At 40.7% G+C, this 72089-nt stretch overlaps 2 protein-coding genes, 1 long non-coding RNA gene and 1 other non-coding gene across 6 annotated transcripts in view; 2 read left to right on the plus strand and 2 right to left on the minus strand.

The window, feature by feature from the left end:
* The first annotated feature begins 16507 nt into the window (after positions 1-16507).
* On the plus strand, positions 16508-31344 carry LOC121649797 (protein mono-ADP-ribosyltransferase PARP15-like). Of its 3 annotated transcripts, XR_006012174.1 has the most exons (11): positions 16509-16553; positions 16977-17055; positions 17275-17424; positions 17679-17741; positions 17949-18125; positions 18259-18481; positions 25113-25272; positions 25352-25526; positions 27098-27526; positions 29455-29459; positions 31332-31344. XR_006012174.1 is itself a non-coding variant. In XM_042000863.1 (9 exons), exons 1-9 carry the CDS (start codon positions 16539-16541, stop codon positions 27379-27381), a joined length of 1323 nt encoding a protein of 440 aa, XP_041856797.1. In that variant the 5' UTR covers positions 16508-16538; the 3' UTR covers positions 27382-28039. The 3 variants fall into 3 exon arrangements, 2 of the variants coding, with proteins under 2 accessions (XP_041856797.1, XP_041856798.1); XM_042000863.1 differs by lacking the exons at positions 29455-29459; positions 31332-31344 and having other exon boundaries at positions 16508-16553; positions 25116-25272; positions 27098-28039; XM_042000864.1 differs by lacking the exons at positions 29455-29459; positions 31332-31344 and having other exon boundaries at positions 16524-16553; positions 17278-17424; positions 27098-28040.
* A 1135-nt stretch (positions 31345-32479) lies between these two features.
* Positions 32480-33252, minus strand: LOC121650796. Its single transcript, XR_006012328.1, has 2 exons — positions 33209-33252; positions 32480-32757 (listed from the first exon to the last, which is right to left on the minus strand). It is a non-coding gene; the product is annotated as an uncharacterized LOC121650796 (long non-coding RNA).
* A 3645-nt stretch (positions 33253-36897) lies between these two features.
* esyt3 (extended synaptotagmin-like protein 3) lies at positions 36898-58287 on the plus strand. Its single transcript, XM_042002545.1, has 23 exons — positions 36898-37406; positions 38449-38490; positions 39095-39229; positions 39396-39472; positions 40341-40410; positions 40496-40585; positions 40675-40730; positions 40837-40957; positions 41151-41327; positions 44881-44963; positions 45210-45258; positions 45381-45470; positions 45574-45636; positions 45715-45774; positions 47620-47691; positions 47819-47905; positions 48907-49056; positions 49213-49535; positions 49657-49755; positions 54227-54358; positions 54477-54582; positions 54757-54806; positions 57241-58287. The coding sequence occupies exons 1-23, from the start codon at positions 37053-37055 to the stop codon at positions 57278-57280; spliced, it is 2526 nt and encodes an 841-aa protein (XP_041858479.1). The 5' UTR covers positions 36898-37052; the 3' UTR covers positions 57281-58287.
* A 13748-nt stretch (positions 58288-72035) lies between these two features.
* The window catches only part of trnar-ccg, a 73-nt gene continuing 19 nt past the window's right edge, over positions 72036-72089 (minus strand). Inside the window, exon 1 of the tRNA in view lies at positions 72036-72089. This exon is cut by the window's right edge and continues 19 nt beyond it. This is a non-coding gene — a tRNA (tRNA-Arg).

Raw genomic sequence — 72089 nt, forward strand, 5'->3', positions numbered from 1 at the left:
ACTGTAGCATCTGTTGTGGATTTGAGCTGCTGTCTGAGCAGCATATGTCCATAGTTGCTTTGGGAGGCTACTCTCCAATAGCATGCATTGTGCCATTTCAAATAAGGTTCTTCAACCTATTTCAGCAGTTCCATTTTGGTGAGGTGAGTAGGGTGCGCTTGTCTCATGCCTTATCCTGTTACTCCTGAGTAAAGACTGTAACTCAGTAAATTCTTTACCGTTGTCTAACCTAATGCACTTTATCTTTCCATATGAAGCTACATCTGCTATGAATTTTTCTGTAGCTTTGTTGTCACTTTTTGTTTTGATAAAGTATTGAAAAATCATCCTGCTGTAATCATTATTAAATGATATTGCATATCTGTACCCATCTTTATGTGCCGGTTCACTAGGACTGCATAAGACTGTGTGCACTAGTTCTAGCTGAGTTGTAGCTTTAGCGTCTGCCTGCCTGTTTCTACTTTGTGTGAACCTGCCCTATATGCATGTTTCACAGTTTCCGTTTGCCTTGTCATGTTTCCCTTTTATTGACTTCCCTTCAACCACCTTTTCTGATTTTGAAACATCATCAAAATTGCAATGACCAAGTATCTTATGCCAAGTTTAAATATCATGACAACCATACACTTCATCAATGTTTTCATCACCTATTGTGCGAAGGTAATACAGTCTACCATAAACATCAGTTTGAACTTGGTGCAGTCTTTGTGGACCAACCAGTCATCACCGTCCTTAAAGTGGACCTCGGCTCCATTAGCAATTGCTGCCTTGACTAAAAATATGTTTTGTGGAAATGATGGGATGTACAATGCTTGCTTGAACCTCATTCGTTGTCACTCGCTGTCCAGCAAGTAAATTTCTCCCCTCACCTTCGCCATTCCACTCACTTTTGATCTGTCGGCAAGCTCGATCATGTGGTCCTCGGGTTTGAAGCTCTTGTCAACTGTTTTGAACTTTGTAGGGTCATTAATCGTGTGTTGTGGTGCCACAGCCAACCATGACACCCTTCTTGTTTCCTTGTTGAGTGTGACAGTCATTCCTCTTAAAGAAACAGAAAGTTGTAGACTCCACCTCTGTTTCTCCATCAGCCTTTCTTACATGGTCATGGCCTCATCCTAGACCGCATCCCCTTTTTTGTTGTGGTGCGTCCCATTTTCATTCCTCTCTCCTTGCCTGGTATTCATCAGGCCATGTCCTGGCCATGTGCCCCTTTTTACCGCATATGTGTAACACTCAACATCAGCCAGGGCAGTTTTCCTTTCTCTTTCCCTTGACTTTGTGGCTCCACTAGTCTTCATCACATTGTCTTCTTTAACATTCGTGTCACGTTTCCTATATTTTTCAGTGCTCTCATAACTTCGTAGCTTTGTCTTGACCTCAACGAATGTTACAGTGTCGTTGGTCTGGGTGATATGCACAACAAATGGCTCAGGAAGCCCCTTTACCATCATGGCTATCTGAAGCCCGCCACTAATATGCTCATCTGCTCTTCTCAACGACATGAATATAGAGTGTGTCTCAAACCGCGCACTTACATGAGTGCACTGGAAGGTAGTGTGTAGTGCGCACTAAGCACTACCTTCTGTAGTGCACACTATTGTGGGTAAGTACTGATTCAAATTGAGCACTAACGTTTTGCACTTACCGGTAGTGACGTACCAGCTTTTGACGGTGATTCTACTGCTGCCTTAATTTACAAAATGAATTTCCAACTCTTGATTTTACTTTGTTTACTCCTTACTTAACCCCACCTGTAAACTTTGTCGCATCCAACGCTGGATGAACGCTGAACGTATGCTTATTTATTTTAAGGTATATGACCCTCCTACATGCTGCCTAATAGCAGCGCCGCTCCGTTAATATACTTTTTTTTAGGACAATCCGTCCAAGTTCTTCCAAAATCCAAAATCACGTTAACATACGTGTTTGCATGTCATCATACTTTTATGCTATTAAATGCCTTTTAAAAGGCCTTATTTGTGAAACAAAGAACCATGGCCTCCACTGTATTAATCTATCTTAGTTGATAACAATAGAAACCATCAGCACACGTTCATGTGTCTTTGCATGTCTCCCCCATACCTGTTAGTATAAAGTGCAATTTAAAACACTAATAAAACAGCTTTTAAATATGCAAAGATATCTTCACTGAATTAAAGTACTTTACATTATACATCTGTTTTCATTGGTGTTTACACTGATACCGTTCACGTCTGGCAACAGGAAACCGATTATACTAGAAATTATCATTTAAAATATGAAATGAAGACACTAAAACAGGGATGCAGAAAACATTTTATTTAAAATTTTTATTAAAACCTTTTTCTATTGCCACCTCCTCTTCTCCACAGAAGCCCGCAGGTGGTAAATGCCTCAGTGCCACTGCTGGCTCGGTAGTTTGATGCCACAGTGACCTACGGTGAACACACAATGGCAGTTTATATAAAAGCAAACATTATTATATATATGTACTTTATGGGTACTTTGCAGACGCTTATCTAAAGTGATGTACAATCAGCTACAGCTTAGTCAGTGGTACCATGGAAACGGACCAGTTCTCTAAACCAGCGGTGTTTCCTAATCAGTTTTCGGATCAAGGAACATTTCATTTACGCCAGAGACCCCGCAGTGCTTTAACTGGAGGTTCAACAATCATGAATAAACATACGGAACCTATAGCAATAATAATTTTTAACACTTATAGCCCATCTACATTCTCGAAATCACCTACAAAACTGCTAACATTTACGTTGCTAACTCTACTGCAGCCTCCAACAAATGATCAGATAGATAACTGTCATCAGGGATAGAAGAGATAAGAAGCATGCTGCAGTTTATATTAGAATTATGATCAAATAACTTCATACTTACACCAGTAGAAAAATAGTCTCCGCCTGCATTGGTACTGCTGAGTCGGTGACTGCCATTATTCAGCTCTGAAAAACTGGTTGAAAGTCCCTCCCCTTCTGCTATGTCAGCAAGATGGTGTCCGTTTAGTGCATGTAGTGTCCATCGTTTCACACTAGATTTTTGGCTGAGTTTAGGGCAGAATCTGGGTACTTTAAGTGCACTGAGTTTTTACTGAAATTTCTGTGTTAGCGCACTAAGCACCTAAATGTAGTGTTCGAAGTATAGAAGTGTGTGGATTGGGACACACCCATAGTCTCTGTTTGGATAATATATTCAGTGACAGTTTCATTGCTAGCCTTATGAAGCAAGGAAAGTTCGCAATATAAACTTACAACTCAGGGTTTGTCCTTTCCCGCATAATACTCACGAAGCATTTTCCTTACCATCCATGAGAGGCTCTGACTGTACTCTATAGTTTTAATTGTTTTTACCAGTAGTAGCTTTTATTGAAGCTGTTTTAAAATTTTACACCTAAAACCCGTGTCTCTTGACACTGGTAGAGACAAAATGCCTCCGTCACTGTCTTACCGCTGATGACTTGGAACATTCAAACACTGACAGGCAGATCACTAACCTGAAAAAGGACATCCGCAAACTCACTGATGAACTGAAGTCCAAGAACGAACTGCTTGATAGCCTGCTGAACTTGGCCCACCAGCAACACTCCATGCATATTGCCTCACTAAAGGCGGCTCTCCAGGACACGGTACCTTGGGACCAGAACACATCGCCTTGGCCTCTGAGCTTACACCCAAAAGCCCACTCTGGTCAGAAGTTGTCTGCCGCAGGAAGATGGCCTTGAACTGTGGCAACCTTGTCCTGTCAAACTGCTTTAACCCCTATTGGCACCTGTGCCCAACGGGGGGTTAAACGCCCTATCGTCCAGCTGTGAACTGGAGGCCGCCCGAAGTGGGGACTCAGCACTGAGCGTCAAGTGACCAGCCACTGCTTCCGTCCACGCTCACACCAATGGGGAGTCCTGGCGCCCCTGGAAGTCGTCCTCAGCAAAACGTTGGCAGCTCCTCAGACCTCACACGGTGAGTGAACACTCTGGAGCAGGGGTAGCCAACGTTGGTCCTCGAGGGCACCAATCCGGCAGGTTTTCCAGATTTCCGTGCCCCAACACACCTGACTTAAACTAACGAGTCATTGTGGAGATCCTTATAGGCTGTTGGATCCATTTAATTTGAGTCAGGTGTGCTGGAGCAGGGAATTCTGGAAAACCTGCCGGATTGGTGCCCTCGAGGACCAACGTTGGCTACCCCTGCTCTGGAGCATGGCATTGCTCTGCCCGGGAACGTTTATCTGCGGAAGCTACAAGCGCATTTTTCTCTGCGCCTGCTGCGGAGATCTCCAACAGGAGGACTGCTGGCTCCTCCACCATGGCGCCTATAGCAGGAACCTCCATGGCGAATACTGTGTCCTCCTCTGCTGCGACTGCCTCTGCTGCAACTGCAGTGGGGATATCCATCGTGAGGACCGCCTGCCCCTCTCCCCTGGTGCCTGCAGCAGGAACCTCCACCCCAGAGATCGCATCCTCCTTTTCTGCTGTTGCTGCGGGGGCCTCCAGAACGTATTTGGTTGCTGACCAGAATGTGTCAGCTATCAGAACAGGGTCAAATGACCAAAGCCCAGATGCCTTTATTGTGTGGGATCTTCTATGGTCAGGCATATCTGAGTCAACAGGTGCAGCACATTCTGTTATCCAGGTGCACTTGTTAATGATATTGCTGACTCCACCCACATGCTCTCCCTTAAACAACCCTCTGTTTCCACATTTATTGTCCATCCTGGTACAAACGACATGAAACTACAACAGGTCAGAGACCCTTAAAAAGCACTTCATCCACCTCATCCACAGCATGAAACATTTAAACAAACAATGCATAATTTCTGGACCACTGCTGTACCCCAGTTTTGGAGATGTCACATTCAGCCTCCTCCAGCAGCTCCATATATGGCTTGAAGGTTTCTGCAACTCCATCAACATTCCACATGTTGACAACTTTTCATCCTTTTACAATAGACCATACCTCTTTAAATCAGATAGCATTCATCCAAATCCCAACTCTTTTCCATGAAAATTGAACTCACACTGCTCCTTCAAATTATTCTTGGTTGATGATCCCTCCTTCTTTCACTCCCTCTTCGCCTCACTCTATGGTCACTCGGATAACACTAATTATGGGAGGTAATTTTAACATTATACTAGATAAACATAGTACCACAGGAGCTCATCGAGTCTGGAAATCCTCAGAAATTGTTAAACAGTACATGAAGGATTTTGGTCTCTGTGATGCTTGGCGCTCTCACCATCCCACACTAAGAGAATACACCTTCTTCTCTTCAGTTCACCATTCCTATTCTATATTAGATTATTTCTTAACTAGCATCTCACTGATGAATGACATGTCAGAAATCAGAATCCATCCCATTAGCATTAGTGATCACGCACCAGTATCATTCACTCTGAGAAATAAGAGCAATAAACCAGCAACTAGAAACTGGAGATTTAATACGTCATTACTTAAAGATCCTGAGTTTATCAGCTACTTTAAAAGAGAATGGGTCCTTATATCTAGAAAACAACGACTTGCCAGAAACTCCAGTGTGTGTTCTTTGGGAAACAGGAAAAGCAGTAATGAGAGGGAAAATAATTTCCTTCTCTTCTCATAAGAAAAAGAAGGAAACTTTGAGAATTTCAGAGTTAGAACTCAGAATTAAATTCTTAGAGGACGCTTATCATGTCTACCCAGAAGAACACATATTAAATGATATAAGGAAATCTAAACTTGAACTTAATGAAATAATAGATGAAAAGACGCAATTCTTGGTGCAAAGACTTCGCCTGGAGAACTTTGAGCATGGCAATAAATCTGGAAGGTTCCTGGCTAATCGGTTAAAAACAAACAAGGAGAAAACAACTATCTCCTCTGTCAGAGATCCAGAAGGAAACATCAGCCACGACCCTGACAAGATAAATAACACTTTCAAAGAATTCTATAAAACATTATATACATCACAACTAACTACAGTAACATCAATCTTCCAAAATTAAAACATGAAAATAAAATGGTCTTGGATTCACCTCTTTCAGTCGGCAAACTCCATGAAGCTCTCCAACATATGCCCAACAATAAAGCTCCAGGTCCAGATGGTTACCCAGCAGAATTCTACAAAGAATTCTGGACAACGCTGGCACCCACCTTCTACAATATGATATTAGAAATAAGGGAAAAACAAAAAATACCTTCAAATATGAACCTAGCTACTATTACTCTACTATTAAAACCAGTAAAGGACCCGACACTTCCATCCAGTTACCGTCCAATTTCATTAATAAATGTAGATCTTAAAATAATCAGCAAAGCTCTAGCCAGAAGGATAAAAAAAATAACTCCTCTAATAATACATCCTGACCAAACAGGCTTTGTTAAAGGTAGACATTCCTCTACTAACATCTGTAGATTAATTAACATCACAGATTATTCTACTCTACATAATCTGGAATCCACAGTACTTTCTTAAGACGCAGAAAAAGCATTTGACCATGTAAACTGCAAATTTTTATTTGCAATGTTAAACAAATTTGGGTTTGGGTCATCTTTCATAGATTGGATAAAAATATTATATAACAACCCAAATGCATGTGTGAAGACCAATGATCAAACTTCTCCAAGCTTCTGTTTGCAGAGAGGCACCAGACAGGGCTGCTCGCTTTCTCCTTCACTTTTTGCTATTTTTATTGAACCCCTAGCTGCTGCCATAAGACAAAATAAAGAGATTAAAGGAATCCATGCCAAAAATATAGAACATTAAAATAAGTCTTTATGCTGATGATGTATTACTTTTCCTCCAGAACTCACCGACATCTCTCTCCCAGACAATCACACATTCTCATCAATATCTGACTACTCTATTAACTGGTCTAAGACTATTGTTATGCCCATTAACTGTGACCTACAAAACACACCCAATACTACAATACAGTCTGGAAACATTAGATATTTAGGCATAAACATTTCCCCCAGGTTATCAGAACTAACAACGCTAAATTATGTCCAGCTACTTAAAGCAATAGAGGATGATCTCTCACGGTGGAGGTGCTTACCCATATCACTCATGGGGAGGGTTGCCACAGTTAAAATGATGGTTCTATCTAAAGTAAACTACCTGTTTTCAATGATACCCACTAAACCATCCTCCAGCTGGTTTAAGTTACTGGACTCACATATATCTAAATTTTTATGGAAAAACAAGCCATCACGTACAGTATCAGTCTAAAAACTTTACAACAGACTAAAGATAGAGGTGGACTGGAACTACCCAACTTTAATCACTTTTTCTTAGCTAACAAGCTGCAGTTTATCTCCATATGGCTTAAACCTAGCAGTCTGGATGAACCATGGTTAGATGTAGAGCAAGCATTGTGTGACGATCTGGTTATCTCTGACCTGCCATTCATCAGCTCAGCCATCAAAACACATATGTGTTTTAAAAGCATCATTAGTGGCTTGGTGGAAATTTCTAAAAATAACCAAATCCTCACTTTTTCCATGTAAGTTTACACCCCTCTGGAACAACCCTGACATCCTGCAAAACAAAAGCTTATCAATTTCACTCAATGGAAAAATAAAGGAATAAAACAGTTAGAACATATAATAGAAAATAGAAACTTCTTCTCATTTAATATTCTCACTTCACAATATGGAATCAGTAGCAAAAAATTTTTAGAATATCACCAGCTTAAATCTATTATATGTAAAAAATATACTTAATCAATTAAACTTAGATTTCATGAATCTCAATGCCCCAAAGCTATTATCAAAAACATATAGACTATTATCTAAACTAGAATACTCAATCTGTCTTCCAACATCAAAATGGGAGGCTGACTTATCCAGTAACTTTAATAAAGAGGAATGGTCACAAATATGTTTAAACACCTTTAAAATGACTAAGAATTCAAATATGCAACTAATGCAAATCAAAATTTTGCAAAGAACTCATTATACAGGACAAAGGATGTTCAGGATGGGTCTGTCACAATCAAACATCTGCCCACACTGCAATGAAAACACAGCTGACAACTATCTCCATATCTTGTGGTCCTGCACACCTGTCCGCAGGTTCTGTCTTCAGGTATGTGAAGACATGTCAACATGGTTTAAATGTAATATTCCTGCAAACCCCGCACTGTGTCTACTAGGTGACTTGGGTGACATAAATATGATAATTAACTCTGCACACATGATATGCACAGCATTATGAATCACAAAGAAAACTATCCTTGTGAACTGGAAAACCAAAAATAATTGATTTGGGGGATTATAAGGGGAGGTGCTGGGCTGTGAGACAGGAATGTTTGTATGTTGCGTGTGTGTGTCTATGCTTTGGATGATGTTTGTGTGGATGTGGGGGTATGTTTGTGTGTGTGCGTATGCATGTGCTAGGATGAGTGGGAGTGTGCAAGATCATAGGTGAGTAGGTGGGGTGGGGAGGAAGGACATGACCCTGTGGGGGGGTCCTCCCTCATAGGGATTTGGGAGACGTGCACGTAATGCGGGGTGTAGCCGGGGGGGGCCACCCAAGTTGCTTCCTTAGCTGCACCCTGTGGCGACTTGCCTCCCAGTTTAAATTACACTTAGACATCAAAACACCAACACAACACACAAACAACTTCTGGGGGGCATGTCATGTGGTGCATGGAGGACGAGACCACTAATATGACCTTGCTCCCAGCCCAATATGGTCACTGCCCCCCAGTTTTACATTAAAAAAAATCACACTCACCACAAACAGTCATGAGCTGGGAGGGGGAGGAGGACAATGGGGACACCTCACACCCCTCTTCCACGGGGCGCCGCTGGGGGCGGGCAGGGGGAGGTGGTTGCCCTGGGGGCCAGGAACCGGGCGGATGCACTGATGAGGGGCTGCTTATCTTGGGGGATGCCCGGTTGGTCGCATCTGGGTGGGAGGTGATAGGGGTGGCTGGGGATGGCGGTGGGGGCCAGATCTGGGGCTCGCCATTCTTTGGTCTGCCGGGGATGTCTCCCACAGGGCATGGCAGGTGGGAGGGGGGGCTAGGGAGTGAGATTGGGAGGGTTGTATGCTGTGTGAGTGTTTATACTGTGTGGGTGGGGGTGAGGAGGTGTGTGTGTGTTAGGATGAGTGGGAGTGTGCAAGGATATAGGTGTGTTTCTGTCTGTGTTTGGGGGGGTTAAGTGCACTTGTGGGGGTGGGGCTTGGGCGGGCCTGGGGAGGCCTGAGGGTGGTGTGCCATGGGTCTGGGCTCTGCCGCTGTCCTCCTCCCCATTCTCTCATTCCTCGCCTCTCAGTTTTAACTGCACTTAGACATCAAAACACAAGAAACACAACACACACAAACAACACCTGGGGGGCGTGTCATGCGGTGCATATCGGGCGGGGCCACTTAGGTGGCCTGGCTCCTGGCACATTGCGGTCACTGCCCCTCCATTTTAATTGCAAACAACACAGACTACATAAACAGTAAGGAGCGGGAAGGGAGAGGGTAATCGGGACCTCTCACAAGTTCCACTCACTGTTCCACCTGGGTGTGGCCGGGGGTGAGGTGGTTGCCCTGTGGGTGTTGGGGTGTGCTGGCCTATGCCAGGTGGTTGTCTGGGGGGGCCTGGTCCTCCTAGGCATGGTGCGGGCCCTCTGCCTTTAGGAGGTGGGGCGACCGCCTCAGGCCTCCTGGGGCTCTGGGCCTTTCGCTTGGGCTGCCCTGGGTGGCTGGTTCCTGGCGGGCCGGTGGCTGCCAATCTTGGCCCACTGGGACCTGTGCCCCAAGACCGGAAATTTTCTGGTGTGTTCATGTACAGGTGTAACTGTTTGTTGTCTGGTGATGGTGTGGATTGAAGGGCCCTTTCCTTCTGTCTGTGATGTTTTTGTCTCCTTTCTTCTTTGCCTTTTGCAGCTTTTTGCTATTTTCCATGTTTTTCTGTCCCCTTCGGTCAGGTCCAGCAAGATTACATACATTCTGTGATTCAAAGTAAATAAATAAATAAATTAGAGGAGCCTTACCCATGGGCCTCCCCTTGGCAGAGCAAATTTGTTCAGCACGATACAGCAACCAGATAAAAAAAAAAAAAAAAATTCTCGGATTGACATCACTGCTAGAACACATCTCCAGTCCAACCCAAACCTTCCTCACTATCATATACTAGTACTCATCGCCAACAGGCATTACAAACACCCTCAGTCACATATGTTTATCATTCGATGTCTTCGTCTCCGTCCCATTCCCATAACCCCTACAATTTCTAGATCCGGTATCCAACAAAAGAACTCACTTACGACTTTTAATATGGCACTTCTAAGTGTCTGTTCTCTTTTAATGTTATGGAAGCCACTCATTGTTGCCACTTGAGGCTCGTCTGGTATGCAAACACCAGCTCCTGTTCCATGTGTCTGAGTGACTGAACCCAACACACCTCTGTCTTCTCCCCTCGAGTTGGCCAAGCACCCCACCAATCACGACGCAAGCTACCCACCACCCCGAAATAAAGGACAGTGGCTGTGATCAGGAGGGAGAAGCTGTTTGGCTCAGACGGTTTCCCCCTCAGCTTGGTGGTTTAGTGGTGGTATGGTGACTGTGTGTGCACATTCTGTGGTGGTGGTGGTAAATATTGTATAGCTTGGAGTGTGGTTTCAGCATGGTTAAACCTGACTGTGTTATTTGTTTGTAGAGTTAAACGAGTAGTCTCGGATTTAACTTTGGTTTTGGAATTAGATTGTGCTCAGCTCTTTTGGCTGCTCTTTAAGTTCCTTTTGTTTTTCCGTTTTAGATTGTTTGGTTACTTGTGTTATTAGAATAAGGTTAGCATGTGTTGGGATAGGATAGTGTAAATTGTTTTGGGTTTAGAAGCTGCAGTATTTAAAGATTCATTCCAGTGTAAAAAGATTTCATTTGCTGATTTTACTTCTTTTGAATATCTTAGTTTTATTTTAAGGGGCATAAAATCCTGTTTCTAATCATCTAGAGGCGTCCAGGACACTGTGTAAATTTTATTGATGAATTTTCTGAATTATTGTTGGTTATCTCTACTGATTTTAACCATTTAATCTTAACTGGGGATTTTAACATTCACATAGATAACATGACGGATAGTAATGTCAAGGAATTTTCTTCCATATTGGATGTTTGGTTTGTGGCAACATGTAAAAGAACTGACCCACATTTAAGGTCACATTCTGGACCTAGTTATTTCAAAGGGTGTTGATATTTCTTCTGTTGCGGTCACTGACTTGGCCTTGTCTGACCATTTTTGTATTTTGTTTGATTTACTGATCACTCAGAATGTCCAACCAACCTGCTCCTCGGTTAGAAAGAGGTACATTAATAAAAGAACATGTGTTAAGTTTGTGGAGGCCATAGCTATGTTACCAACAACCAGTGCAGAGTCAGACGATGGACTCCTGTATCATTTCAGTCTGAACGTCTTGCATGTAATAGATGCTGTTGTACCAAAAAGAATCAAGAACACTTTGAGCAAACAGAAAACACCATTGAGAAATACCACTGTGGTTACCAGCCTAAAAAGAGAATGCAGAAAAACTGAGCGGAAATGGTGGAAAAATAAACTTCAAATTCACTATGAGCTGTACAAACAAAACCTGCCTAACTATAACAATGAGCTGTGCAAGGCCAGAGAGCTGCATTTATCTGAAATGATTAACAGGAATGTCAACAATTCTTGCACTCTGTTTGCTATGATTGAAAAACTTACAAATCCTCCTATACAGATAAGCCAAGAGCTCCTTTCCACTGAGAAATGCAACCAATTTGCCAACTTTTTTAGCCAAAAAATTAAAACAATAAGGCAAAATATTAATTCCACACAATCACACAAGAAAACTAGTCTGTGTCTAAAACCCGGAAATAATTCTGATGTTATGTCGCAATTTAAAATGGTTGATTTAAAAATCCTACAAGAAAAAGTTTGGCATTTGAAATCAACAACATGTACCCTGGACATGATACCGTCTGACTTTTTTAAAACAGTTTTTACCTCAGTAGAAAGTGATCTCCAACTGATAGTTAACAGCTCACTGGCATCAGGCATTTTTCCCAAGTCACTATAGCTGCAATTAGGCCACTCCTAAAGAAAAGGACTCTAGATGCCTCTATAATGAACAACTATAGACCTGTCTCTAACCTCTCTTTTATTTCCAAGATTATTGAGAAAGTTGTATTTCACCAGCTTCATGACTTTTTAAATGAAAGTGGAAATCTTGATAACTTTCAATCCAGCTTCCGACCTCATCACAGCACTGAAACAGCTCTGGTCAAAGTGTTAAATGACATTAGATTGAATACTGATTCTGGTCAAGTATCAGTCCTGGTTCTGTTGGATCTCAGTGCTGCGTTTGATACTGTAGATCCCAGAATCCTGTTGCACAGGCTGGAAAACTGGGTTGAACTTTCTGGAGCGGTCCTTAACTGGTTCAGGTCCTATTTAGAAGGCCGGAGTTATTTTGTTACGATCGGCAGCTATGAATCCGAGCGAGTGGCCATGACTTGTGGAGCTCCCCAGGGGTCAGTCCTTGGACCTCTTCTGTTCAACTTGCATATGCTCCCTTTGGGTCAAATATTACAGAACTATAGCATTAATTATCAAAGTTATGCTGCTGACACACAACTTTATGTGTCTCTGTCACCAGATGACTGCAGTCCAATAAACTTATTGTGTCAGTGTCTGGAGCAAATAAACACCTGGATGAAGGAGAATTTTCTACAATTAAATGAAGACAAAACTGAGATTATTCTGTTTGGTAGCAAAGAGAAGAGGGTCAGGATTGGCAAACACCTGGAGACTCGGGCTCTTAAAATCACCGACCAAGTTCATAACCTTGGAGTGTTGATAGACTCAGACCTGACTTTCAGCAGCCACATCAAAGCTGTCACTAAAAAGCTTTTTACCAGCTCAGAAACATCAAGAGAATTAAAAGTTTAGTCTCCCAGAAAGACCAAGAGAAACTCATCCATGCATTCATCTCCAGTAGGCTGGATTACTGTAATGGTCTTTTAACAGGACTTCCTAAAAAGAGCATTAAACATCTGCAGCTCATCCAGAACGCTGCTGCTAGAGTTTTAACCAGGACTAAGAGATCTGAACACATCACACCAGCTTTGAAATCTTTTCACTGGTTTCCAGCCAGTCACAGAATAGATTTTAAAACCCTTCTGATTGTTTACAAATCCCAGAATGGTTTAGGCCCAGAATACATCTGTGATATGTTCAGAGAATATAAACCTAGCAGAGCTCTTAGATCCAAAGACTCTGGTCAACTAGTCCAGACCAGAGTCCAGACTAAACATGGAGAAGCAGCATTTAGCTGTTTTGCTGCAAACAAGTGGAACAAACTGCCAGTGGAGCTTAAACTTTCACCAAATGTAGACATTTTTAAATCCAGGTTAAAAACATTTCTTTTCTCATGTGCCTATGCATGAAATCTGCATGTTAACTTTTTTAACTTATCTTGCTTTTAATCATTTTAATATAATTTATTCTTTTATTGTGATTATCTGTTGATGCCTTTTACTATTTCTAAATGTCTGTAATGCTTTTGTTTTATGTAAAGCACTTTAAATTGTCCTGTACATGAAATGTGCTGTACAAATAAACTGCCTTGCCTTGCCTTTAGAATACCCCTTTTAAGTTTATTGGAACTGCTGCATTTGTTTGGATAATTGTAAGATGCCAATTCAAGTCCCTATGGTTTCTTATGTTTTGTCTGGTGGGACTTTCCTTTGTTGTAATTTCCCAGGTTTTATTTCTTTCAGCAGTTTCACTAACCCCAACACGTGTTTGTGTTTGCCACCTGATCCATTGTTATTTTCGTTCACAACAGTAAAACTTCTTTTACCACACCCGTTTGTTGCGCCTCCCTCCTGCTTTATACATGAATTTTCTGACTTTTTAACTATAATACACTAAAAAATACAGTACAATTTTAGTAACTGGTGATTTTAACCTACACATTGGCAACAGCTCTGATGCTCTTGCAGAGGAGTTTTTAAAATTTTTAAACTGTTTAGATTTCAAACAACATGTCACACAGCCTACTCACAACAGAGGACACACTCTGGACCTGGTCATAACCTATAGTCTGTCCACTGGTGTGTTTTCTGTTGTTGACCTGGCTGTGTCAGACTACTGCTGTGTGTTTTTTAACATCACCACCTTTAGCCAAAAGGAGGCCTCAGTGAGACCTGTGAGGAAACAATATATTACTTCTGAAGTGGCTGCAAATTTTATTGAATTTTTAAGCCAAACTCCTGCTCAGATTTTACCTGCATCATGTGATTTTATTGTGGATCATTTTAACAGCAAACTTAAGTCAATCATAAAATAATAAAATCCAAACCCACACCACCGTAGAAATGAGCAAATCAAAGAACTCAAAAGACACTGCAGGAGAGCAGGGGAAATGGAGGAAAACAAAATTAATCATTCATTTAGAAATTTTTAAGGAACAACTCAAAATCTACAATAATCTACAACGCTGCATGTGAGGACTTTGCAGACCACTTTAGAAGTAAAATCAATGCTATTAGAACCAGTCTTTTATCTCAACAACATGTTGATTTTAACAGACCTGAAGCTTTAAGACCTGAAGAGTTTTGTCCTAGTTGATGAGAAGATGCTTGATTGAATTTTCTCCCAACTTAACACAACAACCTGCTTTTTAGACCCAATGCCCACATCACTTTTAAAATATTTTATGCTTTCTTTGAGTTTGAGCTTTTAAACATGGTAAATTACTCTCTTCAGAAGGGGGTCTTCCCTGCTGCCTTTAAAAGGGCGTGGTGAGGCCCCTTCTGAAGAAGAGTAATTTGTATCTAGACATTCTTGATAACTACCAGTCCATGTCCAACTTACCGTTTTTAAGTAAAATGATTGAAAAACTTATCTTTATGCAATTACACAGTTTTTGCATAAACACAATATTTTAGAAAATATCAGTCTGGTTTTGTGACAAACCACAGTACCAAGACAGCCGTTTTAAAGATTGTTAATGACCTTAGACTTAACTCACAGAAACTTTCTGTAGTGGTTTTACTGGATCTTAGTGCTGCCTTCAATACAGTTGATCACCAGATTTTATTAGACAGACTCTGAAGTATGGATACATGCTCCTCAAGAATCCATGAAGTCAAGTGTGGAGTTCCCCAAGGATCAATTTTAGGCATGTTTTAATCTGTACATGTTACCTCTTGGGGATGTCATCAGACGACACAGCATTGATTTTCGCAGCTATGCTGATGACACACAGCTTTACATCGCCGTGTCCCCTGATGACCTGGAGCCAGTTAACACTCTTAAACTGTGTTGTAGATATTAAGTTATGGATGGCAGAGAACATTACACCAGTTTTAAAATCGCTGCATTGGTTCCCCATGCCTTTCAGGATTGATTTTCGGTTATTTTGGTAGTTTATGACCGTCTTAATGGTCTTGAGCCTTCTTATTTATCTGACGTGCTTTTAAATTATGAATCCTCGTGGACCTGAGGTCCTCTGGTACCAGTAATTTGTTCCAAGGGTGGGGACCAAAACATATGGCAAGGCCTCTTTCCATTGTTACAGTCCTCCTCTGTGGAATAGCCTGCCAGAGAACCTCAATCCCCCAGAGACTGTTGATGTTTTTAAAAAGAGGCTTAAGACCTACCTTTTTAGCTTAGCTTTTACCTAAATTTGATTTGATCTTAATTTATTTTAAATTTTATTTCATGTTATTTTATTTTCATTTAATTTTGCTCAACTGTGTTTGTTTTATTTTATTTGATTTAGTCTTAGCTTATTGTTTCTAAAGGTTATTTAATCTTTGTTTCAACTTCAGTGTTTTCCTCGTGGGGATCCTCCACGCCGGGTGTTTTGCCTGCTCAGTCTTGGGGTTATTGCTGCAGTGATCACCCTTATCTGGGTGACTGGGACCCGGCCTTTCAAAGCACCCAAGGACACTGTACAGAAGAACATAAAAACCATTAAATACAATAAGTACAAAACAGAACAAAGGACAACATTAAGATGGTGAGTGAGTGATTAGATGACATAGAACTGTCTGAACAAGTGTGTTTTGAGTTGAGTGGAAGAGAGTCAATGTTACGGAAATCAGGGGGAAGAGGGTTCCAGAGGTGGGGAGCACTGTGGCTGAATGCTCTGCTCCTCACAGTGACGAGGCGGACAGGGGAAGTCACACAAAATCGTGACTATTTAGTTCCAAGGTCTAAAACAGAGACTTGTTTACAACCTGAAAGCAGATATGGTTGAAAAGATAACAGATAAAAACCCTTCCTGATTCTTACTTCTTACTTTCGATTTCAGACAGCAGGACACCAAGCTGCTTCACAATTTCTTTGTCAACTTTATTTAATTTGTAAATACTCAACCGACAGTAGACCTTAAGAGGGGTCTTCCATGATTGCCTGCTCTTGGCAGAGGGTACTCGTGTTAGTTCCATATCTTTCACGGCAGTTGGAACTGGAAACTTGGGTTTTCCAAAAGACCTTGTGGCCTCTTTGACGGATAAAATCCTAGAGTTTAGCAGCACAAAACAACCCAAGCACCTGAAGAAGGTTGTGATAGTTTGTTGCCTGACGATGCAGACTATTCAGGTAATTGTTTTTTTTTTTTTGTTTTTTTTTTACAGCTTTTTTTTTTGTAGCTCTAAGCAGCAATTCTGCAGTGAATTGAGCAATAGCACCTTACCACAAAAGTAGAAATTACAAAGAAGCAGCATTTAGTATGTTTTGACCACCAAATGTGGTTGTGTTGGGGTTGCTGGAGTCAATTGTGGCCTAAATATTCTTCAGACACCACAATGTGTCTTTGTTTCTTAAACATGTCTATTGTTGATGGAAGCTGCACAGAGCCGAAACCAATCAATCAAAGAGTTGTAACCATGAGTTTTTTAGAGGTTCAGGTGTTTCATAAACAACATGATGCAGCCATGTCCGGTGGAACTGATCTGTAAATTCTTGGTAATGCTTTGGTTTAAAAGTCATGCTTTTAATAAATCTGTCAAATTATGTCCCCAGGAATTTTGTGATGCATTTATGAGGTGGTTTTCTTGTGCTTCAGGTGGTTCATTGGCCACATCTTCCTCAAAAAATACAGGTAGGCAACATCGTTTTTATGTCCACGTCTTGTTTTCACTTGTTTCTGTAAGGATTCAGTTACTAAACCTATTGTGTAATTAAAGTAGGAGGCATTTTAATGCCAGGGAAACGTTCAGTTTGAAATTAGTATAGTTATAACAGTTTTTCTTAAGAGATTCTCAACTTAAAAACTTGTTAACCACATTTACTGGTATTATTTATTTTTTTCCTTTGTCAGCAGGCCCTTTCTTTAAAGTTGTCTCCAGTTCAGGAATGTGTGAGGCCAAAATGGGAAACGTGACATTGCAGGTGGCAACAGGAGACATAACCCAGGAGACTACCGACGTCATTGTCAACTCTTCAAATGAGAAATTTACCCTCAAAACAGGCAAATAATTGCAAAACAGAAAAATCTCTAAACTGCATTGTGATTATCTTTTTTTAACCGTAAATATGATCAAGCCTTTCTCCTGCTTCTTAGTTATATTTACTCATCAAAACAAACACAACTGATGAACACCAATAAAGTATTTAAATGCTTTTCATCACAGTTCCCATTTTTAAATGATAAATATTTAAATCACAGTATTATGACCTTCAGCTTCTGTTTGGCTTAATAGTTATTGTATCCCCCCTCCTCAGGAGTTTCTAAGGCTATTCTGGATGCAGCCGGTCAGGCTGTTGAAGCTAGATGTCGAACCCTTGGTACGAAAGCACTTCATGACTCTCTAATCCAAAAATGATCCCATATACGGTCTAACAGTATATCCTTTTGTTTTAAAAAGGATGCCCAGATGATAATTAATCTGTTGTTTTTGCTCTAAATTGTCCAGAAGTGAAGTTCAGTGTGAATATACAAACTAGTGGCTGCCGTGGTTCAAAATCATTCATATCCTCTGTCTTCACCTTAAGGTCTTGAGCCCAACCCAGGCATGATAATGACACAACCAGGTAACTTAAAGTGTAAGAAGGTCCTCCACCTGGTTGGACAAACTGACCCAGTAAAAATCAACAAGGTTGTGAAGGATGCTCTCCAAATGTGTATAAAAAACCGCTACAGATCTGTCTCATTTCCTGCCATTGGCACAGGTGAGACTTGCTAACAGATTCCAGGAATTTGAGCAACATTTGGGTGGACGTGGAGAAAATGTTTCACTGTTTGAATATAACAGTTTACCTGTATTCAAAAATTAATTTCCTCCCCTGTATATGTTTTTTTTAGGTCAAGGTAATGCACAGGCAAAACAGGTGGCAGATTCCATGTTTGACGCAGTGATTGATGTGTTGAGCCAAAACCCTTCCAGTAGCCTGACAACAATCCGGATAGTCATTTTCCAGCAGACCATGCTCCAAGACTTCTCCACTAGTATGCAACAAAGAGCAGTAACTGACTTTTCTGGTGCTTCAGGTGGTTCAATGGACACATCTTCCTCAAAAAACTACAGGTAGGCAACATCATGTCCCCGTCTTGTTTTCACTTGTTTCTGTAAGGATTTAGTTACTAAACCTATTGTGTAATTAAAGTAGGAGGCATTTCAATGTATTTATACACATGCAGGGGCGCTGCTAGTGATTTTGGGCCCCATGAAAAGAAACTCATCTGAATCACTTTCAACATCTTCAGCTTGATTTTCAATGTTCTCACTCTCTGCTGTCTCTCTGAGTCTTCCTACACTCTCTCGTGGTGCATCCTCATCATCTGAATCTGTACCCTCTTCGATGTCTTCCTCCATTTCCACTCTCCTCTCTGACAAACTTGAAGATGATCCTGGACCTGGCTCTGTAGTGTACATGGCATACAAAATTATATAGTATCTCCAATCATGTAATGTAATTTGTAATAGCATCACAATCATTATTTCTGGTGGCCTCCCACTATTTTGTTTTAAAGGTGCTTTCCGTGATTTCACCAACAATGTGAAGGGAAATTGATTTGACTACCAATACTCCACGTCATTGTTTCTCTCATGTAGCAGCACATGAAGTCTAATTTATCTCCAGATCTGTAGACTCACAAGTGAAGCATTAGATTAGTGGGGAAACATATATGATCTATATGGTTGTTGCTAGTTAATCTTCTGATATCTAGAAAATGTAAATATTTCTCTGATTGGATTGAAAGCAGTCACCCAGTCTGCTGCACTAGAAATGTCTCTGTTCCTACTGCAAAGCAGGAGGATGAGTTCAAACTACTGACCTGACCTAACATTACAGTGATAGCTGAGCATTTTCTAAACGATTCAAATCAGTCTAAAATAAATAAAAAAAAAATATCATTATTAATTCTGAACTATTTTTCTATTATACGTTTTTTTTTCTTAACAATAATCAATTAATTCAACACTCAGCTGCCCACCTCCTTCCTCAGGGGCCACCTGGACATGTTCAGGTGGGGAGGGGTGGGGAGGGAATGTCTGGCAGCATCTGCTTCGGCTGCTCTCGTTTCTGTAAGGAACATGCGTGATTTTATTTTTTTATTTTTTCTACCAGAGCTGCTTGCTAATTGTTTGTCTGCATTAATTATTTGACAAAATTGTGAAATGAATAAAATCCAGAGTTTTAATCAGAAATATGAGCTAGTATGAAGCAAAGTGAGCTAGCTTATATTAACAAAGTTTAGAAGACACAACAAGTTAAAGTTCCACAACTTTCCATCAGACGAACTGACTGACAACCTCACCTCTGGAAGAAGTGGGTGACGTATTGTCCACCCCTCTGTTCTCTCTCCAGCTTTTTTACTTTTCGTTTTAAGCTTCCTGACTTTTGAGGCATGTTGCCGTCTAAGCATCCACTCACTGTCTGTCTGTTGCTGCTTTGCAGCTGAAGGAGCAGGTGGACTGAACCATTTAAAGGAAATATAGAGGGGGATTGAGTGTTCAGAAATGTTTCCAAAACAAAAAGACTTAGTGATACCGTTGCATTGTGACTAAATTGTTTGCATGATTGTAAGTTTATCATTAAGTATCAGATAATTTTGTCAGTATTACAGTTGCATTGAGGGCCCTTCTGGGCCCCCTGTCACTCATGGGCCCCATGAATCCTTCCCATTTACCCCCCCTTTTCGGCGCCCCAGTACACATGCCAGGGAAATGTTCAGTTTGAAATATCTAACATATTTATAGGAGATTTTTTAGAGTTTTTTAACTTAAAACATGTTATTGCTATTATTTATTTCTGTCCTTTGTATGAATAATCACTACACTTCTGTCTTATTTCCTGCCATTGGCACAGGTGAGACTTGCTAACAGATTCCAGAAATTTGAGCAACATTTGGGTGGACGTAAAAGTGTGTGTGAAACGAGAAAATGTTTTACTGTTTGAATATAACAGTAACAGTTGTTTTAAAAAATTAATTTCCTCCCCTGTATGGGTGCTTATTTGATTTCGGGCACTTTTGATTTATCTTTTTCTCAAAAGTAAAATGTCACAACACCTAGCTATACCTACCTTACCTGAATTGTCATCTTTCTGTGAGTCAGAATCTAAATATGTCCATTCACATCAATTAAAGATTTTATTAAAACCTTTATGTTTTAATCAGATATCCCAGCAAAATGGTCATTACCTCCACAAAGCGATATTGATTAAAAAAATGGATAAGAGAATTGTATAAAAAATAATTTTTAGCTAATATCACTATTCTCATCTCCTAGATGTGCTGTTCTGTCTTTCAAATGTATATTTATTGATTTATCTAAAAGTTTTATGCATTTACAAGGGCAAATTTTAAAGAATTGTCATTTGATATCAAAGAAGATTAAATTATTCTATTTCTTTGCCAAGAACTCAGATTTTTTTAAAGTAAATTATTGAGAAAATACCAAATAACAAATAGTTATATTAAAACTGTAATTTATTCTTAATTTGTTTTAAAAGAATATGTAAATAGATCATGTGTTGGTAATGACAAAATGTAGTGGTAATGACGCAGTGTGTTGGAAATTACATATACATGAACAAAGTAAAAACAAACAGACAAAAAAAGACAAAAAATATTTTATTTATTTAAAGGTTTTATATAAAAAAAAGTCATTAGAAAACTTTAAATAACATCTGAAACTCTAAAGTTAACACCTATTTAAAATTAAATCTCCTTAAAATGTATTGTGTAGTTTATGTGTGAACATTAGAATGTACAAATCCATTAAACATGAACACTTTTAAAACCTTTTTTTTTCAATGTGATGTCTTTAAATGTTTAATATGTGTTATTTTGAACTGGAAGTATTTAAGAAAGTAAAATTGGAATCCAATTTATGACTATAAAAAAACCTACATAAAACACAAATCTAAAAGGTTAAGCTTGTGGATAATAGTTGACTGACATGAAAAACATAAATGTTGCAGAACTATACAGTGAATACAAGTTTAAAAAAAAAAAAAAAAAAAAGTAATGAAAATATCAGTGGCCTAAGCCCTCTGATCCAAAAGAAGGCATATTTATCTCCACACTGTTAGATCAATCATCATGTGCCATTTGGTGACTGGCTGGGGCTCAGGAATAAGGCTCAGGATGTCTTCTGATCTATACCACAGTATGTCTTCTCTCAGTGGCCAGAAGAATCTATTTAATCCAATCCGATGCAGGGTTTTCACCAGAGCAGTACTGTCAGAGTCCACTTCTTGGATGACTCCTGGGTAAACATCCCCATCATAGAGCACCACACACCACTTTCTGATGAGGGCCTCTGTGACTTCCACACCTTCAGTTTCTTGATCCTGTTTGGTTTTGGGTGTTTGTGTTCAAATCACCCTTATGATGATGAAAAAAAACAAGGACCAAGGTTTCCCTTGCCCGGACGTGGGTCATCGGGGCCCCCCTCTGGAGCCAGGCCTGGAGGTGGGACACGGAGGCGAGCGCCTGGTGGCCGGGCCTTTGCCCATGGGGCCCGGTCGGGCTCAGCCTGAAAGGGTGACATCGGCCTCTCCTCCCATGGTCTCACCACCTGCAGGAGGGGCCATAGGAGTCGGGTGCAGTGTGAGCTGGGCGGCTGCCAGAGGCTGGGACCCTGGCGGTCTGATCCTCGGCTGCAAAAGCTAGCTCTAGGGACGTGGAATGTCATCTCTCTGGCGGGGAAGGAGCCTGAGCTGGTGCGCGAGGTTGAGCAGTTCCAGCTAGATATAGCTGGACTCACCTTGATGCATGGCTTGGGCTCTGGAATCACTGTCCTTGAAAGGGGCTGGACCCTATTCCATTCTGGAGTTGCTCCCGGTGAGAGGCAGCGAGCAGGTGTGGGCATGCTCATTGCCCCCTGACTTGGCGCCTGTACGTTGGGATTTACCCCGGTGGACGAAAGGGTGGCCTCCCTCCGCCTTCGGATGGGGGGACGGGACCTGACTGTTGTTTGTGTTTATGCACCAAATAGCAGTTCAGAGTGCCCACCCTTTTTGGAGTCCCTGGAGGGGGTGTTGGAAAGCACTCCTTCCGGGACTCCCTCGTTCTGCTGGGGGACTTCAATGCTCACGTGGGCAATGACATCGAGACCTGGAGGGGCGTAATTGCGAGGAATGACCCTCCTAATCTAAATCCGAGTGGTGTTTTGTTGTTGGACTTCTGTGCTTGTCATGGACTGTCCATAAAAAACACCTTGTGCAGACATAAGAGTGTTTACATGTGCACTTGGCACCAGGACACTCTAGGCCGCAGTTCAATGATCAACTTTGTAGTCGTGTCGTCGGACTTGCGGCCGCATGTTCTGGACACTCGGGTGAAGAGAGGGTCGGAGCTGTCAACTGATCACCACCTGGTGGTGAGTTGGCTCAGATGGTGGGGGAGGATGCTGGTCAGGCCTGGCAGACCCAAGCGTGTTGTGAGGGTCTGCTGGGAAAGTCTGGTGGAGTCCCCTGTCAGAAAGAGTTTCAATTTCTATCTCCGTCAGAGCTTCAACCATGTCTCAGGTGAGGCGAGGGACATTGAGTCCGAATGGGCTGTGTTCCATGCCTCTATTGTCGAGGCGGCCAGCCGCAGCTGTGGCCGTAAGATCGTCAGTGCCTGTCATGGCGGTAACCCCCGAACTCGTTGCTGGACACCAGCAGTGAGGGATGCCATCAAGCTGAAGAAGGAGTCCTATCGGCCCTTTTGGGCCTGTGGGATTTCAGAGGCAGCTGATGGGTATCGGCGGGCTAAGCGGAGTGCAGCTAAGGCAAAAACTCGGGCATGGGAGAGGCCATGGAGAATGACTGCCGGACGGCTTCGAGGAGATTCTGGTCCACTATCCGGCGGCTCAGTAGGGGAAAGCAGTGCACCGTCAACACTGTGTACAGTGGGGATGGGGAGCTGCTGACCTTGACTCGGGATGTTGTGAGGCGGTGAAAGGAATACTTCGAAGACCTTCTCAATCCCTCCAACATGTCTTCCAATGAGGAAGCAGATTCTGGGGTAGCTGGTGCTGGCTCTCCCATCTCTGGGGCTGAGGTCGCTGAGGTGGTTAAAAAGCTCCTTGGTGGCAAGGCCCTGGGGGTGGATGAGGTCTGCCCAGAGTTTCTTAAAGCTCTGGATGCTGTAGGGCTATTTTGGCTGTAAAAGGGTGGATTGCTCTTTCCGGGTCTGCAATTCCTTTCCCAAGTGGAGGAGTTCACATATCTCGGGGTCTTGTTCAAGAGTGAGGGAAGGATGGAGCGGGAGATCGACAAGCGGATCGGTGCGGCGTCTGCAGTGATGCGGACTCTGTATCGATCTGTCGTGGTGAAGAGGGAGCTGAGTCAAAAGACAAAGCTCTCGAGTCACCTACCTGATCTACGTTCCTACCCTCACCTATGGTCATGAGCTGTGGGTAGCGACTCAAAGAACGAGATCACGAATAGAAGCGGCCGAAATGAGTTTTCTCCGCAGGGTGGCCGGGCTCTCCCTTAGAGATAGGATGAGAAGCTCGGTGATCCCGGAGGGGCTCAGAGTAGAGCCGCTGCTCCTCCACATCGAGAGGAGCCAGATGAGGTGGCTCGGGCATCTGGTTAGGATGCCTCCTAGACGGCTCCCTGGTGAGGTGTTCCGGGCATGTCTCACCGGAAAGAGGCCCCGGGGAAGACCTAGGATGCGTTGGACGGACTACATCTCTTGGCTGGCCTGGGAGCACCTTGGGATCCCTCCGGATGAGCTGGTGAATGTGGCCAGGGAGAGGGAAGTCTGGGTTTCACTGCTTAGGCAGCTGCTCCCGCAACCCGACTCCGAATAAGCGGCAGAAAATGGATGGATGGATGGATGGATGAATGAAGTTTTTACACTAAAATCTTTAAATATTCATAAACTACAAGATGTTTGGTAATGACACCTAATAAAATTATAGGGTGACTTGCCAGGACAAATTAGGAAAAAACTTACTGTTCCAGTAGTTGAAATGTCTGTCTTCCTTCTGTCCTAGCATGTGCTTGAGTGGCAGTACAAACTGATAGTCAGTGAAATGATACATTTTTCAAAAAGCTTTATTGCTCTGAAAACCTTCAATGTGGCGGTAATAAATACAATATTAAGAGACAGACACATGTTATTAAAAATAAGAGTGAATTTGACATGCTTGACAAATATAATAAGAAATCCCTAATTCTATTATATTTTAAGGAACTTATACCCAAAACTAAACAATTTTATCATTTTTTATTAGAAAGATCAAAGATCAAAGCCAAAACCCTTCCAGTAGCCTGACAACAATCCGGATAGTCATTTTCAGCAGCCCATGCTCCAAGACTTCTCCACTAGTATGCAACAAAGAGCAGTAACTGACCAAAAGGATAAAGGATTGTGGAGCAAAATCAAAAGTAAATATGGGGAAGAAAATTTTTTTTTTTTTTTTTTTTTTTTTCTGTTTTAAAATTTTAATTCAGGTCTTGCAATTTCTTCTTTCAGCATTGTTCCCAAAGAACAAGAAAGATTTTGTCATTGTTCCATCCGAAGTTGATCCTGCTTGCTTCAACATCTGCAGTGATGCACAGCTTAAACTAGACACACCCAAGAAGTGGATAAATGACCTGATAGCCACTGATAGTCAGGGAAACATCCTGCAGATAAAGCGCATTGACAAACTAAAAGTATTTTACACTTTGATGTGGATAAAAAAAATAATGTTGAAATGGTTTTAATAGAAGATCAGCTGGTTTTCCTGCTGTTGGAGATATTCCTGCTCACTGGGATTCCATGCCACCTACCACCACATGTGAATTGTTCCCAATCCCAGCTGGGACACCAGAGTACAATGATGTCCTTACTCTGTTTCGGGCCACTTGCAATTGCAGCGTTATCAAGGTAACATGCTCGCTTGTAATGTTTAAGTTATCACCTTGTATGTGGAACACACAAAAACTACATTTAACTCTGATCTTAGATTGAGAGGATCCAGAACCCCGGATTGTGGAAGAGTCTTCAGATCAAGAAGGAGGAGTTGGAGATGAGAAATGGCCATCAGAACAATGAAAGACGCCTTTTCCACGGCACCACGGCACCCACGATCCCTATTGTCAATGAACTCGGCTTCAATCGGAGTTACGCTGGAAAAAACCGTGAGAAGTTTGGCTTCTTTCTACACTTCTGGAACAGACCTGGTGCCTCATTTATCAAACTGTGCATAGCAAAGCAAACTACAGGTGGCGTCAGCTGCACAAAAGGAAATGCTCCGCACCTACACTTTCAGATTGATCAAAGTGTGCCCACACACGTCCTACACCTGTTTCCTTTCATAAATTAGAATCAACTCTAACTTAGGCGCACATGAGGCATCACCTTCCCATGCCAACACGGTGTCTATAAATTGTCAGATGGACGCCTGTAATACATATTCATCACATTATTTGCATGATTGTTCAGGAGGGAATAAGAGCTAAGAAGTGTAATTTTTCGGGGTGTGGTACTGAGATACGGATGGACCACGCTGACAAACGTAAAAATGTTTAATTGGTGGGCACGGCGTGGGCATTGTTTGTGTCAGAAAGGCAGAATAGTGGCAGCAGGTGGCAGAACCTGTCAACGCAGTGTCAGAAGACAACACATGCCAGAGAAGACTGTTCATGCAATTGGATATCTCAGTCGGTAGAGCATCCGTGTCACATACGGGAAATCGAAGTTCGATTACTCTGATGCCTGTCATTTATTTTGATTTATAAAATTTGAGATTGGTAGCAGTTTACTTAGTGTTAAATAATATTGCTTTAGTTGCTGGGTGCTCCAGCTGGGTGGGCGGTGCAGAGGGACACGATCACTGCTATTAACAAGGTGGACAAGGAGTTGCAGGAAATAAACACCGTCTTGACAGAAATTGGGGCAACAATAAAAAAGTATTGTGTAAGAATAAATAAATAAAAGGAAATCAACCTCTGTGTTTGTCATTAGCTTTGCATCACTTCTAGACCTCCAGTCTGCGTCCCTTTCTATACTGACTGCTACATGCTGGCAGCAGACTGTCCACCTTATTTAGCTGGATGGATTTTATAACATGTAAGTTTTGGTTCACAATGACAAAACATATTTTAGTGGTTGAGGTTCTTATAAATATCGTCTCCCTTTTTCCTGAACATCCTGCCCCCCAACCCCCATATACCCCCCCCCCCCCCCGAGAGTGCGCTCTTAGGAGAATTAATATCGAATGTGCGTCTTTATTTATTTCTGAAAACAGCAACATATGGTGTGAAAGGTAATAGTGGACTGTGCACAAATGTCTCACATTTAACATCATTTCCTTGATTCTATTCTGTTGGTGTCGCAGTTTTCCGTTTTCCCAGATTATGAGCGTACACCCGGGTTAGAGTTTGCGTGGAGGCAGGAACATTTTTCCTTCAAGTTGGGTTTTCATAAATCCCAAAAGCTGACTATATTTGGCGTGCACCGGTTTTTGTTCCTATGCCAGCTTGATAAATGAGGCCCCTGGTGCTGTAAATCAGACATATTGGCTCAAGTTAAGGATTTAAAAAATAGCTCATCAGCATGTTGAATCAAGGCCGCTGATGAATGTCACCTCTTTAAGCTTTACTTGGATATGTCTCTGACTTGATTTGGGTTTGGGTTTTTGAAGCCACAGTTAAATCTGGTTTTAAATCGTTGATCAGCTTAGTGTCTCTCTTTTTTGTTCCATTCTCAGCTGCAAGTTACGGCAACGGCTCGTACTTTGCCGTCAACGCCAGTTACTCTGCCGATGACACCTACTCCAAGCCTAATCAAAATGGAGAGAAGTTCATGTATCTTTGCCGTGTGCTGGTGGGGGACTTCACCGTCGGGCAGTCCGGCATGATTACACCGCCGGCCAAGGGGAGCAGCATCACTGAAATGTTCGATAGCGTTGTGGACAACATGAGCAAGCCCTCCATGTTTGTGATCTTCAATGACATCCAGGCCTATCCAGAGTATCTGATTACGTTCAAGTGATGTGACCGTGTGCTGTGATTTTAAATCTAACTGGGATTTTTGTAACTTTTTACTGATTCTTATATAATTCCAGTAATCAATCTGTTTTTCTAATTTGAAATAGTTTTAAGAGCAAGCTTTCGTCATTGTTAGTGAGCCTCCTGTAGTGCATTAAAATGTTGCAATGAGCATATTTCAGTTTACACATGCAAACAGACATTGGTGATCTTAAAGTAAACGGGAGAGGTTTATTTTTATTTTTATTTTTTTGCACTTTAGACTTACAGCACTGAAGATGGGTGTTCTAAGAAATCATGTGATAGCACAGGTGGGTCTGTGTATTGGATCAGATCAGCAACTAAGATTGAAAGTAAACATGAAGTTTAACTTTGACTTAAAGCAAAAAGGCTGTGAAATAAGTTTATAAATATAACATTTTAAATGATGCGCCTTGTTTTTGTCATAAAGCAACAAGAATGCATGAAGCTACTTTTAAAATCCAAATAAAATATATTATATCTCTGATTATATATTAAACTAAGCCAGTTATAAAACACCTGATTATTTTAAACTTCCATCACAGAAGCTGCCTTGTTAAAGAAGCTGAGATTTATTTTGTACTGAAACATGAAAGGTTTTTCCTCGTAATGGGATTTTGGTTTTTGTACAATTCTTTCAATTTCATATAGATTTCACCCAAACCTTAATATAATAAAGTTATGAAGACTTTGAATCTTTAAATTCATCCATCCATCCATCCATCCATCCATCCATCCATCCATCCATCTGTAGCGATTTAGCGTCATTAAACATTAAAGATGTTTAATAAAATTATTAATTTTAATACTTTCATAAAATTATGAATTATTAGTCAAAATATTATATACCTCGGGAACCACCACATAGATAACTCTTAATACTAATCTAATGGCTGTGCGGACACCATTAGAGTACTAGAATAATTAATAAATTAAATAATTCAAGCTAGTCAAATTGGTCAGTTTTCAATCGATCAGTTTCAGGACGCTAATAACGTGAATTCTTAAATCGAAGGGACCCACAATAACCAGACCAGTTTAGGATAAACATGAAATATTTATTACTAGTCTAATCATGCATGAATGAAAAGGAAATATTTACAAATGACTTTGCATTGGAAAATGAATCAAACATTGTAAAATTTAGAATATGGTGTTCAAACCAGAATCTTATTTCAATGTAATGTGTCTAAATGAATGACATGTATGCAAGAAATTAAACAAAAGTTAATTAACCTGCTGTGTTAATTAAACTAAGGTTTAGGACTGAAAAAGGATCTCTGAATCCTAAAAGAATAAGGAGCAACAGTGAAACTCATCTATTTAAAGCTGGAAGTTTAACTAAGATGTATAACTACTAAGGTCACTGTCAGACAACCAACCATTTCTTGGCAGACAAGCAGAGAATTGATCCAAGCAGGACTCGTCCGTTTCTGTTTGGATCGAGCCGACTTACAACCGTTGTGGTGACTCTCCCGGGCAAATGAGGGAGTTGGCACAGATGGTTTAGATCCCAAACGACTCCCAAGAAGGCCAGAAGATGTGTCACGTGGTGGTCCGAAGGTTTGGATCAGGAATGCTCTGCTGATGCGGGCTCTGCTGATGCGGACTCTCCCGCGGTGCGGCTGGTGGTGTCAGTGAAGATAAAAAGTCCAGCTTTGGATCAGTCCAAAAAGAAACTCTGTAGAACTGGTTCTGAAGCTTTGGGCAGCCTGCATCAGCCAGTTATCCAATAAAACAATCAAAATCTAGGGTTAATAATAAAAGCTCAAAAGATGCAAACATAACTAAATAAAAGAGAAGTATCAGCTGAAAAGGAATAAACTAAATCAATCTTGCATCTTGAATGCAGGCACAAACTTAATATCAGTAGTAATGTTCTTCACATCACAGCAAACTTGATTTTCCAGCATCATCTCTCTCTCTCTCTCTCTCTCTCTCTCTCTCTCTTGCGTTCAGACTAAGTGTCCTAAGAAATCCGTGTCTTTAGGACCTCTGAGAGAAATCTAAGTGACTCTGGACAAGAGCCATGTCTGAAGAGGATGTGCAACTCCAGGGGAGGTTGAAGACCGACCAACTAACTAAACTCTTTGTTCTGAGTTCCAAGAGTGTTAGTTTGATGACCCGCCCTACGAAAGGATGTGGGACCATTATCTTGACCAATAAACAGTCTTGTGGGCTGGTTTTGGGTCAGATAGCAGATACAGAGGGCTGGTCTGATCATTTTGTAAAGAGTATCAAATTAAACATTTTGTGAATATATCTGCATGTCCAAGTTATTAAAGCCTTAAATGAAACATCATTAAAATCAGTGAATCATTGAAAAGACAATAAAATAGTAAGAAGGTTATATCTCAAACAAACACATGTTGATAAAGTTTCAGCTCACAAGTTAATCAAGCTTGTTGATTAAACCTTGTACAAAAATTGCAAGGCCTTAATCGTTAAAGAAAACCACAAGTTTAGAGAGGAACAGCTTCAAAGTGGACGTTTTGAATGAGGAGTTGCATCTGGGATCCATACACATTTTTAGCTGGTTATAATAGAGATTAATGTTGCAGAAGATTAAAGTTCAGAAACTTCTCAGATCTTTGATATAACTTAAACAAAGTACTCCCGAGCTCCAGGTTTGGAGGGTTGACCTTCTTGACCTGTGGAGCTGAAAACCAAGTCATAAATCTGAGTCTTGGATTTTTCCAGCCAGATCCTCCCTTTGACAGTGAGAGAGACTGTTTATCTGTGAGGAGAAAAATCCTCAAACTGTTTTATTCAGTCAGGATTAAACAAAAGTTCCAATCTTTATTTTCCGAGGTCAAATCTGCTACACATCCATCCATCCATCTTCTGCCGTTTATCCGGAGTCTCAGTAGGGAAACCCAGACTGCCTTCTCCCCGGCCACATTCCCCAGCTCATCCAGGGCGATCCCAAGGCGAGCCGAGAGATGTAGTCCGTCCAGCGGCTCATGAGTCTTCCCCGGGGCCTCTTTCCATTGGTGTGTGCCTGGAACACCTCACCAGGGAGGCATCCAGGAGGCATCGTGACTAGATGCCCGAGCCACTTCATCTGGCTCCTCTCAATGTGGAGGAGCAGCGACTCTACTCTGAGCCCCTCCGGGATCACCGAGCTTCTCACCCTATCTCTAAGGGAGAGCCCGGCCACCCTGCAGAGAAAACTCATTTCGACTGCTTGTATTTGCAATCTTGTTCTTTTGGTCAATACCCACAGCTCGTGACCATAGGTGAGGGTAGGAACGTAGATCGACCGGTAAATCGAGAGCCTTGCCTTTTGGCTAAGGTCCCTCTTCACCACGACAGACCGATGCAGAGTCCGCATCACCGATCCGCCTGTCGATCTCCCGCGCCATCCTTCCCTCACTAGTGAACAAGACCCCGAGATACGTGAACTCCTCCACTTGGGGCAGGACCTCATTGCCGACCTGGAGAAGGCACTCCACCCTTTTCCAGCTGAGGACCATGGTCTCGGATTTGGAGGTGCTGATTCTCATCCCAGCTGCTTCACACTTGGCTGCGAATCTCTCCAGTGAGAGCTGAGGATCACGGCCCGATGAAGCCAACAGAACCACATCATCCGCAAAGAGCAGAGACCCAATCCTGAGGCCACCAAACCGGATCCCCTCAACACCTCGGCTGCACCTAAAAATTTTGTCCATAAAAGTTATGAACAGAATCGGTGGCAAAGGGCAGCCTTGGCAGAGTCCAACCCTCACCTGATTTACTGCTGGCGATGCGGACCAAGCTCTGACACCGGTTGTACAGGGACCAGACAGCTGGTACAAGAGGGTCTGGCATTACATACTCCAAGAGTACCCCGAAAGGAGTTCCCTGGAGACACGGTCGAACGCCTTCTCCAAGTCCACAAAGCACATGTAGACTGGTTCAGCAATCTCCCATGCCCCCTCCAAGACCCTGAAGAGAGTGTAGAGCTGGTCCAATGATCCACAACCGGGACGAAAACCACACTGCTCTTCCTTAATCTGAGGTTCGACTATTCGATGGACCCTCCTTTCCAGCACCCCTGAATAGACCTTACCAGGGAGGCTGAGGAGTGTGATCCCCCTGTAGTTGGAGCACACCCTCTGGTTCCCCTTTTTGAAGAGTGGGACCACCACCCCAGTCTGCCAGTCCAGGGGAACTGTCCCTGATGTCCACGCAATGCTGCAGAGGCATGACAGCCAAAACAGCCCTACAGCATCCAGAGCTTTAAGAAACTCTGGGCAGACCTCATCCATCCCAGGGGCCCTGCCACCAAGGAGCTTTTTAACCACCTCAGTGACCTCAGCCTCAGAGATGGGAGAGCCAAGACCAGGGTCCCCAGACTCTGCTTCCTCATCTGAAAACATGTTGGTGGGATTGAGAAGGTTTTCGAAGTATTCCCTCCACCGCCTCACAACGTCCCGAGTCGAGGTCAGCAGCCCCCCCATCCCCACTGTAGTTTGTGTTGATGGACACTGATTTCCGCCGGGTGGTGGACCAGAATCTCCTCAAAGCCGTCTGGAAGTCATTCTCCATGGCCTCTCCAAACTCCTCCCATGCTCAAGCTGCATTTCGCTTCGTCTGCCGATACCCATCAACTGCCTCTGGAGTCCCACAGGCCAAAAAGGCTCGATAGGACTCAGTCTTCATTGCTGGTGTCCACCAACGAGGATGGGGGTTACCGCCACGACTGGCACCGACAACTTTGCGGCCACAGCTGCGGCTGTGTCAGAAGTCAGATGATACAACTACAAAGTCGATCATCGAACTGCGACCTAGAGTGTCCTGGTGCCAAGTGCACATGTGGACACTCTTATGCCTAAACAAGGTGTTCGTTATGGACAATCCATGACGAGCACAGAAGTCCAACAACAAAACACCACTCGGATTCAGATCAGGAGGACCATTTCTACCAATCACGCTCCTCCAGGTCTTGCTGTCATTGCCCATGTGGCAAGCTTGGGGGAGTACGTAAATAATATTTTAAAATTGCGACAACGCCACCCTGGGACTTTCACCCGGGGAATAATAACAGGACTCCAACAAGGCAACCAGGTCCGTTATACTAACGAGGTGGGAGACAAGCGTCCAATCAATTAAACAATCTTTATTTAAAATCAACAAAACAAAACCCACGATTCAAAAATAAAAGATGGCTGAGGCTTACCAGGAGATAGGTGGGCTAAATGAGGTGAGGGGATCCAAACAAAGGCCACCCCAGGCACACGTGCAAGACAAACACACTTCACACCGCACTTCAGTCCCACAGCACAGGCAAACGTGATCAGCATGCAGATGAGGGGAGGATTAGACTAGACCGGGGACCCACACCGCAGAGGCACCACCACTCCAAGCTCTCAGACCACTAAAATAGAAAGAAATACAAGTGTGAGAAACAGTGGAGTTAAACACAATAAAAGGGACAACAGATAAACAAAATAAAACATAAAACATATGCACTAGAGGCCAGCCATCAACCAAGTCCTCGATACAGACCGCGTCCCGGGCCTCTAGTGAAGCGGCAGGGCATAAAAGTGTCCCAAAACAATTAAAAAAGAGTCAATGTTAAAACAATTAAAACAAATAAAACCAAGCAAAGCAAAGCAGCAGCAATTAGGACGCCAATCTGTAGGTGTGGGAATGGCTGTAGATCCTCCAGCACCACACGCCGCCACAGCCACTATCAGCCGCCTAGAAGGCGGCTAAATTGTTAAAAAGGCCGTCCGATAATTCCCCCTAAAAGCAACAAAAAAACAAAACAACCATAAACGTCCGACATAGACAGGAACATGCCCACAAGCCGTGGATTCACCTACCCGGATGACGGGGGTTTGCCACACACGGAAGCCGCACACGGAAGTAGGCTCGGCGCGAGAGGCAGCACAGCACGGGAGTTTCCCTACAGGAGCACAGCCTGTTAACGTCTATAAAACCAGAGAACCCGATACAGGGGAAATCAAAGTTAACATACCACAGCAGCCTTGGTGTGAGAGGTAGTTTCACGCGCAGCAGTGATAATCTCCGCGACAGCAGGAAGTCAGGTGACCTGTCGACCAGACGAATCTTCCCAAAGCTAGCTCTACGCCTGCTTAAATATGTCGCCCCCTCTGCTGATTGGTTGATACTGCAACCACTCACCTCATACTGCCACACCCACATGGGCATTGAACTCCCCCAGCAGAACGAGGGAGTCCCCAGAAGGAGTGCTTTCCAACACCCCCTCCAAGGACTCCAACAAGGGTGGGTAGTCTGAACTGCTGTTTGGTGCATAAGCACAAATAACAGTCAGGACCAGTCCCCCCACCTGAAGTCAGAGGGAGGCTACCCTTTTGTCCATCGGGGTAAATCCCAATGCACAGGCACCAAGACGGGGGGCAATGAGCATGCCCACACCTGCTCTGCGCCTCTCACTGGGAGCAACTCCAGAATGGAAGAGGGTTCAGCCCCTCTCAAGGACAGTGGTTCCAGAGCCCAAGCTGTGTGTCGAGATGAGTCCAACTATATCTAGCCGGAACCGTTCATTCTCGCACACCAGCTCAGCCTCCTTCCCCGCCAGAGAGGTGACATTCCACGTCCCTAGAGCTAGCTTCTGCAGCCAAGAATTAGACCGCCAGGGTCCCAGCCTCTGGCAGCCGCCCAGCTCACACTGCACCTGACCCCCATGGCCCCTCCTGCAGGTAGTGAGCCCACGGGAGTGGAGGCCCATGTCACCCTTTCGGGTTGAGCCCGACCGAGCCCTATGGGCAAAGGCCCAGCTCCATGCCCCACTTCCAGGCCTTGCTCCAGAGGTGGGCCCCCATCGTCATAGGGATTTTTTGAGCCGCGTTTCATCAGGTCCCTCTCCTAGACACCTGTTTGCCATGGGTAACCCTATCAGGGGCATAAAGCCCCGACAACATAGCCACTAGGATCATCAGGACAAGCAAACTCCTCCACCATGGCTCAGGGAGGAGTCTTTAAATTGAATCTCTAAATTCTTATGAAGTTTTGCTATAAAAATTTGTTGCTTCGTAGATTTTTGAACATTTATTCAGGAAGCATTTAAATCATTTTAAGATGTTGAGCTTTGGCATTTTTGCAGTTCATTAAAAAAAAACTAAAAGGAATAAACCTTCTTTAATACACGAACACATTAAAAGTACAGAAATCCTAAATATATCCTAAATTTAAAATAAGTCAATTCTCTCAAATTTGCAAATATTGTTTTTGAATATTCAAACGATGCTTAACAAAAAAAAAACAACAAAAAACAACTGATCACAAAACAGCGCTGGACGTAGTATCCACGTACGTATATGTGAAATTACAAAGTTTATACATTTTTAAACTTGTTCCTGGTCTTATATTTCTGGTTAATTGTAGTTTAGTTCAAAATGTCCTTTTCATTGCAGATGTCAATTCTAGATGGAAAAAAAAAAATTCAGCGAATTGTTCTACAAATTTTATGTCAAAATATAGATATATGCACACATGCGGAAATCTAAAGAGTTAACCAGAAAGCAGCTCTAGCACAATAAAACCTGACAGGGACTTTGTTCAGTAGAAAGCAAGTCAGTTAATCCTCTAATCAAGCTCTTCATGCCAACACACTGTATCTGGATGCAGCCCATAAACAGCTCTTTTAAATGCCGCATAAATATGTTTATGTGTGTCATAGTTTATGTATTTGAAGTCATATAAAATTCCCACCATTCAGTTCCAAGGTCTAAAAAAGACTTGTTTACAACCTGAAATCAGATAAGGTTGAAAAGATAATAAAAAAAAAATCTTCTTGATTCTTACTTTTGATTTTAGACAGCAGGACACTAAGCTGTTTCACAGTTTCTTTGTCAACTTTATTTCTTTTGTAAATAGACAAACACTAGGACAGTAATTATTTTACCACAACTCCTTTAAAGCGGTGTTTCTCAATCTAGGTCCTCTGGACCTGGATCCGTGCAAGTCTTAGATGTGTTCTTACTCCAACACACCGGATTTAAATGAATGAACTTCCTCATCAAGTTATTTGCAGCCTGTTAATGAGCCATTCATTTAATTCAGGTGTATTAAAGTAGGGTTACTTCTAAAACATGCAGGGCAGGGGGTCCTGAGGACCTGGATTGAGACACACTACTTTAAAGGAAGTTCTGGCACTGAGGATGCCCAAACAGTGATAATGTCTTAACATTTCAGTCAGTGTTTTAGCATTTTTTATTTTAAAATTCTCAAAACGTTTTCCATTGGGTGAAAGTTCAGACTACAAACTGTTCCACTGCCCAGTCCTCTTCATCAGCCTCTACTAGAACTACACCACATCATTCATGCAGAATTTGTATTGTCCTGAAAAATGCATAAACATCCTTAAATAAAACTTGAAAGCAGCATACGCACTTTTCTGCATTAATGCTACCATCACAGAAGCTACAACCCCACTCTGTCACAGGCCCTGGCTTTTGGACTGATAACTGTCTGGATGGTCTTTTTCCTCTTTGGTCCAGAGAACAAACAGTCAATTTTCTTCCAAAAAGGCCTGGAATAACTGATTGGTACCAGCCACATTTTCACAGTATACAGTAGGTGCGGGTCCATCCCAGATGCTTCTGAGCCCACAGAAGCTGGCCCTTAAGTGTTTAAGGGTCTTTTGAGGACCAAAAATGCATAAACAGTGCACAACTGAACAGATTCAGACAGAAAATTATTATTATAATAATTGTTCTTTTACAGTTGAAATGATTTTAAAAGAATTGTAACCTAAAACGACTGCAGGTTGTGCAAGCAAAGGCAGGTATATTATTTAGAATTAATAAATTGATACATTAATAAAACCCTTTTCTTAAGACTCTTTATGCACCAGTGGTCCCTACATGTTTTGCCTGTTATCCTTCTCAAAAACTGGTGAGGTTAAGTAAAGCAAATTTTCATACATCAGGAATAATCATCTCAATTTAGATTATTTTAATGCAAAACTCTGATAAGTTTTAGCAACATATATTTTGTTTAATGTACAATTCGAATTAAACCGTAGGAGATCAGATTAATATGTAAAGGAGTCACCCAGCTTTCAGACAATCACAGTCTTATCAGCTTTATTCAAATGGAGCTCTCTGGCTCCATCTACAGGTTAGACTGTATAATGCAGAAACAATCCACCAAAGTCCAAGTCTATTGGACATCATGAAGGAGCTTAGATAGATAGATAGATAGATAGATAGATAGATAGATAGATAGATAGATAGATAGATAGATGGATAGATAGATAGATAGATAGATAGATAGATAGATAGATAGATAGATAGATAGATAGATAGATGAAAGAAAGAAAGAAAGAAAGAAAGAAAGAAAGAAAGAAAGAAAGAAAGAAAGAAAGAAAGAAAGAAAGAAAGAAAGAAAGATCGCCTATGACTTTGTTTTGCATTCATTCTACCTACTTTTCGTTGAGTTTTATTTTAAAAAGGCACGCTCACCTGCCTTGGGCGCAGGTGCGCATACCTGTTTTGGGGGTAGTTCCAAACACGGAAGTTACAGATTTGTGACGTTTCCACCGCTGCACCTATGGTAAGAGCAGTAGTTTGGAAGCCTGTTTTCTTTCGGACTGCAGTGCGAAAGTGGGACGAAGTCAGCAAAAGTTAAACATTTCTAGACTTTTGGAGCCGAGTGCCCCCTCAGTGGGAGTCCTGCCTGATGGCATCCGCCACACAGACGTATCCAGGCGCCCAGGCGGAGGGAGCTGAGCGCGCGGAGAGCCTGTCGAACCATGCCAGCACAGAGAGGTTGAGCGCTTCTGCTGTCAATCGAATATTAATGGAGTTTATGATTTACATAGGGCGAGCCTTGTTCGTTATCTACCCCGTATATCTGACGGGGTACCTTGGCCTCAGTATCAGCTGGGTGCTGCTGTGTACGTTTATGATCACATGGTGGAAGAAAAACCGCCAGCGGAAAGTCGCCCGGATCGGATCGTCCATTGATTTTCTGGACAACGAGACGGATGTTATCCACACAGAGCTGAAAAGTGCCCTGCAAATGGCTACATGGGTATGTATAAGCCTAACCATCGGTCACTGAGAATGGTGGGACAGTATGTGTGCTGCCTTGCTATAGAGCACTTCAGCATTTAGGACAAACAGAAGGAACAACCTTAGCTGTGAGATATGTTATTGGTTTTTAGTGGATAATTATCTTAACTTATTAGTTTTCCTTGGTTAAACTGAGCAAGCGGTGTTTGAAGAAAAATTGCGTAAAACATCCTGAAACAGCTGATTGCGATGCCATGACAACAGTGAACTATTTGCATGAGTTGCCAGGTTCAGGCTGAACCTACCGAATCAAGACCTGGACTAAACCAACCAAATGTCTTATGTTGCAGGAGGTTTAGCATCTTCCCCTGGGACTGAACCACACCCACACGAACAGTGACTCATGGTTCAGAGGAATGTTGACTAATATGTACAATAGATGTGAAATCAGATCAGAAATGTTGTAACTGGTGACAGTGTTAGAGATGATAATGACAAACTTTCTGGTTAAAAAAAACACTGACCTGCAGGACTACATTGCAAGATAAGCAGAGAGAATTCATAACAGATGTTATAAATGTTTGGGGCAAGTGTTCCCTCATTTGTGTCTTGCAGAGTTTAGTTTACTTGGACTAAGGGTGGGCGCATGACATGTTGTGCATTAGAACATAATCCTAAATTTCTGTTGCGGTCCACAGCTTTGACGCTGCAAAGAAGTGTTGGTAAGCCTTGATATAAACACTACTGTGCATGTTCGTCTTTAAAAGGAAATGCAGATCAGATTTCTGGAATGTGAAAATGAAAAACAACGTAATGGAAATTTGAAATATTTGTTTAACATTTTTTAATTAGACACCAATCTTTGCAGCACTTGATTTTTTATTTTATTTTATTGTTGGTTAATGTCAAGGTCTGTAATTGTGGTTGTTTAATTTGTTTAATTACATCCTATCAGATCCTCAATCACCTGCATTGTGCATGCCACTTAGTTTGACAAAACTGCTGAAGCTTGTCATTACAGACACATTTCTAACTTCATTCTATATTTTTTCTCTCCAAAGGTGCAGTTTTCTAACGTTGAGAAAGCTCAGTGGGTCAACAAGGTATCGTTTTTGTTCATGTTTTTCTAAGTTTGTTGTCTGATAGGTGCTTCTGTTCAGGTTTCAGTCCTGTTCCTTCTTTCCTCTGTCAAGTCCAACATTACTATGCTATCCTGCAATAACCAGATAAAATAAAGAATAATACTGAAGTGTCAAGGAGAGACTTTTATCCACAAAGCATCATTTCTTTATATCTGTTAAGCTCCCTCTTGGTAAAGCACAACGTTACAAATGAATCTGTTAAATTTCGCAACACGTCATCACCCACACTTGCAGCAGCATCTGATAGGCCAGAGATCAGCCCTTCCAGACCTCTTGACCCATTAATTTGGGTCAGGTGTGTTGCAGTAGGGAGACCTCTAAAACCTGCAGGACACTGGCTAAAGAGGTCCGGATTTGCTGGTTGCTGTGATAGGCTCTTATAATCATGTGACATGGAAGTAATACAAGGGGGGGCATTGAAGGATTTTTTTACAGAGGATCAATATGCCCGTCCCTATTCCAAAACTTCTTTGGATGTTGTCTACCTTTTCTTCTGTTCTTTGCCAAGATGACAACACATCTGCATCTTGAATTTGTGTTTTTATTTTGGTTTTGTTGTGTTCAGGTGCTTGAACAAGCCTGGCCTTTCTTTTCGATGTACATGGAGAAGCTACTGAGGGAATACATCCAGCCAACCATCAGGCTTTCCAATACTGCCCTCAAAACGTTCACTTTTACCAAGATCCACTTTGGACACAGAGTGAGTTGACATATGCCATTACTCCTTTTTTCTTTTTGTTTTATTAAACCAAGCACATCTATGTGATTCAAGTGTATTTTTAAAGATAATCTGAGAAATGTATGTGAAACTATGAGCCTCACTGAATAACGGAGGGATTTTTTTTCTAATGCGTCCTTTGTTTCAGCCTCTCCAGATCACTGGAGTCAGAGCGTACACGCATGAAGTGGATCAGAGGGAGGTGATTCTGGACTTGAATATAAAGTCAGTCAAATACATTTTTTATTCACAGCTGGTTTAGTTTAGTTTTTTATGTTTTCATAATAATAATAATAATAACACACCAGTAATTTAATAATCTCCATACTGTGCTTGATATAATCTGAGGCCATGTCCACACGGAGACACACTTAGGCTAATTGGCTACAGCTTATTTTTGTTCGGACATTTCACCCACACGGAACCGGCATCTTGGACCCAAAAATGAAAATCTTTAAAACCAGGGGGCTGGGGGTTATATACAAACCACCCACAGTGGTGAAATTTACATGCTGCAGCAGCAAGAACAGAAAGGACAGTTCAAGAGAAAAGAGGATATGAAAAAAAACTAACAGTAACAGTAAACATGTGTGTGCGTGTTTTAGACTTTCACTGCATTCAGAATAAACTGTGTTCATCTCCAGAGCCTCTCCAGACATGATGAATGCAGAAATTTAAGCTAAACTACAACTCAAAGATCCATTATTGAGAGAGCTGCTGAATAAAGGACATGTTGGAATTTCCTATTCAAATATCATGTAAACAATCTGGTTAAAACAAAAACTTGCTTCCAACATAGAAACAGGATTTGATGTCACCTTTAGTTCTGCTTTTACTCTCAAGTCTCACTTTATCATTCTGGTCTCTACTAAGTTTGTAAAATAGGCTTTGATGTTTTAATCTTATGGAATTTCTTATAAAGCACATTGAAAGTCAGTTCCTTGATAACCATCGTTCTTGTTTTATATAAGTATTTATTATGTTTTTGCATCTTAATGAATTGATGTCTTGTTGTATTTTCCACCATTTTAAGGATTTGTAATGCTTTTTGGCCAGTAACATAACATGTAACCATCTCCTTTCTAATGGGCAGTTATGACAGTGATGTGGACATCGACACTGAAGTGAAGCCGGCAATCATAGCTGGTGTGAAAGGACTTAAAGTGAGCTTTCCTTACTTTTCTTTGTCCTTTTTCTGAGTTTTACTTTATGGCTGCTGTTATTGTTAAAAGACCCGTCATCTTCCAGTTTCAGGGAATGCTGAGGGTCATTTTAGAGCCTCTTATTGGTCAATCACCGCTGGTTGGAGGAGTCACCTTTTTTTTCATTCGTCGCCCTGTGAGTCCTCAAAGCCTTATCCTTTTTTTGTAAAGTAGAGTTGTGTGATTAGCCTCATTTTTAAACTTTAAGTCTTTTGTTCCCCTCAGACCTTACAGATCAACTGGACTGGTATGACCAACCTTCTGGACAGCCCTGGCTTTAGGTCAGTTTATCCAGAAAACCCCTCTAATCCTTCCCTGTTGGCCTCAACAAAATCTTTTAGCCTTTTGATGATCAGTTGTGTTCTCATCTCATCTTTCCCCTTTCAGTTCACTCTCTGAGAACGCCATCATGGACATCATTGCCTCTTTCATGGTGTTGCCAAACCGCATGTGTATTCCCCTCATAGACCAGGTCAAAGTGGATCAGATGAGGTTTCCACTTCCTCGTGTATGTATGAACTACCAGATGATTTTGCCATTGATGGATTAGGTTTAAAAAACCAATTTTAAATTAAAACTAATAAAATGTGAATATTTTTACTACAGTGCATCTGTTTGCTCTCTATTTAAATTTTTATTACAGCATCACAGTTACTTTAAAAAAAAAAGTTGGCATTAATTGACTCTTTTGTGCTACTCAGGGGGTGGTGAGGGTCCACCTGCTGGAGGCCAAAAACCTCATGGCCATGGATACATACCTAATGGGCTTAAAGAAAGGCAAATCCGACCCGTACGCGACACTCCGAGTCGGCAATCGACATTTCAAAAGCAAAACTATAAAAAATACTTTGGACCCAAAATGGAACCAAGTTTATCAGGTACAGTAAGAAAAGTGCTTGGATTATAGTTACTGAATGGATGTGTTGCTCAACCGGGGGTATTACCGGGGTGGGGGTAATCCGTGAAAGTTGATCAAGAAAGAGATGGAAAAGTTGATAAAATGAGCAAGACTAAAGGCAAAATCACAGCGTTGTTCTTCTCATCAGTAGATCCAACACTCCTGATGGATCTGTACGCAGAATATAAACGTGTTTTCCCCAGAAACAGGTAACACTGCAGCAGAACAGAACCAGAGAGGTGGTATGGCAGAAAAATGCTGACAGACCAAGTGTGTTAGCTGTGCAAGTTTCTATGCTCGTGGTAGAGCAGTGGTTATAGAGGTGGTAGACCCAACGCCTGGGGTGGAATAATCTCAATTAGGGCTCATGGCTGTATTAGTTATTGTTCTTTGACCCTCTGTAAAGTTCTTTAAATTCTATATAAAATGTTCTAAATAAATAACCTGATCTTGTCTTTTACTGATAAATAAACTTGAAAACATGTAGGTGAACCCTTTTCACCCAGTAACAACTGAGCTCGACAAACATCCTTTCATGAAATGGAAACAAATGAAAGATACTAATATTTTTATATTAAAATAGTATCTTTGCTATTATATCTGAAAATAAGTCATCTGAGTGGACAATGACAAATTTTGTGTGAAAGTAAAATATAATCCCATCCCACAGTGATCCTTATGGAAGGTAATAGTGTATTCAGCTGATTTGCACTCATTGCATATAGTGTTTGACTTTTGCAATATGAGTGTTTTTATTTATTTTAGAAACAACTGAAATGACATGAGGGGTGCAGCATTAATCTGCTGGAACGATCTTTGGAGGCTCCCATTTCGACTCGTTGGGCATTCTTTGAGATTAGATTTAACATAGCTTGACCATTAGCCTGGTCCAGAGCAGACTTGTTTACCAGCACTAGTTACCATGGTAACTCAGCTGGGACTCTTTCAAGCCATGATGATGGAACTCTCACATTGATAAGCCAGACTTATAAGCAAGACTTTCACTTAATCCTTCTTTGTGGACTACTCCTCTGTAATTTTACATGTTTAGCATAAACTACTGAGCACTTATTAATCCTCTAAAGCTCACGTTTCTACCACAAGATTGTACATTTAGAAATGGTCATTGCACTAATTGAGTTAAAAGTATGCTAATCCAGTCCCGGCCACACAGTCTTTCCTGCCAGCTTTGTTTGTGCTACACTATTTTTGGGCCAGTTCTAAAAGACTAAAATTGGGGGTGTAGTTGATATCATCTTAAATGAAAGAGTCATTAAGAATCTGCATACCACAGACCATATGTGTGCAGAAATCAAGCTTCCTGATATTTTTATGTATGTATGTACTTTCTATGCTGCAAAAATTCACCAGTCAGAACCAGTGGGCAACAGTGTAAACAGCAAATCCACATTTCAGAGTCTAGATTCCAGTTGTCTCCATGAATCAATCTGTCTGACTCCCCCTTCCTGCTGACTGTTAGGCTGTTTGCAAAACAACCCGTTTTAGATGCATTTTCTCTGTTTTCATGCAGGTTATGCAGTTGTGGTGATTGAGTCAGGTGTAGTTTTTCCTGTTAGTGGATGTAGAGTGTTGGAACATCTCCAGTAATAATCTCCAGAGAGGAAATGATATCAAGTCTTTTTGAACTGCTCTTTGTCTGGTCCCTCATCTAGAACCTGTTTATCTTGGATGATCCTACCAGGGGCATAAACCCCCTTGACAACAAAAGCTGGTGGCACGAGGAGGGGCATTTTTAATTTTATAAAGATGAAAACTTTAGAATGTGAAAATTATTTCCACTTTGGAGCAGCCAGCTAACTTATCCACGTAGCTTGCCTATTTGCTGATTTCATCATTTCTTAAATATGTGTACATATTAGTTACCAGTTGTAAAGCCCAGTCCTGCAACCGGTCAGGACTGGTCTTTCTAGTATTATCCATCTTACTTTTTATGCAGCTTAAAGCAGAAATATTCAGCTACAGAGTCAATGGTGGATTTTTGCTCATCATGAAGAGAACCATTTTGTTGACATGTTCAACAATGCATTTGAAAAATGCATTATGGTTACATTTGTCCACAAACAACTAAAAATGTATCCCTCTTTTCTCTTTGTAAATCAGAAATGTCAAATTCCCTATTTTTTTTTTCTTTTAAGCAGAACTGGTTGTCAGATGTAACACTAATATTTAGTCAACAACACATAATCTGCTGAGAGCTTTTGCTTAAAATGTAAAAAAAAAAAAAAACATTAATTTTTGCCTTGGTTTCGGATTATTGTTTACATTGCTAGCGTGGGGCTCTATCGCTAGCACCTTCTCTATCATGCAGCAAAGGTCTCTACACCCATCACTGCATACATTCTGGTCATTTACCGCCCTCCGGGTGGCAGTATAGATGAGTTTGTCTCTGACATGGACATGAATCTCTCTGACATTCCTGATGATGGCACACCACTAATTGTCATGGGAGACATGAACATTCACATTGGCAAACCACAGGCAACTGACTTCCTGGCTCTCATCTACTCTTTCAATCCCAAACTGGCTTGCCAGATCTGCTGGTCAATCCTCAATCCTTATACTGCTGGACCTGTCTGCTGCCTTTGACACGGTCAACCATCATATACTGTTTTCCACACCCTCAGAGCTTGACATCTCAGGATCTGTCCTCTCGTGGTTTATGTCCTACCTCACAGGGAGGTCATTCAAAGTATCTTGGCAAGGGGGAGTGTCCAGATGACATAGGCAGACAACAGGGCTCGGTGCTTGGCCCTCTTCTCTTTTCACTATACACCTCCTCACTCAGCACAGTCATTACCTCTCATGGTTTCTCCTACCATTTAGCTTTTTCTTTCTTTCTTTCTTTCTTTCTTTCTTTCTTTCTTTCTTTCTTTCTTTCTTTCTTTCTTTCTTTCTTTCTTTCTTTCTTTCTTTCTTTCTTTCTTTCTTTCTTTCTTTCTTTCTTTCTTTCTTTCTTTCTTTCTTTCTTTCTTTCTTTCTTTCTTTCTTTCTTTCTTTCTTTCTTTCTTTCTTTCTTTCTTTCTTTCTTTCTTTCTTTCGCTCGCAAGGCATGATGATGTCTCCGCATGGATGAAGGATCGCCACCTTCAGCTAAATCTGTCCAAGACTGAGCTTAATCCTTCCTTACCGCCACAGATAAGCATGCAGCTTGACTCTATCACACTTGTGCCTACGTCTTCTACCAGGAATCTTGGTGTCATGGTAGACAACCAGCTGACCTTTGAGGACCACGTTGTCTTGGTTGCTCGATCTTGCTGATTTGATCTCTACAACATCAGGAGGATCAGACCCTACCTGACTGAACACACGGCACAGTTCCTGGTCCAGGCTCTGGTCATTTCACGTATTGACTACTGCAACTCCTTACTGGCTGGCCTGCCTGCATGCTCAGTTATACCACTGCTAAAAGCATCTGCTAAATGACTGTAGAATAGAATAGAATAGAACAGAATAACATTTTATGATATAAAAAACATAAAAAAATTCTTATTATTATTTTAACTTGCATACAGTTTGTTGCGCATGAAGCTCCAGGGCAAGAGCTGGAGATGGAGCTGTATGATGAGGACACAGATAAAGATGACTTCCTTGGATGGTAAGATAGTATCTAATACAAATATGATAAGAAAGTAAAGGAGTTGAGGATGGTTAACATGTCCCACTATGGCATTGCACAGCAAAGTTAAACTTTAAAAGAAGGGGATTTTAATATCAGACATAAATAAACACAATAAGGAACTTTTTTCTTTGTTTTCCAAGTTAAGTTATAAATGCAGTAAATATATCTGACTCCTAGGCTTGCTCATCATGCACTTACTATTTGATGTTTTTCTGCCTCTAGCTATAATCTTGATTTAGGAGAAGTGAAGAGGGAGAAAGAAATAGATAAGGTGAGATTATTAAGCTGTTTTGATTATACTGAATAAAGTAATTTAGACTCATATTACCAATAATAGCATGATAAATGTAATTTTGAATGAATGCCTTGTCAACTTTTCCCTCACTCCTACAGTGGTTTACTCTGGACGGGGTTGAACACGGTGAAGTTCATCTCAGGCTCCAGTGGCTTTCCCTTCAGGCTGACTCCAGCCTGCTGAGTGAGGTACAGTAGCCTTCAATACATCCATAAATATCAGGATTTACATCAGGATTTTAGTACCAATCTGAAAGTGTGATGTGTAAATGCTGCTGTTGCTCTTTTTCAGACTGACGACAGGTTTGCTTGTGCCATGCTTGCAGTGTATTTGGACAATGCTTCAGACCTACCAGTAAGTAGCTTCTAATAGGAAGGTCATTGTTGGTTTTGCAGACCATTCTTGTAAATGTGCTTTTCTACTTGTCTTCAGAAAGACCACAGTGAGTTCACAGCGAATCAAAAACATAAGAAGCAGCCAAAGGAGTCACGGGTAAGACTGGAGCATCTTCACCTATTCTTGTCATGGGGTCTTGTGTTACAACTGCCTGTTGGAGAACTCCTAAATAAGTTTACCACAGCAAAGGCCCAATGCTACGAAGGAAAGAGAACAGTTCTGGATGGTTGACTCATGAACACCATGTTTTAACAAGGCTACCACATTAGCGAGATGGTGGAGTGATGTTTGGGACTGGAATAATGGGGAGTGAGATGGTAGACCCCTGTAGAGTGAGCCAGGTACATGCAGTTTCTAACTGACCATTTTTAATGGCATTGTATAAAAACTGAGCCTTCTAGTAAAGACAGCGCTCCATTTCATGCTGCATAAATCCCATTGAATATTTTGCTGTGATGGCTATAGAGGGGAGAAAAACTCATTGTGTCACCACCATCATCCCCTGACCTCAGTCTTATTGAAAACCTCTGGAGCATCCTTTAAAAAAAGGTGGAGGCAGTATACCTCCAAACAGCAACTTTGGGAGGCAGACCTGGTCTCTTCAAATGAGATACAGGCAGAAACTGTCCATGGACTTCAATTAATGAGTTGTTAAAGTGATAACAAATAATGGCTACTATGTTAACATGGAACTAAATCTGAAATTTATATCACCTCTGCGGGGCGGAGGTAATTTATTAAGCAGCATTGGTCTGTATGTCTGATAGCAACATAGCTCAAAAAGTTAAGGATGGATTTTGATTAAATTTTCAAGATTTGGGATCCGGATCACCGGATCACTTTTTAAAAGGTTCTTTACTATAGGGACATAGGGATAATTTTGCTATTAGAGATTCTAACTCAAAAATAATACCTACAATCATTAACAAAATAAAAAAAAAATTACAGTGCCTTGGCAGAGATCTGGGCTCTCTGAGTGCTTCTGTTTTTTTATAATAATTTATTTCTAGATTATTATTCTAAAACCTCATTAAATTTTTGCAGATTAAACATTCATGTTTGCTGTCGTTAACATTGATTATTTAGAAGAAATGAACAAAACAGCATTTGCATTATAATTTGGGAGACAGTATACACTGAATCTAGTTGCAAGAAGCATTTAAAAAAGATTTCAAGGCAGCATCCCTGTGTAATGTAATGCTCTGAAACTTTTACATTTTGATACAACAGAGATCAGATATTCTCAGCCAAGGCTTCAGGTGCACCTGCACCTGTGTGAAGCTGGTATTTCCAGTTTGTCTGGTTACATTTTATGAGGGCGTGTTGTTGCCAGCTGGTGTTCATGTTGTGTTTTTTCCTCCTTCATGTGTAGCTTGAACAAGTCTAAGTTTCCCAGCGTTAGAAAGAGTTCCTCCTTTTATAGACATGCACAGAGGTTCACATTTTTGGCAACTAAGCAAACTGTGAGCAGCATTTAATAAGAGAGAATGTTCATTCAGGAGTTCTCACAAGAGCCACTGAGTGCCCCCTGCTGGCTGTTGGCTAAAACTACAATTACTACAGCGTGACAGAGAACCCACTTTCTTAGCAGGTTTGGTTTTTCTGGAATGTTAAAAATAAAAAAAAATCTATCAGTACCATGGCCATCCTGCTCAAGGAACGATTCTCTGAGCAAGCATCTGTTTTACATCTAATGTGGGCTGCAGTTTGTTACAGAGTGGAATGCACAACCAGTCCTACCTGGAAACCAGTCTGCTTGAACTCAAGCTCCCAGCGTTAGCGTGTCGGCTTTCCTTTTGTAAATGTTGCACAGTGTTTTACAGGCTGACTTGTACTACTCATAAAACACGTGAAGATAAACTGAAAGGAACATAATTTACAATAGTGTGTGATTAAAAAGCAAAGATTTGGACTTCCTCTTTGATTTTGCTCTGTTTTCAGCTCACAAAGAAAAATCCAGGTCCCAGCTCCTTTGTGGAACTTTCCATTGATCAGGAAGTTCAGAAAAGCAAGGTATTGTTATCCAAACACACAGATCCCATCACCCCACAATTTTTTTTCTTTCTATGTTTAAGTCGTCAACTCATTGTTAATCTTGATATGTTTTTGTGGTTTTTCATCTTCTCTTCACCTTCCACAGGTTGTGTATACAAATAAAGACCCAGCTTGGGAGCAGGGCTTCACCTTCTTTGTACAGAATGTCAAAACACAGCAGCTCGTTGTTCAGGTTGGTCATTTAGTACGATACGATACAATGCGACATACTCTATTGTCCCCGTAAGGAAATTGGTCTTGGGCTCGATGCTGTGCCCTTTAATGCCGTCATAATACAACACCAATGTGGTATCCCACAGTTAGCATAATGACTAGAAGTAATTCTTCAAGTTAACAGTGCCTAATCTTATACACATTTTACACACATGGTCCTACCCGCCATACATATTGCACACACCTTGTACACATCACATAATATACACACCCAAAATACATCAATACAAATAAAATCATTGAAAAGAAGTTAAACTCCATGAGTTTCTCTTTGGCCTCAAGCAGTGTTATTTAAGTCTAACTGAAATGGGCACAGATGAGTTTTATTAACTGCTCAGTTTACGGCAAGGGACTCGCTGGTTGGTAAAAGTTCATATTCTGTGTTGAGGATATGTGATGGGTTGGTCACTATCCTCTGAACCTGCCTACGAACAGACTGCTCATTGATGCTCTGAAGGGGCTGGAGCTCCCTTTTCCCCATCACCTTGATAGAAGTGTGTAACAGCATGCAGAGCTTAGTTTTCAGTTGTGCAGTCAGGCTGCCGTACCGTGCTGACATCCGATATCTAACCAAGCTCTCCAATACTGCCAGATAGTGCTGAACGCACCACCCAAAGGATTGTTTTCAGAATCACCAGTCATGTAATAATCTTCATCTTTTCAATAACATCAAAACAATATAATGTTGATTTAGTTTCCTTCCATATTTCTATTTGAAATTATGACTATTGCCCCAGTCGACATATTTCAGTTTGTATGTGTTAAAATTCATCCAACTGATATTCTGTCATCTAAATATAAACTAACCCCAGTGTGTAGAAATTATTCAAAAAATTCATTTTCCTGCTGTTACCAAAAGAACCTAGATAGTGAAAGCAGCAGTGCTGCTGTGTAATATAAGAAAACTATGTAAACACACAGTTATTTACTCCTTGTTGTGTTTGTGTATGTGTGGTTCAGGTCAAAGAGCAAAACAAGTCAACTCTGCTCGGTGAACTCAGCTTGCCTCTCAGTCGCCTCCTCAACACCTCCAACATGATGCTAGACCAGCGCTTCATGCTGGAGCGCTCTGGAGCAAACAGCCAAATCACATTGAAGGCCACTCTCAGGGTGGGCGCACAAGTTTACACACACACACACTTCTGTTAAACTATGAGGTTCTCTATGCCCTGCAATCGGTTATACAGTAGGTGTACTCTAAAACTGTACGAGAGTGATATTTTTAGGATCATTAACAACAGCCATGTCTTTCACCCCCCAAATTAGGTTCTTTCTGTGGAAAAACCGCCACCCAAACCCACCCCCTCTTCTCCCCCTCCAGTCCAACAACAGCCTGTGTCAACTCCCTCCTCAGCTTCAGTTTCCTCCAACAGCATCCCTGCCGCCTCCTCTCCAATCCAACCTTCCAACTTACTGAACAGCTCAGGTGACAATTATTCAGCCCACCGCCGTGGCTCCTTCCTGGATACGGACACCTTGAGGTCACCGTCCATGGCAGCCATGCGCCGGTATGACTCTCACAGCCTGCTGTCGGAGAACTCCATCGCATCATCCCGTTTGGACATCTCAGACGGAGCCTCCTACCCAGAGTGAGCCAGGGTTGACTTTTTCTTCTGACTTTAAACTTGCCTGTAGCTTTCATAAACTAACCTAAAAGGATTTTAGTAAGTAGTGAAAATGACCTTTGTTAATGTATTTTCGCCTCTACAGGGCTATTAGAAACCATCAGGGCTCATTTGGAGAGATCCACCTGAATATAAAATATGCTTCTCTAAGGAACAAGCTCATCATCATGGTTAACTCCTGCAGGTTTGTTACAACAACCCACTTTCGCTTGTATTTTCCAGCAGTGCCATTAATCAGTAAAAATTACACCAATATGAAATTTTAAAATAGTGCAAAAGAGTGATCCCTCATTTGTTTGTAGTTTTCTTAAGAGGAGCCAAAAATTTTAGTTTTATTAATCTTTCAAAATGGTCTTGAGCAATAGTTTTTCAGAAATTCTTTTTTCCTTTTTGTACTTTGTACTTAAATTAATTAACACTGACCTATGTAACCATAAATCATAAAAACGACACCTAATTCAAGGAATTAAGCAGTTTGTTCAGATTGTCTTCCCACCAAGACGGGGCTGCAGGAACATGTCCAGGACACTAGCGTGTGAAGTAGTTATGTTTTGTTTGTGAACAAGCCGGCTCAAACAGCCAGTGCTTTGTAGTGAATGAGAAGAACCGACTCCTAATCTTCAGAAGGGTGGGACATTTTAATGAGCACACCATGCGACCAATCACAAGTGAGAAAAGACTGGGATCATACCACTATGTGAAAGAAAGAATGGTGAAAGCTTTGTAATGTTGCAGGCTGGGTACATGGTGACGGAGATCGTTGGGGAGCTGGATTTAAATGCTACTGTGGAAAAAGTAGAAAAATTAATCTACTACAACATTACATTACAATTTCCTCTGGAATGAAGTACTTAAGACTGATTTGTTTGTTGTGGTTGTATGTTCAGTTATTTAAAGGTTAGATAGGTAGTTAGGTAGTTTTTAACAAAAAATAAAAGGGATATTAAAATATGACTTATGAAAACATAACTGCATAATTGCTAAATTAGGCTAATATAAAAGATCTGTGATCCTTAATGAAGAGGCTTTTGAGAGCCAAAACTTTGGAAAGATCCAGTCTCACTAGTATGAAGTATAAGCTCTTACATTACTTTAAGACTGTCAGAGAAGATTGACACAACCAGTATGAGCTACAACTTAAAAGGAGGAGGTGTTGCAGAGATTTCTAACAACAGATGGTGTCACGGTATCACTTTAACCTGTTGGTACGCAAGGTCCCATGGGCGGGACATGAAAAATAAATGTTTTTTACTCTGTCTCTCTTCCATGTACCTACATATGTTATACACCATTAGAAAGCTAAGGTTCTTAAGATTTGAATTATGTATACCATTACAGGCTATAATCATCAGACCAGTAATCAGTGCAGTTTATCTTTGAAGCCACCATGTATTCCAGATGATACTGCAACAAAAACCATCCTGATAATTCAGCAAGGTTGTCTAGTAAAATAGTTGGTCCACAAGAGGTCTTTTATCAATAAAAACTTGTTTCAAGGAAAATTTCTGAATATTAAGGGGTTAATGGAGAGGATCTGCACATGTCATCAACTCATCGTTGCTAAGCTCCAAACAATACATCCCTAACCCTTTATTTTAATTTTTTGGAGAATTCAGCGTCTCCCTCTCTGCAACATTACCACCATTCCAACAATTTGTCAACTGCTCCACCAGATAAAATTAGATGTTGGCCTTTTTTTTTTAATTTAATTTAAATGTTAAAAAAGCACCCAGCTTTTGTGCCCTGCCTCCTTTAGGAAGATCAGACCATAATCTGGTTCTTCTCACCTCCACCTACAAGCCCATCGATTACCAGCAACCAATTGTCACACAGACTATTAAAACCTGGTCTAATGAAGCTGAAGATGCTCTGAGAGGGTGCTTTGAGGCCACAGACTGAAATGTCCTCTGTGAATCACATGGAGACGACATCAGTTCCATGACTAAGTGTGGACAGATTATATCATCTTCTGTGTGGACAGCATCGTCCCAATAAGACCAGTGAGATGCTTCTCCAGTCACAAACTTTAGATCACCAGAGATCTAAAAACACTGCTAAACATAAAGTTGTAATCTCGCTCTTATTCGCCTTCTTCTTTGGTACTGGTGTGTTTTTTTCGTGAACAGACCAGCAGACCTCTCCTGCTGCTCATACTGGGCAGCTTCTTGTGAAACTATTCGGTTTGAACACCATAGTAAAAACCATTTACCATTTATAAACAAACCCAGAAATTTAATGTTGCTCCATCGTCAACCTGCAGTGAAGGAAAGGATTTCCATTTTCGGACCTGGCCAATTAATCAGTTGGGTTTTTCTTCTTCCTGCTTTTCTTCTTGTTCAGTGTTTATTTCAGGCAGTACAACCCCAACCCAGCAGTTGTTGTAACTGCATGATGTTGTTTAGGTGATTTGGTCCGTTGAGTGAAGTGCAGTGTGAAGGCAAACCAAACCAAAGGAAGGTGCATTTCTCAGCATTTCCTGCCCAATTGCACCGGCTTCCACAGACTATCTTGGTGTAAATGAATACTAAGCTGCAACGCAGCTCTACAGCACTGAAACTATAGATGATGATAAATATTTAACAGAAGCTGCTTTAGGTGCTTCATCTAATGCAATGCTGCATGTCGACTATATACACTGCTCAAAAAAATAAAGGGAACACTAAAATAACACATCCTAGATCGGAATGAATGAAATATTCTGATTTAACAATTTGTTCTTTACGTAGTTGAATGTGCTGACAACAAAATCACACAAAAATCATCAATGGAAATCAAATTTATTAACCGATGGAGGGCTGGATTTGGAGTCACACTCAAAATTAAAGTGGAAAAACACATTACAGGCTGATCCAGCTTTGATGTAATGTCCTTAAAACAAGTCAAAATGAGGCTCAGTAGTGTGTGTGGCCTCCACTTGCCTGTATGACCTCCCTACAACGCCTGGGCATGCTCCTGATAAGGTGGCGGATGGTCTCCTGAGGGATCTGCTCCCAGACCTGGACTAAAGCATCCGCCAACTCCTGGACAGTCTGTGGTGCAACGTGGCGTTGGTGGCTGGAGCGAGACATGATGTCCCAGATGTGCTCAATTGGATTCAGGTCTGGGGAACAGGCGGGCCAGTCCATAGCATCAGTGTCTTCATCTTGCAGGAACTAGTGACACACTCCAGCCACATGAGGTCTAGCATTGTCTTGCATTAGGAGGAACCCAGGGCCAACCGCATCAGCATATGGTCTCACAAGGGGTCTGAGGATCTCATCTCAGTACCTAATGGCAGTCAGGCTACCTCTGGCGAGCACATGGAGGGCTGTGTGCCCCCCCAAAGAAATGCCACCCCACACCATTACTGACCCACTGCCAAACCGGTCATGCTGGAGGATGTTGCAGGCAGCAGAATGTTCTCCACGGCGTCTCCAGACTCTGTCACGTCTGTCATATGTGCTCAGTGTGAACCTGCTTTCATCTGTGAAGAGCACAGGGCGCCAGTGGTTAAATTTTCCAATCTTGATGTTCTCTGGCAAATGCCAAACGTCCTGCATAGTGTTGGGCTGTAAGCACAACCCCCACCTGTGGACATCGGGTCCTCATACCACCCTCATGGAGTCTGTTTCTGACCGTTTGAGCAGACACATGCACATTTGTGGCCTGCTGGAGGTCATTTTGCAGGGCTCTGGCAGTGCTCCTCCTGTTCCTCCTTGCACAAAGGCGGCAGTAGCTGCCCTGCTGCTGGGTAGTTGCCCTCCTACAGCCTCCTCCACGTCTCCTGATATACTGGCCTGTCTCCTGGTAGCGCCTCCATGCTCTGGACACTACGCAGACAGATATAACATTGATGTGGCATCCTGGATGAGCTGTACTACCTGAGCCACTTGTGTGGGTTGTAGACTCCGTCTCATGCTACCACTAGAGTAAAAGCACCGCCAGCATTCAAAAGTGACATCAGCCAGAAAGCAGGAACTGAGAAGTGGTCTGTGGTCACCACCTGTAGAACCACTCCTTTATTGGGGTGTCTTACTAATTGCCTATAATTTCCACCTGTTGTCTTTTCCATTTGCACAACAGCATGTGAAATTGATTGTCAATCAGTGTTGCTTCCTGAGTGGACAGTTTGATTTCACATAAGTGTGACTGACTTGGAGTTACATTGTGTTAAACAACACAATGTAACTCCTGTAATTTTTTGAGCAGTGTATATTGGTAGGTTAAAATATATAAATTAAAATTTTATTATCAAGGTTTGTGATGAAGAAAAAAGAAAAGGGCATGCTTTTGTCACTGCTTATTTTTCACTTTACAGGAATTAATCCTTGAATCCTCACACTGTATTTATCCACATAAATTGCATTGAACAACACTTTGAAACAAGAAATTGGGCCTGAATCTTTTTTGTTACACAGAGGATGCTACATCCCAAAAGAGGTAATAAAGGAAGCCCTGGGTAACTTGTTTTTTGTATTATAAACTGTATTTCCATTTGCATGTTTCAGTAAATTGCTGCTCTTATTTCCTGTTTTACTGGAAATATACAGCATAACAAAATGAGAGGTGACTCACGACTTTTGCACAATAAATTTTAATGCTGGAGTTAAAAAGTGTTCAAAAGAAAATGCGAGACCAATTATGCTTTACGTTTAGTTTGTTTCATCTCCCGACAGGAACTTGTTCCCCTGCAGTGAGAATGGCACAGACTCCTACGTCCGCCTGTATCTACTCCCTGACCAGTCCTGGCGACACCGCAAGAAAACCCGTGTTAAGAAGAGGACGATCAATCCCTACTTCAATGACAAGTAAACCCACTGAATACATCCCAGAACATGTTATTCTGAAACAACTGGCATTGTCACAGCTTCTTTGAAACTTGGTGGTCCTTATTTTTTCTTTTCTGTCAATCGTCTTTCCTCACAGGTTTGAGTTTGATGTGTCACTTGAGGAGGCAAAGACCAGGAAGCTGGACGTGGCAGTTAAAAATAACAAGATGTTTCACACGAGAGAGAGAAAGGACATCGGCATGGTAGGTTTGAGTGAATTTTTATTATAAGGTTGTTGGCAGGTGAAATATTTCGTGCTGTCATAAAGAAAAGCTGTTTTTTCACACATGCATTGCAGAAGAAAACCCAGTCGGCTTTGAGTGCCACGCTTGCATTTTGCAGCTCAGTTTGGATCATTGATCTGCTTCTGTTCACAGGTGATATTGGAGCTCTCACAGCTGGATATAAATAAAGGCGTCACAGACTGGTATGAATGCAAGATCTTTTATTACTCAGTACTTGTGCAATAGTTCCTTGTAATTTGTTCTGAATAGTTCGCACTGCAGGCAAAAGAGACTCAAATCTGACTTTTGAGTATCATATATGGTACTAGATCAGGTACATATCCAATCTTTATTAAAGCGACCTCAGTCTAAATGGTCATGTCGCATTTCATCATTTTATGTCATTGAAGTAAGTCAGATTTCACAAATCTGCACTGAATGAATGTTTTTTTTTCTTTTTTTTAGTTCTGATTGCACAACTTGAATTTTTTTTAATTGTTTAAAATTTGTACATCAAGTCAGGGTAAATACAAAGAACAATGGTAGGATGCCACATGAGCAGTAAAAGTATAATGTCAAAAACAGAGAACAAAAACAACAAGAACAATCAAGCAGCAACTATTAATCAAAGAATAATGCTGTAAAACAACAAAGCTTGTTTTCAGCTTATCCATAAAATAAGTTATATCTTTACAAGTAAACAAAGGAATATTTTTCATTTTCAGAGAGAGACAGCTAAAAATAGTCTAACCAAAACAAGTTTACAGCAAAATGTTAATAAAAACGGTGGTCAATATTTCAGTCTTAGAAGAAAAAAAGGTACAAGGATCCACCTCAGATTTAAACCTCTGACAGAAAATTATTAACGGCATATACAGAGGATATTATCTTAAATTTTAAGTAATAAAGGGTTTGACACATAAGAAGAGCTTGACTTATTTCCTAAGGAAGCTTTTATGTGATCATGTATTCTGTTTAAAGACTAAGCTAACCAATTTATTATCACTTTTCTTATCTATCGAATTGATATCACCTGTTATTAGGGCAGGCATGGAGGGTGGGTTCGGGGAAAACAGCATAACACTTTAAATCAAGCGAAGTAAAGGACGGGGCAGCAACTTTTCTTTGAAATGCTAAAATTGTACGTGGCAACAAAATCATTAAAGCATAACATGTTTACAGAAGATCATGAACAGAAAGAACCGCCTTCTTATTTCAGTCGGATTTGAAAATGGATTTCCTGTTAATAGTGATAGCCGTATAGCTCAATAATAAACATTTATGTGGGAAGAAGAACATTGTTTTTGTTGATGAAAAGTGGTCCAGCAGAAAAAGTTTGGGAGCCCTGCCCTGCTTCAACACTCCTGATCTAAATTAGTGGGTAATTAACTTGTGGAGAACTTTACTAAAGGCTGTTGGAGAGCCATTTCACTTGATTCAAATGTGTTGCAGCAGGGAAACATCTAAAACCTGAAGGACACAGGCCCTCAAAGACCAGAGTTGTCCATTCCTGCTTTAGATGATTTAAACAATGACATGGATAAATTAGTCCTGATGTCTTATCCACTTTGGACAAAAGAATGCAGCCTAACAGAGAGATTTCTTTTGTTAACCAATAATTTAAAGATTTTCAGACAGATTTTAATCTGGGGGAGATATTTAGAGTTTCCCTCTTATGCCAATTCCTTAATTTCTTAGGCCAAGAGATTTAACATCACTCCTCTCTGGGATGTTAAGAATGTTGCTAAGTTTATTATTGTGGACAGACAGGGTTTCACATTTCTGGAGATTAAAGGTTAAGGCCCATTTATGCCCCACGCAAAAGACGGATATGGAGCAGTTCATCCATTTTTTGTTATTTATGTGTTTGATTTGGTCCATTTTTGGGGCCCATGCAGATCTTTTCACTGATGGAGCAAACGGAGCAGTACCACTGGAAACCGCGGTGGCAGTGTTGAGCTGTATAGCTGACATGCAGAGCCGGTTCTTGGTATAGGCCATATAGGCGGCCGCCTAGAGAGGGGGCACTGCTGTAAGACGTCAAAAAAAACGAAGAAATATAGCACAAAAAAAAAAAAAACAAACAGCAAACTCTCCTTGTGCTCTGTCTTCAATAGTTGAATAGATAGAGAAAAATATCAACAATACCCCCCAGTCTTTGTTGTTTCTCATTATTTGATTGACCTTGTAGGAACCTGTCCTGGTCCTGTGTCTAACCATAATCTAGCAGTCACCTACTATGATCTTGTGTGTTTAGAAAATAAACTTTCACTCATCAATCATGGTATTTAAGTTGTGCCTTAATCTCTCATTTTTAGTGTTTTTTTATAAATATAAACATCCACTAGATTGATATACAGTCACCGAGTTCAATGATGACCACAAGCCAGTGGCCTTCAGTGACCATTTTTAAAAAAAAAAATCCTTGCAAAAAAAAAAAAAAAGCAACGCCTGCTTTATGATTCCATGAGTAAAGAATAAGACTTCTGCAGCCCCACTGGGATGTCCAAAAGCTAACCGATAGGCTGCAGGGCTTAGACAGCATGTAGGAACAATAAATAAGCACAAAAATACTTCCTATTTGGTTGAGTTATAATCACATTAACACTTGTGTCTCCATTATTTTTCTTTCTTAAGGTTTGAGCTCACGCTACCTGGACTGAAGAATCCCAACTAGCACCTGCATCTGCAAGCCAAAGAGCAGATGTGACGTTCAGAGTTGCACATCCTCCTCAGACTAGATTTGGCTTTCCAACAAGTAGAAAACTGGACATAACAAAACATATTATTTTGACCAAAAGCACATCCAGTAATATTCTAGACCACAGCCTCTTCCTCTGACTCTGATACAGTATTCAGGTTCATCTTGTCCCTGATGCAGATAATATCTGCAGAAGTACTTGTATCAGGTTATGGTTCATATTTGCATTGACAGACCAAAATAAGTGATCTTTCTGATGATCAAGTGATCAAGGCTGTTTCTTTTTAATTTGCATAGAAATTAAAATGTTTAATCCCAAGCAGCACAACGCAGCATCGTCATCTGTATTTTTATGTATATACAGTAGTTTTAATATTTTATGAAACAGGTTAAAGGGAAATGTAAAAAAAGAAAACAATGTCTTTGTTGCAGCAACCCAGAGAAACGGTTGCATGGCTATGAACGGTTGTGCATGAAACACCCATGTTCACATGTCACAGCGGTGAGCTCAGTCTAAGTAAAAACCACCTGAGAAAAACTGGGACTTGGGACACTATCTTTGCAGGTAGGGAGCGGGACCTTTTAGACCTAACTTAAGAGATTTTTTTTTTTTCCTTTCTTAAACTTCTCACATCTGAAAAGGTTTTCTTACACCTTAATGTGCTTTTATTATTCTCGTTTTATTATGCTTTTTTACATTGGGGGTATGTAAGTATACATTCATGGAGGAATTTCTTGGTTAGCTACTACATTAAATACATCAGTAACCACAATATTTTTTGCGTGGCTTATATTTACGTTGCAGTTGGCCTATGCAAGATATATGTGCCAAATATTGTTTTTTAAAAGGTTGTTATTGTTTCTGATGTACATGAGATAAAATTGTGTTTATCAATCTGCAATTTCTGAGTTTATGCTCAATGAAATTTGTTTTAAGATAATATTTATTGGAAATAAACATGTTCAGAGAAATAAATTGTGGTTTTAAAATGTTTTTGATTAAGCAGGGAAGACTGGATTTGTTTTCTTTTTTTATTTATTTATTTATTTTTACGCTATGAAAAATATTCTGCATGTAGTAACTTAGTTAATGTTACATTTGGATTTTAGTTTTTTTCTGTGGAAGATATGGCCCTGGTTAGCACCAGCAAAAAGGTTGCTGGTTCGAGTCTCACCTGGGAGGAGGCCTTTCTGTGTGGAGTTTGCACGTTCTCCCCATGTATGCATGGGTTCTCTCCGGGTTCTCTGGCTTCCTCCCACCATCTAAAGACATGCATGTTAGGGTAATTGATCACTTTAAATTCTCCCTAGGCCTGATTGTGAGTGGTTGTTTGTCTCTCTGTGTGTTGGCCTTGTGATGGACCGGAGACCTGTCCAGGGTGTACCTTCCTCTCACCTGATAAAATGCTGGGTTAGGCTTCAGCTTCCCCACGACCCCTAATGGACAAAGCAGTATAGATGATGATGGATGGAGATTTAGCTCACTCAGCATAAGTCTGTTGAAAAGACAGCATTGCCCAACGTCTGATGAACATTGGGAACTGGTTTAAAAGTGAAAGGTAAAAATATGTCTTTTCACAGCGTAGAAAAGATGTTAAAATAAAAACTTCCCTCTACTGACTATCCATACCCACATATTTCAGTGTAGGGATGCAGAGTGTCTGTTCCATCATGGAGAGACAAGGGGATTTTACAACCCCTAATTAACCCCAAGAGAACCCACACATTACTAGAATATGTGTCTACCCAGCTGAGGTGTGAACCAGTAACAACATTAGTAATTACAACTACACCACCATGTAGCCAGGTTCAAATGAAAAGTAAAACAGTAACTGAACAGTTTATGTATATATATATATATATATATATATATATATATATATATATATATTTGTGGTTCATATTTAACATTTTTTTTAATTAATACTATGTTATTACATGACGAAAGCAGCTTGCAGAATTTATCTGGCTGAATGCTGTTTTGGGAGGCCCCTTTCAACCCGAACAGAAACCAAATAGAAAACCTCCCAACAACAGAACTTATTCCTGTCAGTATTCTCTTTTGGACAGCAGCATTTCAACAGTCTGCTTTCAGTTATTGTATCTTCCATGTAAATGAAACACTTGTGTATTGTGTCCATTGTCGCCCTGTGCTCCCATCCAAGCCTACGTTAATGTGGGGGCCAAATAGATGCTTCTCCTGGACCAAAGACTGGCAGACGCCAACAAGCAGTTGTGTTTCCCAATGGACTTTGTCACCCTCGCATCCCCGGACATGGAGATCAACTCAGAGACCATCCAGTGGTTTAAACGCATGCCAATATTTAAGGAACACCCATAGATAATTAAAGAAAAGACGGTGCTCTAACAGCGTAGCCTAAAGGGCTGCGATTCTACTTTATCTACAAATCTGTTTATCAGACTCTGACCATTTGCTTTTCAAACCTAAAAACAATCCAATAGAATTGATTAATTGAAGAAAAAACATAACAATAAGGCGATGATTGGACAACTAAACAAATATGTTTCTACTGCAGTTGCACAGTGAACACAGAAGAACTGGAGAGGCGTCAGATCTCAGCATCTATCTAAAGAAAGCACAGGAAAAAGGGATTATCATGGCTTTATTACCAAAAGATAGATGATGAGAGTAGCAATACCTCTGCTGAATGACATTTATATGGACGGAATAAGTTGTGTTTTGTAATGATTCATGCATTTCAAGGTAATTGGATGTGTTTTTAAATGTTCGACCCCTAGAGGGCAGCATTGGATATGAAATGGAGTCAATAGAGTTGTAGAAAACTTCCATAATCTCTTTATCATGCGTCTTGCATACATACACTTGCTCATATCAGCTTGCCAATCCATCATGTCTTTATATGACTTTTCCATTTTTTCCTCTCTCACTCTGACTTTATCCATCCTTCCCTCCACTTGGAAAAGATTAATGATTTCAATCTTGAAGAGGAGTCCTACGGCTGGCCTGTGTCCCGTATCCGCCACAAAAAAGATCCAGGACAGGCCGACTCCATTCCTGCACCTCTATGAGACAGCCAGCAATTTCCTGAATCAATATGAGCGGTGGCTTGTGGACCCAGACAAGGTACAAACTGTGGAAAATTACTTTCATTTAAAAACAGAACAGACTGGCAGCAGACCAAGCTTCTATAAAAAAAATACTTCTTCTTGTTCTGTTCTTCTTGTTCTGTTCTGTCACTCCTATGTTTATATTTTCATTTTAATCATTTAACTAAACTTTTCTACCAACAAATGTTTAACTTTTCTTACTGTTTTCTGCTCATTCTACTTTGCTTTCACAGCATTAAAATACTTGGCTTTTTCTTGCAGTGCAGGCAGATATTACTCCTGCTACAACTTTTTAAGTTTCCACTGTGAGTGAGAACTCGGCTGCTTCTTTACACTCCATAACAGTACCTTTGTGACCACTTCAAATGTGTATCTCAGTCTTAAAGCTGCTCACCTTAGCAACCTCGCCTCATTCATCCTACTAGCTCTCTAAAAATACCATAGAAACTGCTGAGGACATCATAGCAACTGCTATCGGAGCCACACAGCAACACGCTAGCAACCAGCTAGGATACAGTAGCAACCAATCAGTGCTCCCGGAGCAACCAGATTTAACACAGTAGCCAATGCTGTGAAACTGTTCTGACACCCTGGTACAAACTCTCTAAACAACTTTACAACTAATGCTTGTTGTTACCTTCACACAGACAGGCTCCCTCTCCCTTTTTGGTTTGTCAAACTGATTTTATCTTTGTATTTGTTGTGGGTTTAATTGTATTCTTCTTGTAATCATGTCTGAGTTATCTGTCAGAGTTTTTAACTATAGGTTTGTAGTGACTGATAATAATAATAATAATAATAATAATAATAATAATAAACTTTTACTTAATTATCCAGACTGTAAAATTGTCTGCTGCATTGTATCCATCTGCTTAGGCACCCAGGGAGCCTTGACATGGGTCCCCTTCTGTGAACACTAGGCTACTACTCCTCCTAAATTAAGGATTCTGATGCTAATAGAGTCATAATGAAATTATTCAAATTACATTTTTTTATCTTATTCTATGACATATATATTATATAGATTAAAAGAATTGTTTTCTGTCATTGTAATGAATGACCACACCCCCATAGATGGAAAGCGCTGTTACCAACTTTTGGTGCACTTTGTACAAACTGGAGAAAAGCTTCAGACACCCAAGATACCCTGAAGATAGCTGCCACTGCTGCAGGTAAGAACCTTTTCATTTAACATTTTTAAATATTATTACACTTCAGTCTCAAATGTGTTGATGTTAATAAAACAAAGATTATTGGATAAATTTTAAGCTTTAATACGACTCAGAAATGACTACAGTGACAGCAGATACAGCTTATACAGTAAGTGTTTCCATCTTCAAGTACCTGTGAGAGTTTAAAAAAAAAAGTTTTCAAGTGGCTTAAGTGCTATGGCTGGGAAGTGCATTTCTCTGCATGTACGTGTAAGAAGATGAGCAAAGCCTTGAAAACACTTGCATTGACATCTGAGTTCATTATAAAGCAGGTACAGTAAAGTCACACATTTTGATGGCTATCAGAAAAGGTGACCGGTGTCACCCCTTCAGTCTGGACTCTTCTAACATAATGTGACCCTCACATAGCCAGGGTCACAGAGGTCACTGATGTAATGTTGCTTTGCACTTCCCGGCCGCTGTGCTTAGGTGACATATTTTCCAATTTTTTCTGTTTGCTAGTTGGAGTGTGCTCACCCGCACGTGCACACACATGTGTGTGTTGCATCGGGGTGAAACTCTGCTGTGTGCAAAACAGATCATGCAGAGAAAGATGATGTGCTGTGGTTTAAATGAGATAAATAACATCAACATTTAGAATTTCCATCGAGGGGAAATTATAAACCTGTTTTATAGAAAACTTTTGGCCACATGCTGCATCATGTAGTTGGTTAATGAAGCCGTTCAAATCTCCTCTTTGTGATTTTGCCTTAGAATAAAGAGCAGTTTATATCTTGAAGTCATTTCATGTGGTAATCCTCCATCTTATGTAAAAACTATTTTTCTGCGTTAACCCTGAACAGAAGCTGGAATTTATAGATTAAACTGCAAACCAAACCGCAATCGTAATATTGGTCAGAAAAATCGTAATCTGATTTTTTTTTCCCATCGTTAAGACTACAAGATACTAACATACATGTACATAAACAGATTAAAAGAAGGACTCAACCAAATGATTACTGAATCACGCCATTTTTGAGGATTTCTTAGGAAAAGATCACTTCATAACAACATTAGACTAGTACAGGATTTGTTAGATTACAGTCACTTAATAGAAGATAAAGATTTAATTTCATTCTTGGACTTTTATAAAACATTTAAAGGCTAGAAAATCTGTTCTTATTTAAGATCTTGTGTTTATACAGCTTTAGACCCAAATTCTGTAATATTATCAAGACCTTTTATGATGACGCTCTGTTGGACTCCCTCATGGTACATCACCTCACCTCTCTTCTCTTCAGAGGAGTGAAACAAGGATGAAACCTCTCCCCATTGTTATTCATTCTGGTAGTAGAAATGTTTGTAATTCAGTTGTTAAAAAACTGAAAGTCTTTGACAATGAGATCGTCATTAATCAACTGACAAATGACACCACTGTATTCTTAAAAAACTATAAATAAACCCATAACTACTTAAAGCTGACTAATCGATTTTCCAAAGAATCAGGCCACATACTTAACCACAACAAATGTGAACTATTAGCTATTTGTAACTGCTTTCTCAATGTCACACATAACATTCCTATCAAATTCTCAGTGAAATACCTTGAATTACATTTAACTAAAGATGGAAAAATCTGTTAAGTTTAAACATACAAAACCAAATTACTGAATGTCAGACCAAATTGAATGCATGGTTGCAAAGAGACTTAACTTACTAAGCTGGAGTGTTTACCCGATGCATTTATCCTGCATTTGGCCATCTGCAATGGCCATCCTTATAAGTTTATAAAAGCTATTGTAGCTTTTTTTAAATATTAAAGCTATTTTAAAGAACATAAGGATGAAGGTTTACAGGTTATTGATTTAGGATGCTTTATTACAGTATCAAAATCATGTCGTTTAAATCTTTTTTGAGGGGAAGAAAGAGAAACAGGAACGCAATAATGTGAGCACACTAATTATCCTGTATGCCCCGACACAAAAGTTCATTTAAAATCCTAAACCAGGGATCCTCAGTCTGGGTTAGAGATGTGAAAGATCAGTGTCCTGCAGGTTTTAGAAGTTTCCCTACTGGAATTGATCTGAGTCAGGTGTACTGCAACAGGGAAACTTCAAAAACATGCAGGACACCAGTCCCTGAGGACCAGGAGTATGGATCTCTGTTTATCCATCCAATGAGCTGCTAAGACTGAGACTTAACACTGACCATAACAACTGTTATGTGACACTATGAATGAAATGACTGATCACATATTCTTTTCATTCAGTGACATTTAGAGAAGATTTAGAGGACTGGTTCTAACCCAGTATTACAGGTTCCTCTCATTGTGTTTGGTATTAGTATGACAGTAAATGTGATTTGGTATTGAACCTTCTGATTTTCTTGGCCAAATTCTGCATCCATACAGCTAAATGGAGGAAAATTAAACTTTGTTTCTCTGTGTGTGCTTGCATGTTATTTTTAACACAGTTTTCTGTTGATAACGGGATAATTTATCTTGTTATCTTGAGATAACAGATCATTCAAATGCAGGATCGCGAGGGGGCTGGAGCTGTTCCTAGTTAATTACAGAACCAACACAGAGACACAAACATTCAGTCAGACTCACATTCACTTCTAGCGAGAATTTAGACTCAAATCAGCCAAACATGCATGCTTGTGGACTGTGGGAGGAAGATGGGAGAGAGCTCATGCATACATGGGGAGAACAACTCCACACAGGTTTCCCCCAGACACCTACCTGTTAAGATATACAAATTATAAAAAATTAAAAAGAAAATAAGTATTTACATTAATAAATTATATTGAATTTTACTGAGTCTGTTTGTGGTGTACTGGGAGCAGTGCTGGTTTCCAGTCTAACTGCTGCAGGAATCATGAACCTGCAATAGCTCCTTCACACTTTGGATGCAGCAGTCTGTGTCTGAAGGAGCTCTGCAAGTCAGTCAGTGTGAGGGACGGTGGGGAGGGGGACCATCCTTCAAACCGGATGAGAGCTAAGCCATTCACTCCCAATACCTCAACTAGTGAGCCCAAGTGGTATCCCAGTACAGAACAGTTCTGTACTTGGATGCCTCAGTACAGTTAAGGCAGCAACAGCTGCAAGCTTATGTCAGATGGCAGAACATCCTTCACTGATCAATACATCCAATTTTACTTCTGTCAAGTCTGACAAAGGCTGAAATTGTGACGTGTCTGTTAAGTTTTACCAGTCACTCAATCACAGAATTATACAAATGTACCATGACTTTAGCCCCTCCCCCGCTGTCATGGGGTCTATTTTGATCAATGAAATCAGGTGTAACACAGTAATCACTTACTTTTGAGGCCACTTTAATCATTGGGCCAGTTGGGCCCAATGATGTGTTGAGGTCGTTGTTGAGATTGGGCCGCTACCTCTGTCGTGCCGAAAAAAACCACCCCTGCCGTGAAAAGCACCCCCCTCTCAAGGAGCGCATTAACAGCATCTCGCCTTACCAAAACCCAGAACTAACCTGCTGCTAAAAAGAAAAAATATATACATTATCTATTACACAGAGAAATAAAAAGTCAAACACTGATGCTTAAGTGGTCTGTATATGGTCACACAGAATAATAAGACTAACAGGGACAGATTGAATATGCACCCCCCGAGTGAATCTGTCCCTGTTAGTCTAAACACTTTGATCTTTTCAGAGTATGCTCATACCATGATCAGCAAAAACTGTTGTGAATTTGGGAGTCAGATATAGAAGGCGGTGCATATTCTGGCAGCCAGGTCTGCCAGAATATGCACCCCCTCAGTAAATCTGTCCCTGTTGGTCCTGGTCCTATTATTTCTGTGTGACCATATACAGACCATAAAAAAAAAAAAAAAAAAAAAAAAAAAAAAAAAACATATACAGACCATTTATATGTATAATATATATATATATATATATATATATATATATATATATATATATATATATATATATATAGTATGTATATATTTATAAATACACTACCGTTCAAAAGTTTGGGGTCGCTTCCCTATTGAATCCCATGGCAAAAGTGACCCCAAACTTTTGAACAGTAGTGTCTATATATATATATATATATATATATATTCTTTTTATCAGCAGGTTAGTTCATGCTTTTGATAAGGCTCATTGAGAGAGGGTGCTTTTCACGGGCAAGGGTGCTTTTTTCGGGCACAACACCAGGCAGCACAACACTGAATCTGCATGCTGGAAATCTGGATGTGGTGATCCTGAAAAACAGCGTTTTTGAATCTAGGTGATCTAATCCTAATTTACTTTGAACGACCAGGGTAAAAGTGAGCTGGATTATGTGATCCGCCATCCTGAAAAAAATGGGGTTCCCAAATTCAGATAGCTTTTATCCAGATTAAACTTTTTGAATGGGGCCCAGGTGAAGACCCCTTTAAGACTTTGAGAGCATCTAAAGTCAAACATAACATGTACTAGACCACTGTTCTTATGTATTTGTTGTTTTAAATTAAAAAAAACAAAAAAAAAACTTCAAACTGAATCAAATACAAGAAGCAGACTACAACGCACACTGGGTATTTGGGTTAAATTTGAATGAAAAATTATTATGGGCAAACACAACCAAAACAAGCGTGTGTCAGACATGCAGCTCTGGCCGAGAGAAATGTCTCCCAGGACAGGGGTGGCAGACCAACACCAAGGCCACCAGTGTGGTGAAATCAGAAGTTGGTCCTGTATTAACCAATGCAGAATGAGCATTTGTCCCAACGAATATAAGGAACCTTGTCACACATTTCTGCCGGAAGGTAGCTGTAGTCAAATGGTCACATAATAAATAAAATAAAGAAAGAAAAAGAGCCGCAAGACATCCAGCAGAGGGCGAGATGGTGAAACACAGGAGGAAAGAGGAACTGCAGAAAGAGAAGAATGAATGAATTGGAAAGGAGAGAACAAGACAAAAACAACAGAAAGAAAAAGAAAGTGTTGCACCAGCATCCTCAAAGACTTTCCAAAGGGTAATTGGCGTCCTCACGTAGACCTGAAATGAGACACAATCAATTTCAGGCAGTGTCCTCCAGAAAGCCCAGCCTGACTGCACCATCAAATAGAAATTATGGATTTTTGTCTGGAAGGGGCACAAGTGTGTGGAGCCACAAAGAAAATGAGGTCACAGAGGGACAGAAAGCCTACACACAGATGTGCATACGTACTCTCTAGCCACATGAGATGTGGATGCCTTTCCCAACTTGCTGGCCCAAATGGCAGTCCAGTTTGTTACACTTGAATTTGTGCTCATATTTCTGAATTTCTGTTTTTGTTTATGGAAATAAAAAAAGTTTCATAGTGAAACAACATTTACGTAAGGACTTCTGTAATAATTTGATAAAGTTATGGAAGAAGAGAAAACAAAGAAAGTCTTGCAGTAATGTTTAAATTCCTAACAAAACAATAGCTCACCATTAAGCGACTACTGGACTGGGTGAGAAACAGTGCAAACTGACAGAAAACTAAGTGACTCACAAGTTCAAGATTAGATGTGAGTGGAATGTGCCATTTACCCTCCATTTATGTCTTTTTAAAAATCTTATTATTTAGCTAAAATGGGAAACCACTTTCTATTTTCTTTTAAAAAATATCTCTAGAAACATTTTAAGATATACATAAAACTCTAAAACATAATGTTCTTGGACCTGTAAACCATGTAGAAAATACCTGCCCACCAACACGCACAGTACAAGAACAAAAAAGAAAAAAAACAAAACAAAACAAAAAAAAAAAAGAAAAAAAAAAAAGGCCATTTATACAACTGTTTCACACGACACACACAAAGAAATTTGGGTCTTTGTATTGCCATAGCAACGATTGCTTTACTTTTCCGGTGGATGGAAAGAGGGCGTCCATTCCTGCCCATCTTATTTATACCCTCCCCCCTCCAATTAAAGTGCTGCGAGTCTACAGCTGCGCGTGTGACTTCATTGGAAGTAGTTATGGGGTAGGAGGTAGTTTGGGAGCCTAAAGGTGAAATCAGAGCGTTGTTCTTGTCATCAGCAGATGATACTGGATCTATAAGAAAAACACAAACATATTTTCACCAGAAACAGACAAAACTGCAGCCATTAACAGAACCATAGAGGTAGTATGGCAAAAAATGCCAACAGAGCAAATGTGTTGGAAGTTTCCATAATCAGATCTATTCAACTTTTCTTATATTCCCAGGACAGTGGTTCTTTGAATTAATGGTAAAGGCAAGTTGACTTTTTTTTAGTAAAATATAAAGGTCTTTATTTATTTTAAAACCAATGAAAATAGTTATTTGATTTTTGATAGATTATCTTCATTACATGAGTTGTGTAGCGTGAGAGTGGATTTATCTGGAGAAACACTTGTCAAGTTTCCGGTTTCGACCCGTCTGACATCCTTTGAGACAAACTTCCTGGTTCCAGTCATCCTGGTCTGGAGCAGAGTTGTTCACCAGCACTAGTTACCGTGGCAAACTCAGCCTGGGACTCTTTCAAAGCCACAATGATGGAATGGTTCTCTCACCTTGATGAGCCAGACTTATTAAAATAAGCAAGACCTTTCCATTAATCCCTGCATTCTTGGAACACACCTCCCTGATCTTCCTGGTCTCTTATTTGCAAATAATTCTCTAAAAGGATGTTATAAAAGGTTTTTTCGCTCACCCTCGATTGTGTTTATGATCTTCAGGGCAAATTTGTTGTCAGTTCTGAAAGCCATTTAGCTTGTGAATTTGGATTAAAATTGAGGTTCATTTGCAAATTTTGGAAAATAAAATGGTTTGTTTGGAAATTCTTATTGTTCGTCTCAGATTTCATATGTTTGCTTTAGCGGCAAAATATTCTAAATCTCAACACAGTGAAGGAAAAATAAGCCTCTGCATGTAGGCTTTTACTGCATCAAAAGCTGACAAACAACACATCTCTACACTTGTCCTTTGCCATTGATCAACAGTGCATGAATTAGAATCATATGACACAGAGCAGTGGGAGCAGAAAAGCCAGGCCACCGCACAGCTACCAGCACATCACATCAGGCCTGATGGTGTTTCCACCCAGGCTGTTGTCATCCGATCAGCCACTGGGAGCTGCCTCAAGATTCCACAATTTTCCCAGCACTTTTCAGTCTCCTATTCCTCCCTAGGCCTCTTATAAAAAAAATATAGCTGGCTTTTATAAGATGTCGCTTACCTGCTATTGCATGCACAGTTGTGGATAAAAAATAAATAAATAAATAAAACAGCAAAAAAAAGTTCAAAAAATTTATTTTGATGAACCGGTTTCTTTTTAACTATGCTGCACGCCTCACCCTTGTCCCCTCTAATGAGTTGAGGAATGGAGACCCTGTTTCACCTCTGAAGCTGGTAGAGAAAATGACTGGCAAACTGTTTATTAACATACTGATGCATTCACCCAGTAACAACACACTGGTATTGAACGATCATGCTCTCTTGACTATGACATTTACACTCACACGCAGATGTAATACTCTGCAGAATGTACCTTGAATATACAAAAAATGATTTTCTTTTGAGCTGTATGCCAATATTTACCTTACGGGTTTTCTCTCCCTAGATTATAGACCTGCCTATATCAGCTGTGAACACATCTTGTCCTCTGCTGAAGCCCATCTGTTTGCTGCATAAAAACTGCATTATATCACATAATACCATGTTAATCCATTCAGTGCACTCATGAATAGCTTCCCGCTGGCTCAGGTGAATAATAAAATTAGACCTATTATTTACATTGTCCTCTCAAAGAATGAGCCAAAATCATAAGTATGATGAAATTTGTGAAAAGATAGAATCAGTCTTCATCAGACACTCTTAGCAGAAATAATTTTATGTCCTTTGAAATGCAATCACCTAAGAGTTTTCATCTCAATCATCTGCTGTGTCTTGGCTTATTGAGCTTGATCATTTAATTAAGGCTTAAAGACATGTCCGTTATTGATATCCAAAACCTCTTCTACTGATTATTGATCTAGGAAAAAAAAAACAAACCTTCGTTTCAATCTCTTTTTATTTAATCTTACTTGTGTTGTACAGAGACCCCTGAAAGAAAAAATTCCTATTAAAATGAGGCAACGCGCTCTAAGCTGAGCAGTTCCTAAAAGAAGCGGAGAGAAATCTGTTCTAACAATGATAAGATTACTGCAAAGTACTGTCTTTAAAAGTGTTTGGTAGAAAATGCTTTTTTGCTTCTATCTTTAAGTTAACTGTTTAGAGGATTCTAATGAATTTAAAAGCAGGCTTTATTTCAGAATTTTGCCAACAGTTTAATGAGAGGAAGTCAGCAATTCTCTGCCCTCATGTGAAACCAAAATAAGATTTTTAGACTATTTCTGACAAGGTGCACCTCAGAAAGTAGCATAAGTGTATATTTGCAAATGGAGATGTTTCAGTTTCTAAGTCTTGCTAAAAAAGAAGAAAAGGAAAAAAAAAAGTTAGAAAACATATTAACACAACATTATATATATGTTGTTGATAAACAAATAAGCTCTGGACTGTCTGGATTTCCTTCATGTTTATGGAATGATTTATTTGGAGCCTACACCTACATGCAATGCAAATCTGCAGCAGTGTGGAGTGTTAGGATGGGAAAATAAGTTTAAACAAGTTATTTCCCTGCCTGGCAAATAAATGTGTTGAAGCTGGTGTTTCCTGTATCTCATCCATCCATTCTTTTATACACACTTGATTCTCTGTAGGGGACTTGTCTTAGCTGTCAACAGTTTACCAAACATGTAAACCATTCAAACTAACATTTAACACCCCTTTATGTCAAGAAAGTACTTGGTTCAAGTTTTATTGGGCCCAAGCACCGACGGAGGTGCGAAGGCCTATTGAAAATGCAAGCGTTTTTTATTATTACTTATTATTACTATTATTATTTCGCACAAGGAATCGCATTTTTGGGGGCCTGAACATGCTCGATAAACTCACCAAATTTTGCCTAACCCCCACACCCCCCATTGGATGTGAAAAATTTTATAATTTCAAGTGCTCGGGTCTGTTCAAGCAAAAACTGGATGAGAGCGCCACCTATTTGTGATGCCCCTCCACTGCAAGTTATCAATCTTCATTGAAACTTTGTACACATGTTCTATATGGTAGGGCGAACAAATAAATGAAATTGTCTAAATCGAACAGGAAGTCGGCCATTTGGGTCAAAGTCGCCATTGTGGCGTTTTACTGACCTCACATTTGAACAAACTCCTCCGAGAGATATTATACTGACACCAAAAATGGTTCTAGGATGTTCAGAAGACGTTTTGAACAAAAACCGGGTCAAACTGGGTCCGACATCTGAAAACAAGTTGGGGATGATATCCGGTGAAAACTGTTGCTCTACGCTGCAAGGCGAGACCGTGGCGCCATGGCGAAACTTAATAAGACGCTATTACATCATAAATCAATCATTAGGTCTTGGAATTTTTCACCCAATCACTATCAAACTCACAGGGTTTAGTCATGGCCCGGATCCCAACCATCCATATGACCACTTCCGGTCTAAGCCCTAAGCTCCCGCCCACTTTCAACAGGAAGTGCTTTTTTTCAGATGCTGGGGTCCTTCTTCTCAGGCATGAACCCCAGACACTTGAAAGTGCTTCACAACAGGTCAAACCCTTTTAATGATGCCACAATAAAAATCTCAAGTTCCTTCGCCAAACGTAACCATGGCGAATATTGGTTCAACGCCATCAAACTCAACAGGAAGGATCGTAGTCAGACGTGACCTCAAACTTTCATATCTCGCCATGAGAGACAAAATTGATATAACTTACATATAAAACAACAAATCTGAACTAAAATGGCTACGTATGATGCCATTTCCACGCTGACCACATCTACATGTCCAGATGTTGTGAACGCCCTAGCTCCGTCCCCTGGAAATGGGAAGTACCACATTTTTTACCATGGAAAACCTTAAAAACCTACTCAAACTCATCAATATCATCCTTGATGAACTCATGATTCACAATAAAACAAACTTCTTACAACATCGTGATTAAAATGGCTGCCTGTGAGGTTTCAGTCCTTTGCCATCAAAGAGGAAGTGGCTATAACTCTGGACTCTCTGGACCAAAGAACGTGATTTTTGGCAGTGGTCATTAAAGTCCCAAACTGAAAGTGTTAGTACATGAACAAAAACAATAGCGCCCCCTAGTGGCAATGTTGATATCTGTGGATCTTAAAACCATGCTTTTGTTTGTATTTATTTCACACAATTGCTCAGAACATGGTCATTAACACTTCTGATGTCATTATTCGGCCCAGTGATGTACCAGGTGATCCTCAGAGGGAGACAATGACCACCCAAGGCAGAAAACATGGGGACAAGTGAGTGTACAGCTGCAAGCAAGAGAGAGCATGGTGGGGGAGAGAGGTTGCCAGATTATGGGGTGGTGTGATAGCCAGAGCGGCACCATAGTTGCAAGGGCCTTCATCGCTGCTTGCAGCTTTAATATTTTTTTTATAATCTTACTAACATATGACCCAGGTGGGATTCGAACCCACAATCCCCAGCTCCGGAGGCTGATGCCTTA

This window comes from Melanotaenia boesemani, chromosome 12 (genome assembly GCF_017639745.1).
Source record: "Melanotaenia boesemani isolate fMelBoe1 chromosome 12, fMelBoe1.pri, whole genome shotgun sequence".
NCBI lineage: Eukaryota > Metazoa > Chordata > Actinopteri > Atheriniformes > Melanotaeniidae > Melanotaenia > Melanotaenia boesemani.

What these genes read in the sequence shown, in the direction of transcription:
- LOC121649797 (XM_042000863.1), top strand. An exon ending in ATCTTCCTCAAAAAATACAG is followed by an intron (nt 17,056 to 17,274) that starts GTAGGCAACATC and finishes TTCCTTTGTCAG; the next exon opens with CAGGCCCTTTCTTTAAAGTT. An exon ending in ATTTCCTGCCATTGGCACAG is followed by an intron (nt 18,126 to 18,258) that starts GTGAGACTTGCT and finishes TGTTTTTTTTAG; the next exon opens with GTCAAGGTAATGCACAGGCA.
- esyt3 (XM_042002545.1), top strand. Translation starts at nt 37,053, where the DNA reads ATGGCATCCGCCACACAGACGTATCCAGGCGCCCAGGCGGAGGGAGCT. An exon ending in AATGGAACCAAGTTTATCAG is followed by an intron (nt 41,328 to 44,880) that starts GTACAGTAAGAA and finishes ACTTGCATACAG; the next exon opens with TTTGTTGCGCATGAAGCTCC. An exon ending in ATCATGGTTAACTCCTGCAG is followed by an intron (nt 49,756 to 54,226) that starts GTTTGTTACAAC and finishes ATCTCCCGACAG; the next exon opens with GAACTTGTTCCCCTGCAGTG.